Raw genomic sequence first — 69,952 nt, forward strand, 5'->3', positions numbered from 1 at the left:
GTGTCGCTGTGTTCTGCTGAGTCCTTCCTTGCTTGGGGCCAGTCATTTATCAACAGAGATTTCCATCTTGGCCTAATAATTCATCTCTTAGTGCAGTCCTCGCTGCTCCTTTGTTTCCTCTTATCACAGCCTAATTATTTGGTGAAGGAGAGTTTCTGCCTATCCTGGGGCCAGTCAAGGAAACCTGAGTGCCAGGTGGGAGAATGAGAGTGGCAGAGGTTCCCAGGGCTCAGACCCAGGTTCTTCTGTGGCAGGGGAGGTTGGAAGAGCCCAATGGGTCCAAATTAAACAAAAAGTCTCTTTTTTTCCTGGCTTAACCTTCCCTTTGTGCATTTGTCACAGCCAAATGCTCCCACGTACATCACACCCACACATCTCCCACCACTTTCTCACACAGACACGCTCACATTCTCACACATTCTGCAAAGAAATCCTGTAAATTCAGGGGTTTGGTTTGTTTTTTGGTTTTTTTTTGTGTTTGGTTTGGTGGGTTTTTGGGTTTTTTCCTGTTTGCTTTTTTGGGAGTAGTTTCTCGGTTTTTCAGGGTTTTGTTTTGTTTTTTGGGTTTTTTGTTTTGTTTCTGTTTTGGGGAAATTTTGGGGGGTTTTTTGGTTTGTTTCTTATTTTTTTCTCCCTGGAAAACCTGGAACAAAAAGATAATAAAAATCTGTATTCATACATACGTGGCCAGTGCTGGGATGCTAGAAAGGGGAATGAGTGGATGGATGAACAGATAGTAATCACAGTAGCATAATTAATAATAATGACAGAAAGGCATCCTGCTCCTATTAGAAGTACATGCATAGCTTTAATCAGCTCTCTCCACCATCCAAGAGGAGACTTGAACTAAATCAATTGCTGATTTCTATCAGAAGGGTTGTTCTGACCACATTGAAAGAGGGATCCCCTTGGTTCTTTATTTAAAAAAAAAGGAGAAATTATGAAGTTATTGTTAATTGATTTATCTATATCTAAACCAGGATGATTTCTTTGTTTTATTCAATGACTCCAGTGCAGCTCTGAGGGTGTTTCTGGGAGTTTCCCAGTTTGCTTTCCTCCTTTGCTCCTCAATCTGTTGCCTCTAAAGCTCAGAGCAAAGCTCAGAGATGGCCCTGGACAGCCAGGCTGGGGAGACAACCATTATGGAGAGCAGCAGGGCAGCATTGCCTGCTGCCTTTGTACCACACTCATTTTATTTTACATTTTGGAATCACCTGGAGCATGTGAGGTGCGCTATAAAATCAAACTCCCTCTCAGTCCATCTTGCAGCCATTGCCTGGCTCTGAAAGCAGCAATAAATTCAGCTGGGCTGGTTATGGCCACTCATAGCCCTTCAGAACTGCTCTTTAAAGAGAAGTTCTAAAATCTCATTGCTTTATTAAGCATTTCATGCATTTGAATTGTCAGTTGATGTATCACATGCAAAAGAGACAGCGACTAGAATAATAACCCTTCCCAGCATTTCATTTTGAAGCTCCATTTACCTGAGCCTGGCTGCTTCCAATAAATATTTCACAACATGTTTCTCCTCCACAAGTGCACTTACAACTTATGAAGCAAACACAAATGTTTTAATTCTGACAAAATGAGCATTTTTTCATGCACCAGCCTCGATTCAGCACATAGTTCTGTGGCTAAATGGCTTTCTGATTATCGTGTCCCAGGATATTACTTCAACTGAAGTGATATGAAATGTCATTAAAAAGTAATGTTCCTCTGCTTTGACAATCATATTAGTAAACACTGGAGGCTCTGCAGGTTATATGTCAGGCAGGCCGACACTAATGGGTTTATTAACATATACAGCAGCACTTTGTCAAACCTCCTTGTTAATCTAAATTTGCAGGTGACACAAAGAAAGTGAGCAGGGAGAAAGGAGAAGGTGTTTAAGGGCTGTTTAAAGGAGCCAGGATACCCTGAGCAAAGTTAGACATTCCCAGGGCTGCTTCCCTGGATTCCAGCAGGCCTTGCTCCCAGGGGAAAGTCCTCTCTGAGCTGATGGGGAGCACAGACACCCTATCACTGTGATATTTTATGAAAAAATCCCTTCACCAGGATTTCTTTTCCAGGGAAGCTTCAGCTTCTCCATGTTTTGCTGCTTTGGAATGTGATTTGGAGAATTGTTTACCCAGCATGTGAATTATTTTTAATTAATGACCAATCACAGCCAACTGGGTCAGGCTCTCTGGTCAGTCACAGGTTTTCATTATTCATTCTTGTTTAGCCTTCTGAGATATCCTTTCTCTTTCTTTAGTGTAGTTTTAGTATATAATTTCTTATGATACGATACGATACCACATAATATAATATAATATAATATAATATAATATAATATAATATAATATAATATAATATAATATAATATAATATAATATAATATAATATAATATAATATAATATAATATAATTATAATATAATATAATATAATATAAATTATATTATATATGTATATATATTATATAATATATATAATATATTATATATATGTTTTATATATATATATTATTATATTCCACTGTCACTTTTAAAAATCTATATATATTAAAGTCAAAAATTAAATATACTCTTTTACCCTTGAAAGAGCTGCGTGTCCACATCGTGTTATTTCGTGTCCTATAGTGACATTCACCCTTTGTGCTGCTTCAGCACAGGTGAAGCAGAGAATCTGAGCAGGAGCTTCATCCCAATGATCATCACTCCTCCTGCTCCTCTTCCTCCAGCCTGCAACCTCCCCCTGCACCCACCTTCCCTCTGTTCCTCCTCCCATGGCTGCAGAAATGCACCATTGTGCCACTGTGACAAGGCACCTGTGACACAGAAATGGGTGCTGCAAGCCCCAGGAGTGGATCCTGCTTTCTGCTTTGTTGGCAGATCATTACAATGTGGAAGGGAAAAGTGTTTGCTGGAAGCAGGAATTTAATGGGGTTTACAAAGAATGCTTTGTCCAGGCAGCTACTGGAGTCAATAAAGCTCAGTTTGGGCTGCATAAAGCTCTGCAGAGGTGAAAGTCTGAGTTCTGCTGAGTGTTGCCAGGCTGGGAATTTGGGGCTGGCATTCCTGGTTCCTGGCCAATGCTCCATGGAGAGCTAGGGGTACCAAGGGTAATGAGGACAACCAGGGTTGTACGGGAACAGCTCCTGAGCACCCAGCCCATGGAAGTTGGAGCCAAACTTGTTTGCCAGCATGTCAGAAGCCAGGACATTGCTCTGGCTGCCCTGGAGGGCTCCAGACCCTGGCAGGGGGCTCAGAGACCTTGGCACAGGGTCAGAAACACCTGTGCCTTTGATTTTAGCCCATGGAAACAATTCCCAACTTTGTGTAAAGAGTTACAGGCCACAAGGGTTTGAGTAGAATGATACTGAATTTATCACAGGGTGGAAAAGTAGAATTTTGGAGATTTAGAATGGGGGTTCAAGAAGGAAGATGGAGGAATATGGGCATGTCCTGTCCTCCTCCTCGTCCTCCTCCTTCTTCTTCTTCTTCTTCTTCTTCTTCTTCTTCTTCTTCTTCTTCTTCTTCTTCTTCTTCTTCTTCCTCTTCTTCCTCTTCTTCCTCTTCCTCTTCTCCTCCTCCTCCATCTTCTGCTGGGATGGTGACACTTCTGGATTGGTTTAGAGTAGAGACAGACTGTCTAACATAGGTGATAGGTATTGGAAAATTATTGTAAATAAAGTACACGTAGTTCTTAGTATAAAAAGCCAACACCACCCCAAGGGCAGGGACTGTGCCACAACCTGACCTGCTGGACCAATCTCAGCAGGTGAGAGAGAGAATGTGATAGATAAGAGAAAATAAACAACCCTGAAAAGCAAAGCTAACGAGTCTCGACTTCTTCTTTGGTCACAGGGCTGGAAAAAAAGGAGACTTTTTAACACCTCAGGAGCCATTTCAACCTCAGAAACCCAAGAGAGCCAAGGAGTTTTGTTGCTGGATTTCTCAGCAGTAGAAAAGCACCACAAACTCCCAGAGATGTTCTGTTTTGGGGACTCATCATTATTAAGTGCATTTGTCTTCATTTGGTCTCTTCCAGCTTAAACAGTCAGCAAGACTCAGCAGCAAAGAGTGGGATGTGTATTTTTAATGCTGGGCTGTTGTTTCTGTGGTGCTCATGTGGGACATCAGTACAGGGTGCGGGTGCCAATCCATCCCAAAACAGCCCTGGACCCAAAGATGCTCCCTTGCAGCACCAGGAGCTCCTCCTGCACCTGCAGCTGGGGGGTTTACTTGGTCCTTATGAGCTTTGAATTTCTCAATCTGACACAAAGGCAGTGGGAGCTGAACGTGTTGAATTAGTAACTTTTGGGGGAGGGAGTTCCTACTCTTTTCTTGTCTTTTCCTTCTTTTCTCCAGTAGCTGCAGCAGGGAAAAAATATATAGCAAAAGGGAAGAAGGGCCTGGAGCAACAGGTCAGAAAAGAAATAAAGAATGAGAAATGAAGTTACTTGGAAAGCAGAGTTATTTGCTTTGAGAGCCAACTTTTTTGGTAAAAAAAGGGAAAAATAATTTTCTCAAAATATCACCTTTTTTTCATTCTTTAAAAACTTCAGGCAAATTTTTGGTGTTGCCTCTGTTCAGGGTTTGCAGTTTAATAACCTTGTTATGTTACAAATCCTGAGACTCCACGACTCCTACCCTAGTCCATCTGCCAAGCAGAGAGCATTTCTTGACCTTTTAAAGAAAGAAATGAACCATTTGGACTGCAGGATGCCCTGGCTGCTTGGAATAAAATCAGCGTGGCTGTGAATTTTGGAGAGGCACAAACATGCAGCCCTGAGCCAGCAGTGTGGCCTGAGCCTTTGTGGTGATCTCCCACTGCAGAAACAGCCATAAAGTCCTTTAAAACACTTAATAAATCAGAACATGGGCAGAGAGAGGCCTGGGCTGCACAAGGGCTTCAGAAAGTGATTTGAAAGGTCCAGAGAGGGACGATTTGCCTGGCTGCCATTGAGTTTCGGCTTGCAACTGGTCAATGTTTCTCCTCCAGAATCCTCTGGGGAAATGTGGATTTCAGCTGAAGAGGCTGATGCTGCTCAAGGGGAGCTGGACGTCAGCATCTGCTTTCCCTGATGTTGGTGGCATTAGAAATGTGCCAGGCTGTGCCACACATTGTGACCTCAGGTGTCTGAGGGCTCCCACACTGAATGAGAGGAATGTGGCTCTCTGGTCCTTTGGTGAGACCAGCAGGTGTTCAGGGATGACCCTCTCTGTATTTGTTCATGGATGGTCCTTTGTGTGTTTGTTCGTGGATGATTCTGTCTGTGTTTTTTCATGGATGACCCCCTTTGTGTTCATGGATGGCCCTCTCTGTTTGTTCCATGGTGTTTCCATCTCTCTCCTCATGGATGACCCTCTCTATGCTTGATCATGGATGGTCCTCTCTGTGTTCATTCATTTGTGTTTGTTTCCATCTTTCCATGATATTTCCATCCCTGTGTTCATGCATGATGCTGTGTTTTTTCATAGATAATCCTTTCTGTGCTCATGGATGACCCTCTCTGTGTTTTTTTCATGGATAATTCTTTCTGGTTTTTTAATGGATGATCCTTTCTGTGTTTGTCCATGACTGGGTTTATTCATCTGTGTTTTGTTTCCATCTTTCCATGATATTTCCATCTCTTTGTTCATGGATGATCCTTTTTATGTTTGTTCATGGATGATCCTCTCTATGTTCATGTATGATCCTTTCTGCACTGTTTGATTCACCAGGTTTCTCCCACTCCTAATTTTCATGCCTGGGCTGAAATTTTCCTTCCTGGGCTCTGATTTTCCTACCTAAGCTCTGATTTTCCTGCCTGGGCTCTGATTTTCCTGCCTCCTGCACATGGTTGCTCCTCCCACTGGTCTCTGTTTAGCCCAAGTGTTTTTGCCATTTTCATATCCACCAGCTGAGCTTCTCTGCCCCTTTTCCCTGCATTTTCCATGGTATTTCCATCCTTGCAGCAAGCACAGCACAGGAGCACCAAGCTCCTGCCTGCCTCTCCCCTTGCTCCTCCTGCTGTACCTGGGTCATGTTCCCTGGTCTGTCTGAAACCTCACTGAGGATTTGTGTGTCCTTCTAGTGCAGTGAAACCAGAGCCAGGGCCTTGTTCTGTGATTCTTTTAGGGAAAGATGTCATAGTTGGTCTTGATTAAACTTTTAGTTTAATGTTGTTTAAACCATGGTTAAATTATTCATGTCTCTAGCTGCTCATGCAACACAGGAATTTACTGTAATGGGATGGGTTGACATGGCCAGTGTTAAAAACTTGCTGTTGTGCTTGTTAGCAATGAGCATGGAAAAATAAACAAATAGGATTGTAGGGGAAGGCCTTTCTTCATTCCCACCACAGTGTAAATGGAGCTGTCATTTAAAATGAAACAGCTTTGGGTTTATGGTGATTCTTGGCCACAGACCTCATGTCATAGCCTGCTTTTCTGCCAAGGAAACATGGGCAGGCTTGCTCTCCTCTAATGGGAAAACCCAAAGCATTGCAAAACGTGGCCCCTGCCATGGAGGTGGCACAGAGCCAGGCAGAGCAGTCACTCAGTGCCATAATGAGAAATGATTCAGCTGAGGGAAACCTCCAAAATCAACGCTCACAAGGAAAATCCCAGGGCTGTTTCAGTGTCTGGCACAGTAAAAGGAACACCAGGCTGAGGGGATTTCTCTGAGAGCTCTCCCACTCTGCACGCAGTGTTGGCTTTCTTCCTGTGAAGCTGAAAATCCTGACACGCTCGCACAGCACAGCCCGGGCTGCCAGAGGCAAGCTGGTGTTGGTCACTGGGGATTTCCTCATTGCCACCATCCCCAGGGGTGAAGCATGGACATCATGAACCATGAAAAATGCATGAGCCTGCCCCAGGGGCTGCCTGGGTCAGATTTAGGGTCAAGGGGTGGCTGGTTAGAGGAGGAGCAGCTGATGGAGGCTCCCTTTGCATTTCCAGCATCTCCTGCTTTGCCATGCAAAAGCTCAGGTGGGGAAGGAAGGGAAAGGAAGGGAAGGGAAGGGAAGGGAAGGGAAGGGAAGGGAAGGGAAGGGAAGGGAAGGGAAGGGAAGGGAAGGGAAGGGAGGGAAGGAAGGGAAGGGAAGGAAGGGAAGGAAGGGAAGGGAAGGGAAGGGAAGGGAAGGGAAGGGAAGGGAAGGGAAAGGAGAAGGGAGGAGAGGAGAGGAGAGGAAAGGAAAGGAAAGGAAAAAGGAAAGGAGAAGGAGAAAGGAGAAGGAGAAAGGAAAGAAGGGTTAGGGTTTTTTCATGAAAAATCCTTTCCTTAGGGTTTTTTCCTCCTGAGAAGCTGGGAGGCCTCAGGAATAAAATATAAACATTGATTATCTGCTGCTGTGGAATGCAACAGGTGCATCTGTGATTGGCCCATGTTGGATGTTTGTAATTAATGGCCAATCACAATCAGCTGGCTCAGACAGAGAGTCCGAGACAGAGCCTTTGTAATCATTCCTTTCTGTTCTTAGCTAGCCTTCTGATGAAATCCTTTTTTCTGTTCTTTTAGTATAGTTTTAATGTCATATATATCATAAAATAATAAATCAGCCTTCTGAAACATGGAGTCAGATCCTTGTCTCTTCCCTCATCCAGAAACCCCTGTGAACAAATCACACATGCCCAGGATTGACCAGCATTCCCAGGTCCCTTTCCCTGCTCTCCAGCAGCTCTCCATCCTCACGGAGGCCCTGTGTGGTTCTCCCTCTCACTGATGAGCACTGAGGGCATCTCCTGGGGCAGCAGCTGCAGGGGACAGAGCACTTGTGCTGAGCTAATGACAATCTCTGGGAGCTCTGAGGATTTCCTCTGGTTTGTGCTCTGCCTCCAGAATGAGTAAATAAAAGCCTCCTCATTTATTTATGATGCAAATAGGAACTGTGCATTCAGCTCTAGGATTTGTTATTATTTATTTAGAGTCTCTTGTCTCCGAGGCACTGGCAGTTTGCATGCAGGGGGCATCTGTCTGCCTTTATTACCCACAAACAGACATTTTTCTGTCCAGGCTTTGGCTGTTAATGCTGCTGAAAGTCTGCTGTGGGGATGGAAATCCTTCCAGGGAGACACAGATCCCTTGGTCCTTCCTCTTCAGAGCAGTAGCAGCAGCTCCAGGACCCCCTGTCACAGACATCTTTTATGGAAAATCCTTTCCTTAGGATTTTTTCCTCCTGAGAAGCTGAGAAGCCTCAGGAACAAAATGTAAACAATGATTATCTGCTGCTGTGGAATGCAACAGGTGCATCTGTGATTGGTCTCATGTGGTTGTTGCTAATTAATGGCCAATCACAGTCAGCTGGCTCGGGCTCTCTGACACAGAATCTTTTGTTATCATTCTTTCTTTTTCTATTCTTAGCTATCCTTCTGATGAAATCTTTTCTTCTATTCTTTAGCATAGTTTTAATCTATATTTTTATATAGTTTTATGTGTTGTGGATGTATAGTTTATAGTTTAATGTATATTTTACAGTTTAGTGTTATATTGTATGTAACATTACATTGTTATATACATTATATTTGTAATATACATTATATTGTATATAACACTACAGTAATAATGTATATTGTATAGTTTATAGTTTAATGTATATTTTTATAACATTTTAATATAATTTATCATAGAATAATAAATCGACCCTTCTGAAACATGGAGTCAGATCCTTGTCTCTTCCCTCATCCTCAGACTCCTGTGAACGCTGTCACATCCCCCCAAGCCACTTTTCCACACAGTGGAGGAGCTGAGCACTGAGCCCCTCTGGATGTGAAGGTTTCCACTGTGACAGCGCCAAAGAGGGACGGCCAAAATCTGCTTGCTGTAGGTTCAGCAAAAAGCTGAAGGGAAGATGAGCAGGGGATGGATATGGGCAGGCACAAAAACAAGGAGGTTGCCTGAGGATGGAGCTACACCCTCTGTGCATGGAGATTTGCAGCAGTTCTTGGTGTCATGTCTGCTTGGACATGGGGGTGGTGGTGCTGGAAAGGAAGGAGAGCTTGGAAAAGGAATTTCCAACAGGGAGTAGCCAAGGGAAACTGGTGGTTTGTGTGCCAATAAATTGGAACTGGGATTACTAAGGCAGGGAGTAATTTTTACACCCTGGAGCTCATTTATCTGCTTCATTCTGGGTTTGGGTGATTGGCACATGGAAGGATGAGGGCCAAGGACTGGGCATGGAAATCCCCAAAGCCTGGATCTTGTTGGAACCCAGGAAATTCCTCTGGCTGCCCTGGAGGGCTCCAGCCCCTACCCAGGGGGCTCAGAGACCCTGGCACAGAGCACAAGACCCCTGTGCCTTTGATCTTGACCCATGGAAAAACAATTACCAACCTTTATATGAAGAATTACAAGTCAAGAAATTTTAAGTTGAACAATAGTTAGTTTGTCACAGGGTGAAAAATAGATTTTTGAGGTTTTTAGAATGAGGGCTCGGGGTCCCAAGATGGAGGAATTTGAGTGTGCCTTGTCCTTTTTTCTTCTTCTTCTTGGCCTTCATATTCTGGGTGATGTTGGCATTTTTAGATTGTTTTAGAGTAGAAGCTCACTGTCTAACATAGGTGATAGGTATTGGGAAGTTATGGTAAATAATGTACAAGTACCTTTAGTATAAAAAGATAACACCAGTGTGCCTCAACCCCAACCTGCCAGACAGACCTCAGTGGGTTGGAAAAAGAATTTTATAGATAAGAAACAATAAACAACCTTGAGAACAAGAACAGAAGAGTTCTGACTCCTTCTTCGACTGCAAGGCTGGGAATAGAGTCTTTCTATATTGGGCCACTCTGAGCAGCAGAGATTCTGAGAGTATCTGATAGAAAAATCAGTGTTTAGTCAGTGTTTGGTCAGGGTTTGGTCACTGTTTTCTCCAAGCACAGTGTGGGTGAGCAGTGTGCCCAGCATTAGCCAGTGTGACAGTGTTCACAGGGGTCTGAGGATGAGGGAAGAGATGAGGATCTGACTCCATGTTTCAGAAGGTTGGATTTATTATTTTATTATATATATTACATTAAAACTATACTAAAGAATAGAAGAAAGGATTTCATCAGAAGGCTAGCTAAGAATAGAAAAAGAAGGAATGATAACAAAGGTTTGTGTCTTGGACAGAGAATCCGAGCCAGCTGACTGTGATTGGCCATTAATTAGAAACAACCACATGAGACCAATCACAGATGCACCTGTTGCATTCCACAGCAGCAGATAATCATTGTTTACATTTTGTTCCTGAGGCCTCCCAGCTTCTCAGGAGGAAAAATCCTAAGGAAAGGATTTTCCATAAAAGATGTGTGTGACAAGCCAGTGCCCTAGCCCTGGGTGTGAGGGGGAGAAGGGCTGGGGGAAAGGAAGGGTGGAAAAATCTCTCATTCCTGGAGATGGAATAGGGAAAGGGGTGAAGCACAAATTCTGCAGGACTGAGCCCTACAGAGACAGCTGCACTCCAGCTATGTGAGGTCTCCCCACCTGCAGCTCCTTCCCTTTCATCCCTCCAATCTTTATTTCATTTGATGAATCAAAAAAACTTCTCCTCTCAGCAGAGACACTGGAGCACAGCCTACGGGCTGGGAGAGGAAGGAGGAAATAGCTGCAGCTTGGCTGCTCCTCCCTGAGCACCAGCCAGCTCCCAGCCTGGGATGGATCCAGCAGGAGCAGGGGAGCTCACATCCAAGAAACCCCAGGGCTCTGCCAAGGCCACACAGGTAGCAAAGAGCCTGATAGAAAGTCAAGTGGAACATCTGGGAGCTCTTTTGTTTCTTTTTTTTTCTGCTGCCTCTGCTGTGTTTCAGGGCAGGAACTCTCTGATGCTCTGCACAGCTCTCTCCAACTGCTCCGGGGTCCCACATGAACCCCTCTTTGTGTGCATCCAGGAGATCTGGAGCAGAGGACAGCAGCAATAATCCAAACCAAAATGTCAGTTGATTGAATGGTTTTTGTTAAAAGGGACCTTAAAGCCCATCCAGTGCCACCTCTGCCATGGCAGGGACACCTCCCACTGTCCCAGGCTGCTCCGAGGCCTGTCCAGCCTGGCCTTGGACACTCCAGGGATCCAGGGGCAGCCTCAGCTGCTCTGGGCACCTGTGCCAGGGCCTGCCCACCCTCTGAATAAAAAATAAATTCTGGTTCAAAACTCATAAGATCTGGTGCATTTTTGCCCAGGGAAATGGTGGAATCACCTTTAAAAAATGTGCAAATGTGGCCCCTGAGGACATGGTTTAGTGGTAGGCCTGGCAGTTCTGGATTAATGGTTGGATTTGGTGATCTTAGAGGGCTTTTCCAAACTTAATTATTTTCTATGATAAGGGAAAGTGAAGCATGCAAAATGCATCCAGTAAAGCTTTATAGTAACTTTTCCTTTCTTCCTGAGAAATGTCATATCCAGTCTGGGAAAAGGAGTCCTGCCATGAAACTTGACTGATTATTCCCCAATACCAATAGCTTAAATAAATAATTTCCCACCAACACAACTAGCAAATTCTGTTTGTGTGAGCCATCCAGCTGAGGAACAGTGACAGAAGTGAAATAAATTATTTCAGGAATTAATTGTGAGCAGGGAAGCGATCCAGTGTCAGTGATACAGGAAAGACACATGAAACTGGAAAAAATAAACCCAAACAACCACAGGAAAATATAATTTAAACATCCACAGAAGACATGCAAATGCAGGCACAATGAGGGGGATTTTTCCTAATGAACTCTAATGCAAAAAGGAAATTAAAGAAGTTTCTTTTCCACTCTCCCCAGTGTCAGAAGCTCTGTGCTAGAGTGTGGGGACAATGAGGGCCACGTCTGCTCTCAGCCTGACAAGCAGAACTGTGTTTTTGATTGAATATTCCTGTTTGTTAAGTGAAACAAACAACTAACTCAGCAAAACTGGAATTTTCAGCAGTAGAACAGCCTGAATAAACTTCTTGGCTGAGTGGTTTTGTTTCTCCTTTTATTTTTTTTTCTAAAAAGGGTTTTCAAGATGGTTCAGTATCTGAGGCCATTTATTTTTTGAAGTAGAAAATCCAGTTTTCTACTCTGTAATACTTTTTCATTATGAATTGTAAGCTAAATATTCCATGAATGGGACTTCTCTGCTGAAGGTTTGGGAGAATTGAAACCAAATGTTTGAACATTATCTATTCAAAAGGACTTGGCTTGACTCGACTCAGACAACTGTTGCTTTTTTAAACTATAAACAATATTAAAATTCTGACTGTTTATCCCCATATGACTTGGGGATTGTTTACAATTTTTAGACATTTTTCAGGAACTGAAAACCTGTTTCTCATGTATATTTATGCTGGCAGCTGCTATCAAAAGGACAGCTCAGCTCCTCGAAAAGTGGAAGCATATGACAATTTTCCCTTCAGTGAAGCTGGTAAAATATGGGGTGTCAAAGCAGGATGAATTTCCCAGGCTGGTGGGGTGGTTTGGCTGTCCAGGCAGGGGTTGCAGAGGGTGGCATTGCCTTCTGGGGTGACAATGCCCAGGGTCCAACCATTGTCGCAGACATCTTTGCATGAAAATCCTTTCCTTAGGATTTTTTCCTCCTGAGAAGCTGAGAAGCCTCAGGAACAAAATGTAAACATTGATTATCTGCTGCTGTGGAATGCAACAGGTGCATCTGTGACTGGTCTCATGTGGTTGTTTCTAATTAATGGCCAATCACAGTCAGCTGGCTCAGACAGAGAGACTGAGACAGCTGCCTTTGTTATCATTCCTTCTTATTCTATTCTATTCTTAGCTAGCCTTCTGATGAAATCCTTTCTTCTATTCTTTTAGTATAGTTTTAATGTAATATATATAATAAAATAATAAATCAGCCTTCTGAAACATGGAGTCAGATCCTCGTCTCTTCCCTCATCCCAAGACCCCTGTGTGTGTCCCACACCACGAGCCCCTCTCTGTCCCCATGTCATCCCCATCATTGTGTCTGACAGGGGTTCAGGTGGTTCAGACACCTAACTCTGAATTTGGGTGTCCATTCCCTGGAAATCCCAGAGAAGCTGTGGCTGCTCCATCCCTGGAAATGCCCAAGGCCAGGCTGGACAGGGCTTGGAGCAGCCTGGGACAGTGGGAGCTGTCCCTGCCTGGGTGGAATGAGATAATCTTTGAGCTCCTTTCCCACCCAAACCATTCTGGGGTCTGCTGTGGAATGCTGCATCCAGGACCAGGCTTTGCTGGAAAAAGGTCAATTCTGTCAAAAGGTCAGTTCTGTCAATCTGGCACTTGATGCTGATGGAAAGGTTGGTGTGGGTTGGTTTTTTTTCTTACAACAAATCCAAAATTTGGATTTTCTCCTAAAATCCAAATGCTGCATCGTGTATAAGCCTGAGCTTCATCAATGCCTAATGGCAGATTTGATTGTTGAGACCAGAAGCATTTTAATAACCTAATAATTTTCTCATAGTTAATGTTTAGATTTTTCTGCCTTTTTTTTTAAGAAAAACACTTTTTTTATTTATAGCTACTATTAAATTCCCCTCCAATACACATGCCCAGCACTGCAGGCCCAGGAGGGATGTGGTTTTCAATAGTTTACCTCCCAACTTACAAGATTTCCAAGCTGGTGGAAGCCCAGATATGACCCCAGATGTGTTTGTGCAGCCCTTTACTCCATCAGCAGCATCTCCCAGACACCAGGCTCACTGCAGGTCAGGCAGAGCTCCCATCTTGCTCACTCAGGGTTAATATCCAATTTCTACAGGCAGAGCTGGCTGTGCCCTGAGCCCCAGCAGCTCCCAAGAGAAGTCATACAAATAATTTCTTCATTTAACCTTGAATCTTCTTCCCCTTGTGGAAAAATGAAGGAGTTTTGGTCTCAGAGTCAAAGGAAAGGGGAGCAGTGAGGTGGTTTTGAGTCATGGTGTATCATTGCCATTGGGTTTTTCTTTATAATTCCTGTGGCAGGTGGGTGGGGATGTGCCTGTGGGACAGGATGTGCCCGTAAATTGCATTTCTTGGACTGCAGGACCACCAGACCCTGTCAGAACTGAACAGAGCTGATTCAAACCCAGCAGAGAGATGGCTCCTGGCATTCCATCCGGCCTGGTGGGATGGTCCCTCTGCCTCCATCAGCCCTGCACACCCCAAAGCCCTGGATGCCAGGACACCACTGGTGCTCACTGTGCACTGGCAGAGCCCTGCAGAGCTGGGAGGGAGCAGAAAGGTGTGGAATTAGGTGGTGACTGTGTTTGCCCTGTCAACAGGAGGCATTTGGCCTCTTTCCTCTGTGCCCACAAACCTGTCCTGCTCAAGAGAAGGTTCTCACTGCCCTGCCACCTCCTCTGTGCCCAGCCTTGGGGGTCCCCAGTGGGAGCTGGATAGAAAATCTATTGATTCTCTCCCAGGGATTGTGAGCGCCCCCCAGCCAATGCCTCTCAGTCATTTCCTTTAGATTGCTGCCCACACCCCTAAATCACAGCAGTCGATGGAAGAATGAAGGAAATGACATGGAGAAACTCTGGCCAGGCAAGTCTGACCTCCAGCCTCACCATTGCCTGGGCACCAATGGGGAAACTCAGAGAGGCTGGTGTGAAGGAGACTTGCATCTCCAGGCTGTTCCATCTCCAGGGTTGATCTCCATTTCAGAAGGTGATCTCCATTCCAGGGCTGGTCTCCATCTCCAGGGCTGATTCCATTTCCAGGGCTAATTCCATCTCCAGGGCTGATCTCCATTTCGAGGAGGGAGCTGATCTCCATTTCCAGGGCAAATTCCATTTCCAGGAGCTGCTCTCCATCTCCAGGGCTGATCTCCATTTCCAGAGCTGATCTCCATTTCCAGAAGTTGATCTGAGCTACAGGGACACATTGGTGGGGCTGACAAGCAACATTTGCAGTTCCTCTGCAGCACTGAGCACCTCAGGCAACACTCACACCACCAAATCTGCCCTCCAGAATCCACACAACTGGAAAAGTGCAAATGACCATGATGGCCATCATCATTCCTAATTAACAAGGTGGAAATGCAGGTGCTGGGTGTTTCCTGAGGGGCTTTGCTTGGCTCCCAGCAGCTTTCCCCAGGAGCCAGGCTGCCTGTGGGGCATTCCATGGCCAGCACAACTGGCAGGTCAGGGGCCAGCTGTGTGCTCCAGGCTCAGGGTGGTGTTGGCTTCTCCTGCAGCTTCACGCCCCGATGGATGATCCAGATCTGTGTCCATGAGGGATGAACTCATGAGCTGGAGATGAGCTCAGGAGAGCTTTCCCCAGGATGGAAAAGCAGCATGGACAGGCAGAAGATAGAGGAGGTGTGTCACCCTGGTTTTTTAAGATTTTCTAAGCTTTCTGATGTTGACATCCTTGTAGTGAACTTTCTCACACACTTTCTGTAAATAACTCATTGTTTTGCATTCCTTTATGGAGGAGGAGAGAGTTGATGGACTGTTGGTTTGTCCAGTGTCATTGGAGAGGTGGCACTGTCACCCTCCAATCCGCTGTCACTTTTAGAAAACTATAAATGTTGGAGTCAGAAAATAAACTTCCCTTTTTCTTCACCTTGAGAACAGCAGTGTGTGCTTGTGTTCTTTCATGTCCTATAGTGACAGAGGTATAACTCTTCACAAAAGCCATGGCTGGCCAATATTTTAGGTAAGAAATGAACTGAGGAATGCAGCCAGAAATAATTCTGCACATTGGCTTCTCCAGAGTTTTCTGGTGTGGTTGACTTCTTACCACCACATGAATATTTCTGTATTTCTGTATTTCAGCAGAATTCCCCACTCCTAATCTGGATAGTCCTTTCTGGGTGGAGTGCAAACCCCAGATCGTTAACTCCGGATAACCGTAATTAAAAGAAAATAAAATCAAAGGTACTCAGAAAAAGAAATGGAAATTTTTTTTCTGTGGAAGCCAAAAGATTATATTAAACTTCAGTGGTTTAATAAAATATTATGAAGTTTGGGAGCATATTTTCCCTGGGACTTAATCTGTTTATACATCTGAAAAAGTAAATAGAATATCATTTTACTTGACCACACAGGAGGGGGGTTTCTCCACTGTGTATATTTCTTGAGGAATTCCTTTCCCCTCGGGTTTCACACACTGTGAACTGGGACAATCCTGGTCAGGGCAAGCAGGAATTCTTCCATCTCAGTGGAGAAATGCTGTGGACGTGGCAGGGCCAGGGACAGCAAAAGGCTGAGCACTGGGGGAGACAGGGAAACCTGAATTTTTAAGTGAAACCTGAATTTTGGAGGATTTTTGCAATTTAAAGAAAGGAATATGGCATTGACCTTGATGTGGTGCAAGACCAGAGGTCATGGAAACAGTGATGCCACTGGGGAGTTCACAGAAGGCAGAGCCATGGATTGAATGAGGTTTAGAACACTAAAATCAGACACAAATGGGTAATTTTGTGGTTTTCCCCCTTTTTCATAAATTTTGAGGTTTTTTCCTCTTTTTATGCCCCCTCTTTCCAGGTTGCTGCCACCAGCAAAAAGAGAGCACAGCCTCTCAGTACCCGTAAACTTTATTAAACGTGTGCTTTTTCATTCTTAAATTAATTTTTTTTTCCCATACTGAAATAGCACCAAAGGGAGAAGGATGACATTATCACCAAGTGAAGGGGAGGGAGGAGAGAAACCCCAGAACCTGCTGTATACAACAAAGGAATGTTTTAATGCTTAGGAAAATGGGGAATGTTTCCCCTTCATCTGGAGACTTGATGCCGTGAAGTGTGAAGGAGAACTGGAAACCAGTGCAAGCCAGAATCACCCTGTACAGGGCAGGAAAAGCCAAATTATTGCTGGAAATTTGGCTCCTTAGTGCTGCACCCCCAGGGCACCCTGACATCAGGCAGAGGAGTGTCACACACTGATCCCCAGGATGTATAAACTCATTTTATCTGTGTGGATCATGGAGTGGCAGCACTTCCACAGCAGCTGAGGATAAAATTCCCTATGGCACAAAATCAAGGATCCCATGGGCATAGCAGCCCCTGCCAGGAATGGCAGGGATGGATTTTATAGCAGCACACACACCTGGCATTGCCATGCCAAACTGCACTGGTAAAGAAAATATAATTTCTCTGATTTTTTCAGTTGAAAAGAGAGCAAAGAGCTTCCCCACCCCCCAGGTTTGGCTGAAAGCTGTTGCTGATGTGTTAAAGGGAGATCTCACCTTCAATGGACTGGGTGAGCATGTCAGCAGCAGTTAGGGAAAAAATTATTTTTGAAGACTGTCGCAGACATCTTTTTATGAAAAATCCTTTCCTTAGGATTTTTCCTCCTGAGAAGCTGAGAAGCCTCAGGAACAAAATGTAAACATTGATTATCTGCTGCTGTGGAATGCAACAGGTGCATCTGTGATTGGTCTCATGTGGTTGTTTCTAATTAATGGCCAATCACAGTCAGCTGGCTCATAAGGAGAGCGTCTGGGACAGCTGCCTTTGTTATCATTCTTCTTGGCTATTCTATTCTTAGCCAGCCTTCTGATGAAACCTTTTCTTTTCTTCTTTTAGTATAGTTTTAATGTAATATATATCATAAAATAATAAATCAGCCTCCTGAAACACAGAGCCAGATCCTTGTCTCTTCCCTTATCCTCAGACCCCTCTGAATGCCAGCACAGAAGATTTTGGGGCAATCCTGGTGCTCAGCACACCCAAACCCACACTGCTGTGTTCTCAGTGCAGGAGAGCTGTGGTGCCATCTGAGGCTGTGTCTGTCTCCTCAAAGATCATGGAACCAGGGCATGGTTTGGACTGGAATCCACCACAAAGCTGATCTCATTCCCTTCCACCACCCCAGGATGCTGCAAGGCCAATCTGGCCTCAGACACTTCCAGGGATGGGGAATCCACCTCCTGGGCAACCCAGGCTTCATTTTGTAAAATTCATGATCATTTTGATACTTGATGCTGATAGAAAGATTGGTGTGGGTTGTTTTTTTTCCCTCAAAACAAATCCAAAATTTTGATTTTGTTCTAAAATCCAAATGTTGCATCATGCCTGACTTTCATCAATGCCTAATGGCAGATTATTGAGACCAGAACCATTTTACTAACCTAACAAATTTATTATTTTCTCATAGTTAATATTTAGATTTTTCTGCTTTTGTTTCTTTAAGAAAAACACTTTTTTATTTATAGCTACTTTTGATTTCCCCTCCAACACACGTGCCCAGCACTGCAGGCCCAGGAGGGATGTGGTTTTCAATAGTTTACCTCCCAATTCTTCTTAAGGTTAAAATAATCTAAACTTCATGGCTGGATTTTCAAATAAGCCTAAAGAGTTTAGAGGCTTAAATGCTATTAGAGTTCAAAGCAATTTGGTTGCATGACCTCTTTTTAAAAGCCATTGTTCATACGTGGAGGGATTTTCCAAACTACTTATGGCCCAGATCAAAAGCAATCAATCACAGCCCCAGATCCCTAAATAGCTTTACAAGGTGTGCAACAAGGTATTCAAACCCCTGGAAATGAGGGGGAGCAAAACACTGAAGAATTTAGAGGAAAGGATTCCTAAGTGGCTGAGCTTGATGTGCTGGGAAGAGATTTTAAAGGCACATTTGATGGGTTTTTGTACATATCAAGGCTCTGCTGATTTAATGGCAGGGATTTGGTGGCAGGTGCAGATATTCAGCTGTAAAAAATGCTTGGTATTGCTGCTGCTTGTGCAATATGGGGAGCCCAGTCTGTGGCCCTATAAAGCTGCTTTATGGCAGTGCAAATGTGACCGTGTGGGAGAAAACAGCAATATAACTCTATTGATTTTTTAAAGCATCACACTCCTAAGTGATGTTCGTATTTGTCTGCTGGTTTTGGCTGGGGTAGGGTTCATTTTGTTCACAGGACTGTGGTTTGGGTTTGTGCTGGGAACAGTGCTGGTAACCCAGGGGTGTTTTCAGTGGGGCTGAGCAGCTCTTACAGAGCATCAAGGCTTTTCCTGTTCCTCCAGTGGGGAAAATGGGGATGCACAAGGAGCTGGGACAGGACACAGCCAGGACAGCTGACCCTGGTGGATGCAGGGGATATCCCAGACCATATGACATCATGCTCATATTGGATATGGATATTCCAGACCATATGGCATCATGCTCAGCATATGAAAGTGGGGAAAGAAGGAAGCAGGGAATTTTTGGAGTGATAGTGTTTGTCTTCTCAAGTCGCCATTCCAAATGTGAGGGAGCTCTGCTGTCCTGGGGATGAGCATCTGAGCACCCATGGGAAGCCTGGAATTAATTTATTGGTTTGCTTTGCTTTTGCTTTACCTATTAAATTGTCTTTATCTCAACCCTCAGGTTTCCTTAGATTTACTTTTCCAATTCTCCCTGTGTCTCACCTGTGGAGTGAGTGGAGCTGAGATCCCAGCTGGGCTTAAACCAGCTAATTTATCAAAGCCACGTCTGTATTATCCCAACCTTCATTCTCCTTGAAATACCAAAGAAATGGCATGCTAAAATCTTCTTTTCAGCTGGAAGACCTCAGATTTTGTGCCTTACTGGTTCTGGCACTGTTTGATTATGCCTGTGAGTGACTGATGCCTCACCCTTGCTACCACTTTGGTTTTTCCATGTGAATAAAGAGCACTGCATGGGGGACTGTCCATCCCTATTCCTGCCCCAAAACCTTGCTCTTGGAATATTTGTTCCAATAATTCCCCACCATCCTTTTGGGTACAGCTCATGCCCATTCTGACCAGCACAGGCAGATTGCTCCCCTCACCTCCTGTGGGAAGGAATAATATGACACCATTATGAAGAACCCAATGTTCTCCCAGCTTCTGATGCTGGGAGGGACCATGGTCCCATCTCTGTGACCATCTCTGATCTTCTCAGGTCATGTTTTGTCTGAATTTTGAGGGGCTGAAGGGATGTTGGGGTCTGTGTGGTGCCTCACCCTCCTTTCTGCTCAGGTGTTGTGTTTATGCAGATGTGGCATGGGACATGGCCAAAAGAAGCCTTAAAATGGGACATAAATGGGGGAAGAGGTGAAAGCAGCAGTGGAGGGGGTGAACATGGCACTGAGCTGTGCCACAGATCAAGCTGTTTGATCCCCTTGGGAAAGGGGCCTGGCATGCAGAACCCTGTGGGTTTGTGTCTTCAGGGCATGGGAAGGTTCCAGGGCTCCCATCTTTGGGAACAGGAAATGTGTAGGGCTGAGCAGGAAGGTGGCTCAGGGCAGCCAGGAAAAGCTGTGGCTCAGCACATGCAGAGGAATTCAGTGCCATGAGGCTGAGAGGGTCCCCAAACCCTTTTCCTAACTTTCCAATGTAGAACTGCCTCCCTCTCAGGTGAAATTGTAACTCTGCTCCAATTCTCTCTGGACTCTGAAATCTCTGCTGGGATTTTATGAATATTTTTGCTGGTATGCAGGCAGCCAGTGAACTTCATCCCCAGGCTCCTTCCTCACCACATTCCTGGGGGATCCCACACAGTTTGTTTTACCCCCTCAGGTTTTACCCCTTCAGAGCTGGGCTCAGGACAGGGAGCACTCCCATGTGGTTTATGCAGCACCAAGGTGTCACTGGGTACCACCAGAGCTCAGAAATGCTGAAGATCAAGAGCCAGCAGATAAATGAGCCCATGGTAATAAAAGACTCTGCTTCACTAAGAGATTTCTGTCACTGAAACATTTCCACCAGCTAAAAAAACGTGCTAAAGGTTTTGCCTGGTGTCCTTCACAACCTTCAAGGTTCCCCCTCAGTTCTCCTTTAGGAAAGAACTACTGCTTTCTAATTCCTCTTTCTGGACATGATTATTGTCACCTTTTCCCAACCAACCCTTCCTCCAGTCTACTTAAGACTGGCCCAACTTAAAACATTCATCATTATGGCTTCAACCATGTCCACTGGACACCAAGAAGTTTCCTGCACATCCCTGGTGGGATGGTGGGCACCCCAAACGCCTTCAGGGTGTGCCATGAGCATCATCTCAGTGTGAAACCTCCTTCCCATCCCCAAAATCCCTTCAGATGGGCCCCTCTTAGAAAAAAAAAACCTTAAAAAAACTATTTTGCTGTCAGAGTAGGAAAAGGGATGCAATAGGGAGCGCTGGTTTAGAGCCAGCTCCTGTGAATGAGGCTTTTGACTACCTGGCAATTTTCATTATAGAGTCAAAAGAATCGTTTGTGTTCTTTCACTTTTGGCTACCAAAATTATTTTCTCTCAAAACAAAACAAAGGATTATTGGTTTTGGCTTCCTTAAGAGGAAAAATAAGCTCGGCTGATGAAAAGAGCTTGATTTAAAGGGGGGTAAAAGTAAAATAAAAAAATTGGATAAGTGGAAGCAAAATTCACCAAATGTTTCATGCAATAAAAAAAATCCCCTAAGGTAACATTTGGAAAGCCAAATTAGGTATTAAGCCACCTTTGTTTTATTGTCAAAAGTGGTGAGGTCTGGCCAAAATGGCCCTTACAAGGCAAAACCTGGCTAAACTTTCAGGAAGACTCTGAGCTGCCCCCAGCACCCCTGTCACTGCTAAAAACTTTGCACCTGTGTTTTTTTACAGAGGGAAAAAAAACATTGAGGGAAGCTGCTCATGTCATTGGGACCAGGCTGTTTCTCCACAGCCTCCTTTTCTGGGTGTGCACAGCCCCTTTTCTCTGAGAGAAGAAAGGAAACAAAGCAGTGTAACAAAAAAGATAAAAACCAAAGTGTGTTTCAGCACAGCTATTATTTTTTTCTCCCCATTATTTCCCCCCCGCCTCTCTACTGATAGGTAAAAAAAATAGATATATATTATATTATATTTTCCTTTTCTTAAATTATTTCTTTCAGCCTCAGTCCCAGCCGAAGTCCTGCCCTGTCATCTGGTAGAACTTCATGTTGAAGGGCCTGTAGAAGTCCCTCAGCCTCTGCACCACGTCCTGGTCGATGTCAGGGTGGGTCCTGCCCTTGGTCTTGCCCAGGCAGTGGGGTTTGCTGCTTCCCTCCGCCTTCTTCAGGCACGGGAAGCCCTTGGTTTTGTTGAAGTAGAAGTGTTTGTCCGTGATGATCCTCTTGAGGCCCAGGAAGTCCTGGACCCTGCCCAGCTCCCCCGCGGGGTCCCTGATGAGCCTCTCCCCGCTGACAAAGAGGATCTGCCCGATGGGGAAGTGCAGCAGCCAGTTCTCCAGGTGCTTGGCGTAGATGCCGATCTGGATGGCGCTCCACGAGGTGTCTATGAGGCCTGTAGTCCTGTTTTTGAAGGTCAGGCTCTCAAAGGTGGGGATGTCAGGCTTCTTGGAGAGGGTCTGGGTGTAGTCCGAGATGGCCCTGGTGACGGGGTCGCGCACCACCACAATCAGCTTGGTGCCCTTGCTCATGGAGGAGATGCGGGCTGGGGCCTCCTTGGTCACAAAGTAGCTGGGGGTCTTCTCCATGGTGATCTGCCCCTCCAGGGTCCTGGGCATCAGCTCCCTGCAGAGGGGGAACGAGGGACATGTCAGTGACAAAACGTGTGGGGTTCACCTGCCCTCTGAACAGAGAGACAGGCTGAGAAGAAGGGAAGCACAATTCTTATTTCTTGGAGGAAGGAAAAAGGAGAAGGAGAAGGAGAAGGAGAAGGAGAAGGAGAAGGAGAAGGAGGAGGAGGAGAAGAGAGGGGAAGGGAAGGGAAGGGAAGGGAAAGGGAAGGGAAGGGAAGGGAAGGGAAGGGAAGGGAAGGGAAGGGAAAGGGAAGGGAAGGGAAGGGAAGGGAAGGGAAGGGAAGGGAAGGGAAGGGAAGGGAAGGGAAGGGAAGGGAAGGAGGAAGGGAAGGGAAGGGAAGGGAAGGGAAGGGAAGGGAAGGGAAGGGAAGGGAAGGGAAGGGAAGGGAAGGGAAGGGAAGGGAAGGGAAACACAATTCTTGTCTTGCTTGCTGTGCTTGTGTTGTGCCAAAGTGGAATGCAACGTGGAAATTGTTTACCCACAGTGAGGTGTAGGAGCCACAGGAGCAGGTGACTCCCAGCTCCTCTCCTTGTCCTCCTCCTCCCTCTTGCCTGCCTTACCACATCCCATCCCTGACACACATCACTGCTACACCACACCCAGAGCCAGGGATGCCTCAGGTTTGAGCTTTTCTATTTTTCAGGTTCTGTGCTGCTTTAGTGTGTGGGTCTGGGTTCACATGAGGGGATGGTGAGCTCTGTGCACAGAGCAGGGAGACAAAACAATTCCTGCTCCAGCTGGGCACCAAGGACAAATGATCCAAATCTCAGCCCAGGAGAACAAACACTGTGGGCTGGGGAGAGAAAAACAAGAATGAGACTGGATGGGCTAAAGCTGGAATGGGACAATGAACTGCAAGATGCAAATGGAGCAGAACTGATCACAGTGACAGACCCCATGCTCAGTTGTGCGTTTTGGGACCATTTTGGTTCACCTTGGATGCAGCCCTGGCTGGGCTCTTGTGCTGCCCAAGGTGGATCCATTGAGGAGATCCTTTTAATAAATCCCTGCTTCATTCTTTAACTCTGTTTGGCCTCTGTTCTAGGCCAGCCTTCTCAGCAGCATCTACAAACCACCAGATTCCCACTCATCATGTGGTGACACACAAACCCATCCTCAGCAGTTTCCCTCTCCACAGCTGATCTCCCACGGTCCCATCCTTCCCAGGGGGGCTGGGGGGTGGCTGCAGCCCCTCTGAGGTTCCCCACCATGCCACCAGCAGCTCTCCTGGCAGTGCAGCCCCCCATACCCTGCCCCCTTGGCTCTGACCCCGTGTATGGGGTGAACGGTCCCTGTCCTGCAGCAGCAGCATCTGCTTTGCAAACCTGAGCAACCTGCCAGCAAAATTGAACCCATCTATCAAAAAAGCAACAATGAAAAGCCAACAGCAGCTAAAAACAGCAATAATAAACAAACCCCAGGCTGTTATGTTACAAATGAGAGAGCAAGGAATGGCCCTTCCCAAAGCAATTGCAACCACCTGACAAGGGGCTGAGCAAAGATGTGCTCCCAGAGAAGTCAAACCTTTGCTGAGGGTTTCTCTCTGGGAGAAACTCCAGGAATTTGGGACATTCAGGCTGGGGAATAAGCAAGCTGAGGAGTATGAAAGATCTCTCATGCGTCCTGAAGATGTGAAGATAAAGGGAATCCCCACTGACAATAATGTGGTGTTAGAGCACCTTCCTGCTTTCATGGCTTGGGATGAGCTGCTGGCGGATGTGGTAACACCTTAAAGCAAACTGCAAAGGGGAAATCAGCCCTCTGTTAGCTTTTCCCTGCTTTGCTGCAGCTTGATTTTCCTCTGAGAAATGTCCAGGGTCTGGCTGGGATTGGAGACCCCAGCCTGAGGCAGTGGTGGGAAAGGAAATCTGTTGTGGTGGCAAGCGCTGTTCTAAGGAGGTGCCACTGAAGGGGTCATTGCAGGGAAAACTTATTAAAAAGTGCTGCTCTTTCTGAAAGAGCTCCACAGCTCTGCAATAAGCCTTGGGTGCTGGGGAAAAGGGAAAGGAGGGGCCAGATCTGCTCCCAGAAATGCAACAAGGTCACAGGGTGGATGAGACCCTCTAGATAGGGTGGAGCAGCAGGGCAGAGAGGGAAAATGAACTGCCTGAGGGGGCTTGTTTCATCTCTGACTCCTCCCCAGAACCAGTGCCAGAATTCTGTCCCCAGGCAGGAGCCAGACACGGCGGTGACAGGCGTGGGACAGGGCTGGCAGCCCCGGGGGAACACAGAGCCCTCTCCAGCATGGAGCTACCAGACAAGCCAGACAGAGAAACTGAGGCACAGCCAGCATCCTGGCTTGGTGCAGCCTCACTGACAGCCCCACAGCGGTGTGTGCCGCTCCCTGGGTCACTGCTGCCACCAGCAACTCATTTCTTCTATTTCTTCTTCTATTTCCTCTTCCTCTTCTCTTCTTCTTCTTCTTCGTCTTCTTCTTCTTCCCCCACTCTCAGATTCTCTGCGGTCGAGATGACCCCAAGGTATTAAAAGTCTCTTTTTCCCAGACCTGCAATCCAAGAAGGAGTCAGGATTCTTCAGTCTGCTTTTCAAGGTTCTTTTATTTTCTGTTATCTATTCCATTCTCTCTCTCACCTGCTGAGATCTGTCCAGCAGGTCGGGTTGTGGCACAGCCCCTGCCCTTGGGGTGGTGTTGGCTTTTTATACTAAGAACTACGTGTACTTTATTTACAATAATTTTCCAATACCTATCACTTATGTTAGACAGTCTGTCTCTACCCTAAACCAATCCAAAAGTGTCACCATCACAGCAGAAGATGGAGGACAAGAAGAAGAAGAAAGAAGAAGGACAAGGCACGCCCAAATCCTTCCATCTTGGCTTCTGAACCCCCGTTCTAAAAACCCCAAAATTCTACTTTTCCACCCTGTGACAAATTAACTATCATTCTAATTAAAATCATAGCTTGTAAATCTTCATATAAGGTTGGTAATTTTTTCCATGGGTTAAAATCAAAGGCACAGGTGGTTTTGATTCTGTGCCAAGGTCTCTGAGCCCCCTGCCAGGGTCTGGAGTCCTCCAGGGCAGGCAGAGCAATGTCCTGAATTCCCACACCCCACCATCTCTCTTTTTCTTCCAAAGCATTTTAAGCAGTGATTTTGCAAGAGGAATCTATAAAAAAACCCCAAACCCAGCTCTCACAAGCACTCCCCTTCCCCCAGCCCAGCCCACACTCCCTGAAGTGCCATTGCAGCATGTTCAGGAGATGATTGAAAAGAAAGATGCTCTAGCAAAGAGTGATAACTCCATGTAACCAGCAGCGTGGATGGACATATAAATTCAGGAATGCTGCCTAAAGAGATTAATTCCTCCCTCCCATGAGGCCAGCTGCTAAGCCCAGGGGCTGTGCAGCTCACAGGGCTCTGTGTTTGCTTTGATGAGCTGTGAGTGTGCATGGGAGTCAGCTGAGCCTCCTGCTCTGCCCTCCCTCAGATCTCACGTGAAATCGATACAGGGAAAGATGCATTTCAGGAAACTGAGAGAAATTTAAAGGAAAAAACCTCCAAGAAAAGCTGTGAGACCGAGGATGCTGAAAGGAGAGGGGCAAAAGATCAGAGAGGTCTGCAAGGAAAAAAAGAAAATCACTCACTGTGGTGTTGGATGTGAAATCAAACCCAATAGCAAAAGGACACTCTTGCCACTGATTTTAATGAGGATGGATTAAGCTGGGCTTGGAGCAAAACAAGAGGCAGGAATAGCCCTGGGAGAGGACAAGGAGCCCTGGGTGTCTCCTGTCCCTACCCATCCTGCTGTTCAGACATTCTCTCTGCACAAAGATAAAGCTCCAGGAAATTGTGGTGTTATTGGAGGGATCTGTGACACAACTGCCATCTCTCAGGGGATGCTGCACCCTCACAAAACAAGTCAGGGGCCTTGGAATTTCCTGTGTCACTGCTCTTCCATCCCCATGGAAGCACTGCAAGCCATGCAGGATGAGGGTGTCACCTGCTGAAATATTTGTGGTTTTTTCCCTTGGCTGTGGTCAGAAAGGTTTCCAGCAGCTCTGCCTCACTCCCACTGTCAGGAAACAATCCCTGTTTTATTATTTTTCCTCAGGATGAGCTGAGGTGGCTGTCCTGTCCCCCTGGCATGGTTCCTGTGCCCAGGGCAGCAAGCTCCCTCCTGTCACTGCCCTATTTTATGAAAAATCCTCTTTGCCCAGGATTTCTTCTCCATACATACATATCTATATGATATATATCATATAGATATATCCTATACATATATATGGGGTTTTGTTGCAAGGCCATCCTTTACAAAAAAACCCATATATATATATATATGATATATCTTATACATATCCAAACTTGTTTCTAGCTCCATTTCTCTCTCAGCAATGTCTGTCCTATCCCATGGCATTTCTAAGTCAGCATTTCTTATCTCAAGGTCTGCACACAGATGCACATTGTGTGAGCCTTCTGCCAGGTTTTGAGGATTCCCTACAAATCCATTTCCCATCCAGGGGTGCTCTGTGACCGTGTTCACAGGGGTCTGAGGATGAGGAAAGAGATGAGGGTCTGACTCTATGTTTCAGAAGGCTGATTTATTATTTTATCATATATATTACATTAAAACTATACTAAAAAAATAGAAGAAAGGATTTCATCAGAAGGCTGGCTAAGAATAGAAAAAGAAAGAATGATAACAAAGGCTTGTGGCTTGGACTCTCTGTCCAAGCCAGCTGACTGTGATTGGCCATTAATTAGAAACAACCACATGAGACCAATCACAGATGCACCTGTTGCATTCCACAGCAGCAGATAACCATTGTTTACATTTTGTTCCTGAGGCCTCTCAGCTTCTCAGGAGGAAAAATCCTAAGGAAAGGATTTTCATAAAAAGATGTGTGTGACAGTCCTCTGCAGACCCTCCCAGCTGCACACCCAGTGCCATGGGCACCTCCACTGCTTCCACCATTGGGCTGAACCACCTCAGCATTTAAAAACAACCCACGCCAGGGATCTCACTGCCTCCAGAATGGCCTGACACACCCAGCTCTCAGGAGGTCACAGCCAGGAAGCCTCATCCCTTCCTGAGGAGCTGGGAAATCCATCTAAGGAATGTCATGGAGGATGCAGCTTGTTTGCTGATTGCTCCAGAGGTGAAGATCCTTCCTGCACCTCAGGGAGCCAAGGCAGGAAACAGCAGTGTCCCCGAGATAAGGGGGTGACACAGCCCCAGAGACTCTGTCAGAGCATCACAGAGTGACCTCGTGTCACCCCCTTGGTGTCCCTGCCCTTGGTGTCACTGCCCTTGGGGTCACTCCCTTTGGGGTCTGTCCCTCTAGAACACAAAATAACACAACATGGACACTGGAATCTCCAAGGTAAGAAGAAGGGCAGTTTAATTTCTGCCTCCAACATTTATAGATTTCCAAAAGTGGCAGTGGATTGGAGGATGGCAGTGCCACCTCTCCAATGACACTGGACAAACCAGCAGTCCACCTCCTCCTCCAGAAAGGAACGTCAAACAATAATTATTTACAGAAAAGCGTGCAAGAAAGTTTCATTATAAAAATGTAAACATCAGAAGGCATGGAAGATCTTCGAGAACAGGGTGACAGGTGCCAAGATGTCACTGCCCTGTCTGCAGAGCCTCGGGGCAGTGCAGTGAGGGGCAGCAGCTGCACACAAGGAGGGGGCTCTGCTCTCCATCCCGTGCCCTGCTGTGCCTCTCGTGCTCAGCTCTTGCCCCTCTGCTCTCCTGGGATGGAGAGCGTGTGGATCAGAGCCCATTACAGCACGCAAACCCTCTGTCTAATTGCTCCGATGAATTATTGAGGGGCTGAGCTGCTGCTTTGAGGGCACAGGTATGGGGAGTGCTGTGCCCAGGGGTCTCCTTGTGCTGAGGGGTGACCCACATGTCCCAGCATCCCGTGACCAGTCTGGGAGAGCAAACTGTGCCAAGAGGTTCCCAAAAAACCCTCCCTGCTGGAAGGCACATCTGGAGAGCAGCAGGGCCTAAGTGCTATTGACAGGCAGAAACTCCCTGGTGCCATTAGCCCTGCAAGCCATTGATTTCCTCTGCTGGAACAAGAAACTCATCGGGGCTGAGGCAATCACAGGTGGCACCTCCTGCTCCTCTGGGCCGCCCAGCTGGCCTTTGGAGAAAGGTGTTTCAGATTGTTTTCTCTCCAATGGGTAATTGCTGGTAAATCCCAGCCCCTCTGCCCACCAGGAACAGATGAGGAGCCCCAGGGCTCTTGGTCACAGCCCCTTCAACACGTGTCCAACCTTTGTATGGGAATGGAGACACCACCAGGCATCTTCTGAAGGATCTTTCTGTGCCATGTCTGCAGTGCTTGGTGTCACTGCCCTTGGGGTGACATCCCCTTGAGCTCTTTAACCCAGAGCACTCCCAGCAGCTCCAGTCATGCACTGGGAAGGACAAACTCCTCCTGGACCCAACACTTATCACCTCTGGTCTCCCCAGCACCATGTCCAGTTTAAGCAGCTTTGCCAAATTCCTGCAGCACCAGCTGATTTTTACTAGGGAGAAAATCAGGCTCACAGTGATTTCATCACATTTTCAATGCCATTCCCAAATGAAAAGGGATTCTTTATCCCAACCTGCTGACTCCCCTCTATGTCTGTCATGCCAAAGGAGGATTTTCCAGCTGAGACAATGGACATGATCCTTTCACATCCCTTGCAAGTGCAAATCAAGAGCTTCCTTCTGCCATCCCAGCACACAGCAGGGTCAGTCCCTGTTTCTCATCCCAGCAGAGGACATGGCTGGACATGAATCCATGAACCCAGCACCCACCTAAAGCAGAGTTTTGTTGGAAGTCCTTGCCTGTTTGTCCACTGCCCCATGGAGAGGGAGCTCCCAGCCTCTTTCCATCCCACAGATGGATGCCAGGATGTGATCCCACAGCCTTGAAGGGATCAGCACAGCCTTCAGCCTGCACCTCACCTCCCTCAATTACAATCTTAAACCACCCAGTTTTGGCACCTGCATTGAGATTTTTGTTTGTGTGGGCTGTGGGTTTGTGCCCAGCTAGGATGTGAACAGAGCAGGAGATGGCACGTGCTCTGAAAAGTTCAAAGAGCAAAGACTGAGGGATGACCAAAAAATGGCTACAAATGGCCCAGCACCTGATATAAATAAATCTCCATCTCATTCTTCCCCTCTAAGGGCACCTCTGAAGTCTCACAGGGATACAGCACCCAGAAACCCTCCCAGGAGCTGCTGCTGGGCTTGGAGGGAGCAGGGCTGCACCTTCCCCACCTGGACCTGGGGGAACCCTCTGTTTAAAGGCCTTCAATTTATTATGGTATTTATTAAAGGCCTTCAATAGACACACTTTGGTCACTCAAAAGCCTCCCAGAGGGGCTGCACCCAGGATGGATGATGGTCATGAGTTTTTCAGACAATTTTAACTTTGGTCCATTGACATATCAAGGGTTAATTGTCCAATTACAGCTTCAGGTGATGGAGTCCTATTCCCTCAGTTTGCTCTCCCCTCCGAATTCACTTTTTTTGTACTTTTTGATGCCTGAGGCTGTAGGGTGTCCTTGAGTTTCAGGATCAGAGGAATTGTTTTGTCTGACCAAAATGTGAAGGCAGCACCTGACACTTTATATGGAGGTTGGAGTTATGCACTAAAGCAGTGCAGGATCTGAAAAAAAGGCTCTGTAAATGGGCCTTTTTTTGGAAAAACCTCCATCCCCAAACCAACTTCATTCTCTCTCACTCAAGGATCTCCAAGACGACATTTCAGCCCTGACTAAGCAAATCATCTCAAGGAGGAAGGTTAAAGAACTGTTTGTTATTGGAAGTGTCTCCCTCTTTAGGGTTCGGTTTTGTTTGATAAATTAACTCCAGCTCCATTACTTCATGATATATTTCCCTTGACATTTAATTATACTTACACCAAACACATTAAGCCAATCAGTCTGAACAGCTTCTTATTAATATGCAAATTTCTCCTTTGAAAAGCCATGAATCTGTGAAAAAAAATCTCTACAGGCTTCAATTAGGCCCTTTTGGGAAGTTGGGAAGTTCCCTGAGAAACACCCTCATGGCCCAGGGCAGGAATCCAGCCCCACAGACTTTGGGGATGGGAAAAGAGGAGCCAAAGCACCTTCTCAGGTATGGAACCATGAGAATAAGAGGCTGAATTTTGCAAACCAACAGGGTGTGGGCAGCTTATCCCCATCCCAGCACCTTCCATGGGAATCACTGCTTGTCCTGTGTGCAAGTCATCTTCCTCTGGGGCCATAAATGGAAGCTGCAGAATATTCCCTGAAAATTCAGCTTTGAGCAAAACCAAACAGGAATCTGGGTTCTTATTTCTCATCCCAGCACCCTTCCATGCTGCTTGTCCTGTGTGCAAGTCATCCTCTTATTGGGCCATAAATGGGAGCTTCATGTGGGAGCTGCAGAATATTCCCTGAAACATCAGCTTTTAGCAAAAACAAACAGAAATTTGGGTTCTTATTTCTCAATTTCTCATCCCAGCACCTTTCCATGCTGCTTGTCCTGTGTGCAAGTCATCCTCCTCTGGGACCACAAACAGGATGTTCATGTGGGAGCTGCAGAATATTCCCTGAAAATTCAGCTTTTAGCAAAAACAAACAGGAATCTGGTTCTCCTGGCGCCATGGGCAAATGGGACATGATTTGCATTAGGCAAATAAATGGAACTCCACAATTAACCATCTGCCCTGGAACAGATTTAAGATTTGCTTTAAAGCATCACTTCCCTCCACCCTCACGTCCATCTGAACGCTGCAGGATTTTCTGCTGGGAAACCAAGTGGGAATTCATTCATTGAATCATTCCCGTAATTGCAGGGAAACATCAGTGGAGGTACCACAGCCAGGGTGGCCTTTGGCCCCACGGATGTGTTTCCTGTGGATTACACCAATGGACAAACCACAAAACTGCTTCAAAACCTCCCAGAGCCTCCAATTCCCACCAAAAGTCTTTAGTCACCAACCCAAGATGATTTCCTGGGAGCTGCTGAGAGCTACATCATCATCTTGAGAAAAAGTTTTATTTTATTTCAAGAGAAGTTGCAGGTTTTCTTAAAAAACATCTGATTTTCTGTATTTTTTTTTTTATTCCCTACAGTTAGACATCAAGATCAGAAGTACATTGCAATCAGTGTGCTATATAAATAGTCCAATTTTGGGAAACAGCTCTCATGAGCAATAAAGAAACCCAATTTACTGTGCACTATAATAAAAATATCTCTTTTACCATATAAATCAAACCCAAGTGAACAGATAAAAAAAAAATAAACTCAACCCCCCTGGTTTCTGCCCACAGGCACAAGCAGGCTGCCCTGGGGAAGGGCCTGCCTGCCCTGTATAAATATATACAAGAGCAAATCTGTTAAAAATTGCAGCCACCACTTTGTTTTCTAAAGGTCCCAGTTTATCCTTGGTCAGGAGAAGGAGAGGTCGGCCAGAAACACAATCCTTTCCTGTATAAACACCACAGTCTGGGCTGGCTTTAAGTGCATCATATGGTCTATATTTTATATGTGTATATATAGAGAGAGAGAGAGAGAGGAAGAGAGATTTTTCAAGCCAGTCAGAGACATAAAGTGATCTTATATCATCTAAAACCAACAATCAGACTTGGACTTCTGGCAGTTTTCCTTGCAGTTGTCCCTGCCACCCCCCTGCCCCTTCCTCCCAGCTGCTGGAGCACGCTGCTGCCTGCCCCCATTATTTCTCACAAAGGCATATAAATCACTGTGGAAACTCTTATTATCTTATTTTCCCTCTGCTTCTCCCTTGTCTGTTTGGAGAAAAATTAATGCATTTGTCTCTGGAAAAATGTGCAGTCTCTATAATTCAGTTTTAAAACAAGCACAACTAGCAAATGGATAGAGCTCTGTTAGGAGACTCATTTTTCATGTGGGTAATTGAACCCTTCCCTTCGATTTTTCCTCTGGGTGTTAAAGACAACTGATGCCTCCCTGGAATTTGCTTATGTCTCAGAAAGGTGGAAAGACAGGAGAGAAAAAGCAGGAGAGATAAAGAGAGAGAGGAGAGAAGAGAAGAAAGAGGAGAAAGAGAGAAAGGGGAAGGAGAAGAGAAAGAGAAAAGGAGAAAGAGAAGGAGAAGAGGAGAAGAGGAGAGAGAAGAGAAGAAGAAGGAGAAAGAAGAGAAAAAAGAAAGAGAAGAGAAAGAGAAGAGAAAGAGAAGAGAAGAGAAAGAAAGAGAAGAGAAGGAAGAGAAGAGAAGAGAAGAGAAGAGAAGAGAAGAGAAGAGAAGAGAAGAGAAGAGAAGAGAAGAGAAGAGAAGAGAAGAGAAGAGAAGAGAAGAGAAGAGAAGAGAAGAGAAAAGAGACGAGTCCAAAGCACATCTTAGAGCCTTGGCTGTGTCTGTAGGGGAAACCTTGGGGAGCCTCCAGGCAAACATCTCAGATGGGATTTTTCCAAAAGCTGGTGGAGCTTTGGTTTGGGCAGCTTCTCACCACCTGGGCTGCTGAGGAAACCCATCCCCATCTCAGGGACAGTTCAGTGCCCTGCAAACCCATGGATCACCAGCCCCACTGTGTCCTGCAGGAGCCCCAAACCCAGATGTGGCCTGGGACACACACTCTGCGTGGCTGATGCCAGCAGCTCCATCCTGATGCCTCTTTCTGCACCCAAAACTTAGGGAGTCTCCACTGCTTCCCTCCCTTTGCCAAAGGAACTTCTGCCCCCACCAGAAAATGGGAACCCAAACCATCAGGTCTCCAAAAAAAGTCCCCCAGAGAGACAAACCCCAAAAATCACAGCCAGCTTGGAAATAGCCCCCATCCCTGGTGCTGGGGGATGCCTCTGCCCACATCCTGATCCCTCATCAGCCCTGGGGCTCCAGTCAAGCCAGACAAAAGGGAAAAGTCAAAGCAGTGACACGAACAATCACCCAGAAGAATTCAGGAATAATTCCAGAAAGGCCACAATCAACTGAGTGCTCAGGCCAGCAAAAACCATCGTGTGGCATTCACATTCTCTGGAAAAATCCCTTTGCCCAGGATTTTTCTCAGAGAAAAGAAAAACAATTCTTATCTCATTTGCTTCTCCTGTGTTTTGCTCATGTGGAATGTGTCTGGAGATTGTTTACCCACAGGTGATTGTTTCATTGGATTCTGCTGTGAGTTGTTTTCACGCTTTGGCCAATCAGGGCCAAGCTTTGTCAGGACTCTGGAGAGAGTCACAAGTTTTTAATTTATTCTCTTTTAAGCCTTCTGTAAGTATCCTTTCTGTATTCTTCATTATAGTTTAGTATAGCATTCTTTAATATAATATAGTATCATAAAATAATAAATCAGACTTCTGAGAACATGGAGCCAGATTCATCACTCCTGCCACAGGGCACCCCACAAATACAATGCCCTGGGGCTCAATTCAAGCCAGACAAAAGTGAAAAGTCAAAAGGGTGACACAAACAATCACCCAGCAGAAGTCAGGAATAATTCCAGAAAGGCCACAATCAAGTGAGTGCTCAGGCCAGCAAAAACTCTTGTTCCTTTGTCTCTCACTGCATTATCTCTGTCCCCTGGGAGCTGCATTATTGCCTGCAATACATAATAATGCAATTTGCTCCTTTTCCATGTCTGCCTCATTTTTCCTTGGTGCCTGGGCAGGCCATGCACACTCACTGCTCCTGCCATGGAAAAGGAGAAGGAAGGAGAGGAGTTGGGGTGGGAAATGGAGCTGGAGACAGGGGTGGGGGTTGAGAAGCTGCAGACAACGTAAAGGGGAGTAAAATGCCTGAAAATTGGAAAGACACAGGAAAAAACACTAAATGGAGGTGACTTGTGAAAAAAAACCAAAAAATCCCAACAAAACCAGTGTTCCTCCATTCTCCTTCCCTCTGAAGAAATGCCACCAAATCTCAGAGACTGAAAATGAGTGCAGGGACTAAACCACCTAAATAAAGGCAGCTGATACAATAATATTGGAAATAATGTTGGAAATGGGCAGTGGATGCAGCAGGCTGGGACCCACTGGGCTGTACAGCCACACCTGGGGAGTTCTGGGCACCCTTGTGTCTCTGGAGATTGTGAACTGGCTGCTGGGGTTTGGGGAGCAGGGAGATGGATTTTCCTCATTTACAGAGGCAAAAGGATCTGCAAGCCAGAATATTGTTGTGGAGTCCTCAACAGTTCAGCAGAGATTATGATAAATTTTGGAAATTCCTGTGGCATGCCCTGGGCTGCTGGAGATGCTGAGTGCACATCTGTGTGTATCTGTGCCTGCTGGGGGTTTCTGAAACACCCAGACACCTCAAAGACCTCACTGCTGAGAACAGAGGCTGTTCCTTAAATTATGCTGAGAAGTGACTTTTTTTATGTGTCACTACACATCTCCTGCTGCTGCATGGCCAAAACCCCTTTATTTGTATTACAGAAAAGGGAGCCTGACCTCAGGCTGTGATCTAAAATACATAGAGTCACACAAGTTTACTCTTGCAGTGGTTCTTCATCCTTCCTGTGCCAGTTCTTTGTCCTTTTGCTAAATGAAACTTTAATGGCTGGGAAAGGGCTCTGTACTTTCATTCCCAGAGCAAAGCAGTCAGGTGCAAAAGGGGGAAAAGTCTCCAGAAAGTTGAAAACGAATTTTCCTGGCCTAATGTGCAAGTTCTGGGCAAGGCAAGGGCCAAGGCAGGGAATTTGGCCATTCCTCACAAGATCCTGCAACAGCAAGAGCTCTTCCCTGAGCTCAGCAATTCCACCTTCTCCAGGGAATGCATCACTGTCTGATCCACTACCAGAGCCATCTGACATATTACAGGGAGTTTTAGTTTGCAGCAGATGCAGATTTCAGGACTGAATGGCACAGCAGCCAGCTCTGCTCTGCAGGAAGGAAGGAAGGAAGGAAGGAAGGAAAACAAAGAGTTTTCCAGAATATGGATGGACTAAAACCCCAATTATTGACATGAAGTTCATAAGTCAACTTGGGTCATTTGGATCCAGGTCAATAGACACTGCTGCTCCTCACCCAGCTCTAAGCATGGGCTGGAGGTTTCAGATCAGCTCCTGAAGGTGACTCCAGCCTCTCCTTTTCCAGCCCTGCCCTGCTTGGCAAGACCAGCCCTCCTTCACCATTCATTTCTCAGCATCCAAAGACAAAAGTCCCTTTCTCTTCCATCACACCTCCCTGGGAACAGCAAGGAAGCACAGGCAGAACTGACCAAGCCCAGGCCGACACTTTTGAGACTTTAAACCCACCACAACTCTCACCCATCACCCATGGTGGGTCCCACCTTGCAGGGAAGGGGGACACGGGGACCCCTGGCATGGTGTGATCCCTCCATTCCAACGTGAGGGGATTTGGAAAAGGATCCTGAGCCTTGGGAGCCCAGGTCTTCTGCCCTTAAGCCACTTTGGGAAGCCCAGACAGGACCCCTGGAGATGAAGGTTTTGAAGTGTGATCAAAGAGAGCTGACATAGCAAGGGGGATTAATGTTCCTGCAAACGCACACTGAAAGCTTCTTAGTTACTCCAGTGGGGCTTTTTCCAAAGGGGCCTAAGGGAGTTAGGCACTTAAAACTCACTCAGATCCTTTATTTAGTTTGCAAATGGTGCACTGGAGCAGCGTGACCCCTGCAGCATTGCTTCTGGAGCGTGTCTGCCTGAGTGAGAGGCTGAATTGATCCTGGCTCTATTGGTGGCCTCCTGCAGCTGCTGCTCCTCCACACCAGGGAGAGTCTGCCTGCGGGAACAGCTGAGGGGACAAAGCATCTGAGGAAATAAAACAAGACACCTCACTGAAAACATGGGGCTGTGTGTTCCAGGGCATGGCTGGAGCAGCTCCAGGGCTGACCCCTTCCACAGGGGTTGTGCTGGAGATGGGAATGATCTCCTCTGGGCAGGTCCCTCTGGTGGGGCTTGTGGTGGTGCTCACAGGGGTCCCAGGATGAGGGAAGAGACGAGGATTTGACTCCATGTTTCAGAAGGCTGATTTATTATTTTATGATATATATTATATTAAAACTATACTAAAAGAATAGGAGAAAGGATTTCATCAGAAGGCTGGCTAAGAATAGAAAAAGAAAGAATGATAACAAAGGTTTGTGCCTCAGACAGAGTCTGAGCCAGCTGGGCTGTGATTGGCCATTAATTAGAAACAACCACATGAGACGAGACCAATCACAGATGCACCTGTTGCATTCCACAGCAGCAGATAATCAATGTTTACATTTTGTTCCTGAGGCCTCCCAGCTTCTCAGGAGGACAAATCCTAAAGAAAGGATTTTTCATAAAAGATGTCTGCGACAGGGTCTCACCACCATCTCTAGGAAAGCTTCAGGATTCACTTATTTCATGACTTTGGTTACTCTTCACTGCTCTCATCTCCTTGCTATTTTTTTTCTCCATCTCCAGCTTTTACAGTCAAAAACTGCAGAAAGCAATCATGGTGGGGGCTTTGTTCCCAGCTGGTTACATACTTGTGATGTCCTAATCATTCCTACCACCACTCCTAGTCCTATTCCAACTTCAGACATCCCAGCTGTCCCTAGGAAGCTGCTCCAGTGTGAGACAGGAATTCACACCCCAAATTCAGGTTTGATCCCTCTCCTTAGGGGCAGCATCACGCTGGGCTCCTACCCCACACTGCTCTAAAGGTAATTGTCACTTGCTGCTCTAATGGTTCCAATTTTGGAAAAAGCAGTATGAGGAAGCTGGAAAAAAGACAGAAACTATAAACAAAGAATGTTTGTTTTCATGCAAATAGTCCTCATCATAGTAATGATAATACTAAAAATAAAAATAATAATAATGAGAAATGCAGGTCATGGTCTGGCTGCTTTCCAAGCCTTCCCACAGGGTCCCCTGGGCCTCACCCACCCCATCACCACAAACTGCTGAGGGAGCCCAAGAGGGAGCCCAGCACAAGCAGGCTGTTGGGAAGCAGGGCACACATGTGACATGCCATTGTCCCTAATTTGATTAATGAAGCCATCACGCTCAGGGAGCGTCCTGCACACCCCCAGCACCTTGCTCCTAACCCACACCACAACTTCCCAGCACAGCTCTCATTCCCCAATCCTTGCCCCTCTCAACTTTGTCAGGTAATTGTTTATGAAAAGATGAATGTACACAATAATGCTGGGTGAAGGGAGCTGATGTATGTGGTGTTAATGAATGAAATAATCAGTTTGGCAATAACTGGCATGTGTATTTGTCAAAAGGGAGCCAGCAGGACATTAGCATTCTGCAGCCACCAAACCTTTATCTCCTGGCCTTGTGTTTGACAACCGCCCCCAGATAGTCCATGAATAAAATACAGAGTAGTACCCAGACATAATTAAACTGCCAATGTGGATGTACCTAAATGAACTTGATATCTTAATGACACTAGATAGCAGGGGAATAATGAGGGCGGTGTGAAAGGGACGTGCGTAATGAGCACAGGCACGGTGGGACTGCAGCTCCTCGTTAGCACAGCCAGCTCTGCCCCTGCTCCCAGGCCAGCCCAGGGCCAGGGGACGCTGCCAGCCTCCCCCAGGGGCTGGGGACACAGAGCCACCCCTCAGGGGACCCGGGCTGCCCCTGCAGTGCTGCCAAAGCACGGGGAGTGTCTCACCCTCACTCCTCCATCCTTTGCCCTGATGCCTGGGGAAGGCTGAGCTGCAGCAGAGGCTGGGCAGAGTTAGAGAATAAAGCAGGGATTTAGTAAAAGGATCTCCTCCATGGATCCACCTTGGCAGCACAAGAGCCCAGCCAGGGCTATGGTAAATCAAAGGCGACTCCGACGAAGGGCAGAGAGAATGATGCATCTGACTCCATCATCAGAAGGCTAAAGAATTACTTTATTATACTGTACTATGTGCATTTCATCTAAATTGAATCTGCCATGCACTCACTCTTGCTCACAACTGCTCAGAACTGCACTCATCTCTGATTCTGTCCTGACTGTCCCGTGACAGTCCTGATGCACACACACACACACACCTGGCCCTGACAGGCCAAGGGAACAAAACATCCTCACTGTGGGTAAACAATCTCCATATTGCATTCTGCTTTGGCTCAACACAGGCACAGCAAGCGAGATAAGAACTGTGTTTCCCTTCTTCTCTGCTTGTCTCACAGCTTCTCTTGGTTCAGAGGCCATGTGAATATGCCACACCAGGGCTGCACCCAAGGTGAACCAAAATGGTCCCAAAATTCACAAGTGTTCACAGGGTCTCTCACTTCGATCAGTTCTGCTCTATTTGCATCTTGGAGTTAATTGTCTAATTATGCCTTTAGCTTATAAAGTCCCATCCTTGTTTTTCTCTCTCCAGCCCACGCTGTTTGTGCTCTTGGGCTGAGATTTGGATCATTTGTCCTTGGTGCCCAGCTGGAGCAGGAATTGTTCTGTCTCCCTGCTCTGTGCACAGAGCTCACCATCCCCTGATGTGAACCCAGACCCACACACTAAAGCAGCACAGAATGTGAAAAATAGAAAAGCCAAAACCTGAGGCATCAGCCCCATCTCTCTGCACCCAACCCTGCCACATCTGCTCCTCCAGAGAGCTCTGGCATGCTGCTGTGCAGTGCAGACGTGATTTTAGGAGCACTTAACATGATTAAATTACCAGACTTGCTCCTTTTTAATGTTGTTTGGGGTTTTTTTCCAGCACGGAGATGGTTTTCAAGGAAACAAGCTGTTCCTTGGGGATGGGCAGCTCTGAAGATGTCCCAAGATAACTCAGCAGCCCAGAGCCACAACCCCTCATTCCCATCCCATCCACTGCCACTGAGCCAGCTATGTCCTCTCCCAGCACCTCTGGGTGCAATCCTTCCTCTAGAGGATGCTGAGCACCCCTGACAGCCATCCCAGCTGTCCTAGAAAGTGAGGAATAGAGTGAGACAGGAATTTACACCCCAAAATCAGGTTTGATCCCTCTCCGTTGGGGCAGCACCATGCTGGGCCACCCCACACTGCTCTAAAGGTAATTAATTATCACTTGCTGCTCTAATGGTTCCAATTCTGGCAGCAAATGAGCAATGCAGAGTAAATATCAGCCTTATTAAAGAAGTGATAAAGGGAAACTGGAGCACGTGCTGCAGGGGAAGGAACACTCCCCCAGCACAGGATCTGTCAGCAGCACAGCCCCTGCCTTCTGCTGAGAGAATTCCAAGATATTTGAATACAATGAGCTCAGCATGCAGGAAAGCAACTGGTGCAATGGGCTCAGCTTGACTCTGTTGGGATGGAATTGATTGAAGGCTCAGAAATTGTCACAAATCCAGCTGGGAAACGTGACCTGGGAGAGCTCCTATGTGCCTCTGTAAAGCAGATTAGGAAAAGTTGCTTGATGCAAATGGGGAAAGTACAGCAGGTTTGGGGGAAACATCTGAAATCCCTGAAGTGTTCAAGGTTAGGCTGGATGGGGCTGGTACAAACCTGGGCTAGGGGAGGTGACCCTGCCTACAGCAGGGGATTGGAAGGAGCTGCTCTGTAAGGTCCACTCCAAACCAAACCCTTGGTGATTCTCTGATTCTATCCAAGTCCAACACAGCCAGTGCTGAGAGCCCAACACTGCAGGAAGCACAGCAAGGGTGATGCTGGGTGGGGTATTGAGATGGGTTAGGGGCCAGGAAAAGGGAAAAGGTGGCACCAGGTGGCACAGCCTGCCCAGGGAGGTGACAGGAGGAACCTGGGCACCACCATGTCCTGAGCAATGACAGCACCACTGCAGTGATGCAGCCAAAGTGCTCTGAGCTCCTGCCAGGTGAAACCCCCAACTTACTGCACTCAGCCCCTTCCCCTACTGGATATCTGTCCCTGGATATTTGTCCCAATTCTTTAACCATTGCCTTCCTTCCTAGGAAGGATATCCTGTGGTGCACCCTCATGAGCCAGTAATGGGATTTCATTAGATTAAATAACTCCAGTGAACCCCAGAGACCAACAGCACTTTAAACACGGAGCTCGGAGTTAGAATTACTGTTATTTAACATTGATTAGATTACAGGGTAAATCCAATTTCTCCCTAAGCATGTGCTGGCTGTGATTTGCCTAGTGGGAGATGCTAAGGAGAGCATTCCTGGAAATCTCTGCAGAGGGAAGGGCCCATGGCTGAGTCAGCAATGTCAGGGTGACCCAAGGCTTGTGCCTGTGCAGAGCAGGGCTCAGGGGGTGTCCCCACTGTCCCTGCCCTCACTTGGCTCCAAAGCTGGGGGTGCAGGTAGATCTGTAGCTGCCACGTTGGTTTAGCATCCTCTCCAGCAGGAACATCACCAGGAAATCATTGTAGCTCTCTGACCCACAGCCCTGCCCCAGCTGAGCTGTAAATCTCTCCCCAAAGCTCTGGCTGTCCTGGATGGCCCAAACCCCTGCCAGGGGGCTCAGAGACCCTGGCACAGAGCCCAGGACCCCTGTGCCTCTGATTATGACCCATGGAAAAATTACCAGCCTTATATGAGGATCTGCAAGCCACGAAAGTCTAAGTAGAATAATAATTAGTTTGTCACGTGGTGAAAAATAGATTTTTGGGTTTTTAGAATGGGGGTTCAGGAGGCAAGATGGAGGAATCTGGGCATGTCCAGCCTTTCTCCTGCTTTTTCTTGTCTTCCATCTTCTGCTGTGATGGTGGCACTTTTAGATTGGTTTAGAGTAGAAGCTCACTGTCTAACACAGGTGATAGGTGGGAAGTTATGGTGAATAATGCACACGTAGTTTTTAGTATAAAAATATAACACCAGTGTGCCTCTGTCTGACCTGCTGAGCAGACATTGGCAGGCCAAAGAAAGAATTTTATAGATAAGAAACAATAAACAACCTTGGGAAAGAGAATAGAAGACTTTTAACTCCTTCTTCGACCACCAGGCTGAGAAAAGAGACTTTGTGACACATCTCAGAGTCACTGTGAGCAGCAGCAATCCCAAGATGCTGTCCCTGTGCCAAAGAGCCCGAGTGCAATCAGGGGGCTGGGAGCAGATGAAGCTGTGAACTGCACAGTGCAGCGCCCAAAGGCACAGCTCACAGCTCACTGAGCTGTCACATCACACCACGGGGACAGCAGGTCCCGGGATGTGACAGGGGGCCACGGCCCCCCGTGCAGGCAGGGCAGAGCTCAAGCTGTCCCACAGCAAACAAAGCAGCTCCAGGGCTGGGGCTGACCCCACCGGGGCACCGGGCACGGTCAAACTCAATTAACTCTGCGTTAATTCTCTGCTCTGCATCTGGGTCAGCCTGGGAGCCCTTCCCTGCCCCAGCGCCTCCAACTTGCCTGCTGAACTCCTCAGAAGCCTATTCCAGAGGAGGCACTGCTGTCTCAGCGAAGGGATAGGTTGGATATTAGGAAAAAGTTTTTCACCAAAAGAATAATAAAGCACTGGAATGCTCTTCCCTGGGAGGTGGTGGCATCACCATCTCTGGGTGTGTTTAAAAAAGACTGGACATGGCAGTTGGTGCTATAGTCTGGTTGAGGTGTTGGGGCATAGGTTGGACTCGATGATCTTATGTGGGAATTTCCCAGTCCTGACATGGGAAGAGATGAGAATGTTGACTCCATGTTTCAGAAGGCTGATAAATATAAATATAAATATAAATATAAATATAAATATAAATATAAATATAAATATAAATATAAATATAAATATAAATGCATTTAATATACTATATACAATTTATAATATACAATATATATTTATATTTATATTTGTATATATTTTATATGTTTTTATATATAAATACATAACATATATTACATCGTTATATATTGATCTATTTATATATAATATATTGTCATAGAATATATATATTATATATAATATACATTATAATATAATAAGACAATAATTTTTGTCTTAATGTTTATATTATTAATATAATAATTAGTATGAAATTATAATAATATTTTATTATGATAATGAAATAGTAATTGTATTTCTATTATTAATAATCGAAATATTATGTTTATAATAATATAGATATTATATGTATAATAATACAGATATAATATTTCTGTTTTATAAAAATAATAATATTTTATCATTTTATGATAGATACATAATACTAAAACTATACTAAAAGAACAGAAGAAAGGATTTCATCAGAAGGCTTGAAAGGAAAGAAAAAGAATGATAACAAAAGCTTGTGATTCTCAGAGAGCCTGAGCCAGCTGACTGTGATTGGCCATTAATTAGAAACAACCAACAAGGACCAATCAAAGATGCACCTGTTGCATTCCACAGCAGCAGATATTTATTGTTTTTCTTTTCCTCTGAGATCTCTCAGCTTCTCAGGAGAAAAAATCCTCGCAAAAGGATTATTCATAAAATATCATGGCTACAGTCTTAGAGGTCTCTTCCAAGCTCATTATTCTGTGATTCTGTGGTGAGCCAGGAGCAGGCAGAGCACCATCACAGCTGGTGACAAACAGCTCTGGGTGCTGTGCTGGGCTGCTCAGGGATCACACCCTGGGCATGTAAAAACAAGATTTCAGCTCAGTGTGACTCCTTGTGCAAGACTGAGCACCTTCTGTGTCTGCCTGTGGTCAGAGCAAACACAGAGCAGGCAAAGCCAGTCCCAGCCCTCCCAGCTGCTTTGGGAGCTCAGCTTTGTGAGTTCATCAGGCCCTTCTCACCACCAGCCAGCTGAGTGTGTGCCAAAGCCTCCTCAGCTGCTCTGGACACAACACAGAAGATGCTGTCCCAGCCATGGCAATGCCCATGCTGGCCCCTGCACCTCCATCTCTGCAGCTGCCCAACAAAATCCCATCCCTGCTCCTAGGGAGGGCCCAACAGAGCAGCTGGGCAAGAAACATTTGGTGTTTTGTGGGACACACACTGACTCTCAGCCATTCACACCCACCCATGGATTGTTTTGGGGTTTTTGTACTTGCTCAGGAACCTCTGGCAGCCCTTAAACCCTGGCAGGTTTGCACAGGTTGGGCTAATGACCAAAAGAGCTGGCAGGGAGCAGGGATTTGAGGGTCATTTCTACCCAAATTACCCACACCATGGTGCAAAGCAGTGGAAAATTCCTCCCTGCACAGCAACTTGAATTTTTAACCAAACAACACTGTGGCATTCACATTCTCTGAAAAATCCCTTTGCCCAGGGTTTTTCTCCTGGGAAGCTGAGAAACCTCAGAGAACAAGGAAAACAATAATTATCTGATTTGCTTCTCCTGTGTTTTGCTGCTTTGGAATGTGTTTGGAGATTGTTTACCCACAGGTGATTGTTTCATTGGACTCTGCTGTGAGTCGTTTTCACTTTTTGGCTAATCAGGGCCAAGCTGTGTCAGGACTCTAGAAACAGTAATGGGTTTTCATTATTATGTTTTTATCATTCTGTAGGTATCCTTTATTGTGGGAATCCATAAAATCAGAGGGGTTTGGGAAAGCTGCAAAAGGCAGGCTTCAGAGACAGCAGAACTGTGATTAGAGCTAAGCAGGAGCCATGAGATTGATCAGCAGAAAAATTATGTAAGAAGTAGAAAAGTCAGGACAAATAGAACAATGGTCTGTGTATTAACCCTTGTCTAGAATAACTCCCTAAACTACAGAAAAGTTTATCAGTGAGATATTAGGAAGTTCTAAGCTTAATAATGGAGCTCTGTGCATTGTGTTTTAAGGCTCACAAGCAGGTATTGTATTTAAAATAAACAAGCATTGTTTAACCAAAGGTACCTGTGCTTATAGTGGTTGGATGGAACTACTGTCAATGTGCTTTTGCTTTGTGTGATTGGTCAAAAAGCTTTTAAAGTAAGTTGTAACATTCAGTTCTGTGTCTGCTGCCTGGGATGTGAGCTGCTGGCATCTCCCCATTGTCATACCCATGTAATGAGACTGATGCTGGAAAATAAAACAGCTCAAAGCACGTTCCCAGCAGTCCTGTCCCATTGGTACAGGAGATTTGTACAGAGACCCCAACCAGTGATAATTTCTGTATTCTTTAGTATAGCTTAGTATAGCATTCCTTAATATAATATACTATCATAAAATAATAAATTAACCTTCTGAGAACATGAAGTCAGATTCATCATTCCTTCCTTCCTTCCTCATCTGGGGGCAGCACAAACACAAAACAACACCAGCCATAATTCCCCTTCAGTAACATTTGGGAGGATGAGGCTCCCTGGGTCACCCTGTGATCCACAAGATAATTCCTGCAGCAGGAGCAGGAGCAGACCATGGGTCCCTCCAGGGTAAGATTTGGCAGCTCCCTCAGCTGGGCTTTGCTTCTGGTCCATCACACTCAGCAGCTCCTGGTGCATTGTTCTTTGCCAAGCACTTTTCAGACTCTTCTAGCTAAAAACCTCCCGTGGCAGCCAATTTCACAGCTTAACCTCACACTGTTTGAGGAAGTCTCTAATTCTGCTTCTTTCCAACCTGTTGCTGATGGGACAGATGGAGACCTGAGAGGGGGAGCAGGGGCAGGGGGATGACAGGGTGCCTCAGAAACCACCCTATGAAACCTCCCTGGAATGAACAAATCTCAGGTTGCTGTTGATCTTCTCTGCCCTGAGATGTGCAGGATGTCTCTGGTTCGGCCTGCACAACTGAAGAACGAGTCTGGACTCTTCACTTTTCGGTCTTGAGGTTGTTTATTAATTCTTATCTATAAAATTTCCTTTCTGCCCAGCCGAGATCTGCTCAGCAGGGCAGCCACAGGCACTCTGTGTTGTCCTTTTATACTACAAACTACCTATAACATATTTACACTTAATTCCCAATACCCATCACCTGTGTTAGACAGTGCACTTCTACTCTAAACCAATCCCAAAGTGCCAACATCACTGCAGAAAATGGAGAACAAGAAGAAGAAAGAAGAAAGGCTGGACACGCCCTGATCCCTCCATCTTGTCCCCATAACCCCCATACCAAAAATCCCAATATCTGCCTTTTCACCCCGTGAATATCTTACTATTACACCATTGAAACCTGTGTGACTTTCAGGTCCTCATACAAAGTTGGCAACTTGCTCCAGGGGTAAAAATCAAGTCTCCAGGTGTTCTGGGCAGCATGCCAGGGTCTCCAAGCACCCTGACGGGGTTCTTGGCAACTCTGGACGTCCAAAGGGATGTGCTGAGTGCTGAGTTCCCACAAACAAGGACAAGCCAGGGCTCCCCAAGCCCTGCACAGCCCCAAACCCCACTCTGCATGTCACTGCCTGTGCTCTGCTTGCTGCAGGCACTGAGATTTTCCCTTTGTGTTTTTATCCTCCTTTTAGAGGTGATGAAGGCTCTAACAACCTTTGCCACACACGCACAAGAATGCTGAACGCCAGGCAAACATCTAAGGGCAAATAGTCACATTCACACAGCAGAGTTCAGCAGTGCAGGAGGATAATTGTGCAATATTCACTTTGTGCCTTGCTGTGACACGCAGCTTTGCATGCAGAAAAACCCAAACTGGCTTTCAGAACATCCACCTCTCAGCAATCAGAAGCACAGCACCCCAAGCCCTGTGGTGGGGCTCTGCCAGCAGGCCCATGGGCAGGGAACAAAGGAACTGGAGCCAGCTCAAACAGCAGAGCTCATTTCTAGGGACACAGACCAGGATTACCAGAGATGGAATTCAGCCCAGACATGAGGATTAGCACCCTCAACTCTTGTGAGAGGTGTCAGAGGAACTTTTCCTGACCTTCAGCACAAGCAGCAGCCTGGAAGATGTGCCTGGTGCCAAGGGAAGCTCAGCGCACACTGAACACCTGTGGTACTTATATATTTTGAAAAAAAAATTATTGTTTAAGATTTTTTTTCTGGGAAGCTGAGAAGCTTCAGAAAAAAAGAAAATAATTTTTATTTTATTTGGTTTTCTTTTTTTGTGCTGTGTTTATCTGTGGAATGTGTTTGGAGATTGTTTTATTAAATTTTAGTGCAAGTTGTTTTATTAATTAATGTTGTGTCGAGACTCTAGAAAGACCACGAGTTTTTATTAGTATTTAGTAAGGGTTTTTAAAAATTTTGAGTATTTTTTTAGCATTTAGTAAGAGTTTTTAAATTTTTTTAGCATTTTTATTCAGTATTTAGTAAGGGGGTTTTTCTAGTATTTTTAAATTTTTTTTAGTAAGGGTTTTTTTTTGTATTTTTAGTATAATATAGTTTAGGTTTTTTTATATAATATAGTACTATAAAAATAATGAATTAGCCTTCTAAGAACACGGAGTCAGATTCATAATTCATTCCTTCATCAGGGCATCCCTGCAAATACAACAGGGCACCTCCTTGGCACAGCATCTCTCCTGGGCATCACATCTCCAGCCTTTCACTCACTAACTCTGAGCTGGAGGAGTCAGGACACAGGTGGGAAATCCAGATGTTTCCTCACTTGTTCTACAGAGCCAATTCTTGGGATTTCTCTCTGTAATCAGGCTTCCCAAACAGTCCAGCTCAGTCTGTGCTAAAGTGTTTAAATAACGACAAAAGATGCTCTGTGTTACCAGATAAGATGATGAAGGCAGAAGTGAAATGGTAATGACAAAATGCAACACTGAGAGTTGAAAGCTGCAGATACGAACACACAGAGCCACACATGGCAAAACACAGAAGGCACAATTATTGATCTGGTGTTTTTCCATAAAAGGCTTCCCCAGACAGCTTGGTTTATGGGAGGGAGCCCTCTTCCAACAGGCAATGGCAGAACAGCCTGGCTTTTTGCAATTTTTAATGAAAAAAAGACCCCGCTGGAGAGAGAAATAAATAATTAAATTGATAAAGAGCCAGCTTCCCATGGTGATGCTGCACGTGAACCTGAACATCTCTCCCCAGGGGATGATGTGAGGAGGGTGGCTGTGGATGGAAATGATCCAGCTGTTAACATCCCAGCTCGCAGCTGTGCTCAGGAGCTGCAGACAAGGGGTAGAGCAGGATCCCACTGAAACTGCAGGAGTTTGGTGCAAGAAATGCCCCCAGATGCCTGGAATCACCCCAGGGGGATTTCCTTATGTGACCCTTGGCCATGGGGAAAACAACCCCAGGAGGCTTCCAAAGCTCCCCTGGGGCAGCAGGAAGGAGAATTTCCCCCTCTATTTCCCACCAGAGACAAACCCAGCAGCCTGGGGGAGTCTGAGCAGGGATCTTCAAACCCTGCAACAGATGGTGGAGCACAGAACGAGGCTCCTCACTTCCAGGAAGCAAGAAGGATGGCATTGCCATGCATGAAGGGAACCAGCAATTCCTTCTGCTGAAAGATTTCCTGCTGCAGAATCCCGTTATTCGACGGAAGAAATGCCAGGAATAATTCACTTCCTCGAGCAGCTCTATTTATACCCTCACTGTGAGCACCATCCTGCTCACAGGACTCAGGTGGGTGTGCAGCTGAACATGTTTAACCCCAAACCATGGAAAAGTGAATTTCTCAGGAGGTGGGTTATGCAGGAGAAAGGCAGAAACCCCAGCCATTGTCACAATCCCTGGGATGGCCCCCAGTGATAGTAAAAGGTTTTCAAATCATAAAATTTGGGGAATTAGAAAAAAGCTAGACTTAGTGGGGCCCTGGAAAAATGTTAAAAATAGGCTCTGAAAATGTTAGGCTTTGTGTTTGCCAGATCATGTGAAATTGCACCTGCATAAGCAGTATATGATAAATGATATAATTGTTAGATGTGATGATTGTTTAGTAATTAAATATAATTATTGTTTAATCGTAAGAAGAATCATGAGAAACTATGTTAGAAGTTTGAGGAGGACCACGAGGAGCCCATGCTTGGATGAAATCTATGTATACAATAGAACAATATAAGTTTAATAATTAACATGAAAGTTATATAATGATAGAATATAAAACATGTTCATCCCAAAGCCATGTTGGAGTCAGATTTGGGTCTGTACCCGACACCCAGAGCTCTTCAATAAAAGCACCTGCATATGATCATTATTGTGATTATGTGTTCCTGAACGCTAACACCAGTACCCAACACCAGCAACACAAATTTAACTGACCTAACTCACTCCCCTCCCATAATACCTGCACATAATGAGAATTTCCAAAGATTTATGGCCACAACACCCTGCCCCTGCTGCCCCTCTCCAGCATCTGCAGTTTCCCTGTGAAAGCAGTTTGGGTTACCTCAGAATCCTCCAGGGGAAAAGCATCATCGGCAGCTCAGGGGTTTCAATGCCTGCCTCACACAGGGGGCTGCTCTCAGGTTTTCTATCACTGCTTGTCTGCCCTGAACTCTCTGGACGTGCACCAGCTCCCTTCCCCCTCCCCAGACCTCTCTGCTCCTATTCTAAACTTCAAAAGGTGAAACCCAAGCTGGGCTGTGGTAAAGACATCGTGGTGGGGATGTGTGACGGTGTTCACAGGGGTTCTTAAATGAGAGAAGAGGTGAGGATCTGACTCCATGTTTCAGAAGGCTGATAATTGTTTTATGATATATATTACATTAAAATTATATTAAAAGAATAGAAGAAAAGGTTTCATCAGAAGGCTAACTAAGAATAGAATAGAAAGAAATGATAACAAAGGTTTGTGGCTCAGGCTCTGTGTCCAAGCCAGCTGACTGTGATTGGCCATTAATTAGAAACAACCACATGAGACCAATCACAGACTCACCTGTTGCATTCCACAGCAGCAGATAATCAATGTTTACATTTTGTTCCTGAGGCCTCCCAGCTTCTCAGGAGGAAAAGTCCTAAGGAAAGGAATTTTAATGAAAAGATGTCTGCGACAGGGATGGTGTGGCCAGGGCATGGCCCCGATTCCCACAGTCCATGGAATGACTCCCAGGAGACTCCCAGGGCAGCAGGGCAGGCTGGGAGCACAGCTGGACATTCACAAAACCCAACCAGAGTGGTTAGAGCAGGTGAATCTGCTGCTTCTCTAAAGTTTATCCCAATTTTTGCCATAGATGAGCTCTCACCCAAGCCAGCTGCAGCTTTGTGCTGCTCTCCACGAGACCTGGCTCTGAGAGTTTCACTGACAGCTTATTGGACAGCCAAGGCCATGCTTTCCCAATTGCTCAGCACCAGCAGACAGGGCCAGGGGAGCTTTATTTGCAAACATCTCAGCAGAGCCACTGTGGGTGAGGAAGGTGCTGCTCTCTCCAGGACTGGGGTGTGGAGCAGCACTGAAGAGGAGGATGGGCTACAGACCTCTGAGACTCCCCTGCTCAGACCACAGCATCTGGAAAGAAGAGTCCAGTGAAATCTGAAGTATTTATTTTGGTGCTTTCTGATAGGAATGTGGTTGACTTCTCCTAATATGCCAACTCAAGAGCTCACTCCATCACCAGGAACAGACACAAACCCCAGATATGATCTCCTCCATTAACACAAAACAGAAGGGATATGTAGAGACACAAAATGCTTGGAAAAAACCACCAAAAAAACAATAACTCTTTGGGGTCTGTTTAAGGAGTAAGAGGGGAAAGAGCCCAGTTCTCTGCAGGGAGATCTCTGCAGGAGTGTCTGTGCAGTGCCATCCCTGGAGGTGCATCCAGGTGCAAGGGGACAGCCAAAGCTGTGCCAAGGTTTCTGATGGGTTAAATAGCACCTGTCAGGACCCAGGACATCCCTCTGGCTGTCCTGAGCAGCCAAGACCCCTGCCAGGGGGCTCAGAGACCCTGGCACAGAGCCCAAAACACCTCAGGGTTTTTGGTTATGACCCATGGAGCAAATTACCAAGCTTATATGGTTGGTAATTTACAAGCCACAACAGTTTAGGTAGAATAATAGTGAAGTTATCATGGGGTGAAAAGTAGATTTTGGGGTTTCTGGTATGGGGGTTCAGGAGGCAAGATGGAGGGATCTGGGCATGTCCAGCCTTTCTCCTTCTTCTCCTTGGCCTCCATCTTCTGCTGTGATGTTGGCACTTTTAGATTGGTTTAGAGTAGAAGCTGACTGTCTAACACAGGTGACAGGTATTGGGAAGTAATTGTAAATGTTGTGAATGTAGTTTTTAGTATAAAGACATAACGCTGCCCCGGGGGCAGGCAGAGTGCCTGGAACTGTCCTGCTGGATGGACCTCGGCAGGGCAGGAGAAAGAATTTTATAGATAAGATACAATAAACAACCTTGAGACCGAGAAATGAAGAGCCCTGACTCCTTCTTCAAGTGCCGGGCTGGGAAAAAAGACTTTCCAACTTTTCTTGGGGTCACTCTGACAAGCGAGAGATCCCAACAACCACCCAGCAGCTCTGGGTGGTGTTTAACCCATCAGAATGCCTGTGACTCCTCATTCTGTGCTGCAGAGATGTGTCCCACCACAGCCCTGCTGCTTCCAGCCCTGCAGCCACTCCTCCTTTACCCCTGGGCAAACTGAGGCACACCACACCTCCCCAAACTTCCAAACTGCTTCAGATCTCTGCTGAAAACCCTTGGAATATCCAATTCCAGGCAGTGGCAAAGCACATGAGCACCAGAACCAGTTAGTGTCTTCCCAGCCCTGATTTCCCCAGCATTTCCAGCTCCTTTCCTCAGCACAGAAAGGTCCCTTCAGCCACCCCCAGACCCTCCTCATCCTCCACCTGCAGGGACTCCTTGCCCAGGAGACCCAGCACAGGCTCAGCCCATCTCCATCTGCTGTTTACACTGAATTAGCTGCACTTTGGGGCCACAACCACCTTTTGTTTCCTTTTTATACAGTACCTGGCCCTGCCAGCTCAGTTCAGGAGGTGTTTGATTACACAGCTAATAAATAAACAAGGACCTTGATCCTCTTCAGCATGTGGCTGTGCAAGGCTGCAATTTCCAGGGAAACTGCTCCAGGCTGTGCTTGATGCCATTAGTGAGTCAAATGTGTTTGGGACATGAGATGGGATGAGATGTTCCCAGGACAAGGAGAAGGTGCTGCTAAACCAGCCCTTCCTACCTGCAACTGGGAGTGGAAAACCCAAACTGGTTTAATGTCCAATAAAACAGGCACACCCTGAACACAGGCACAGAGCTGAGCTGGTGCTTCTTGCAGAAGGAAGGTGGGGAGATGATCCCTTCAAGGCAACTCCTGCAGCAGCATCTCCCTCACACAGGGGGGTTTGCAACAAGGGTTTTCCTCCTGAAGGCCACCCAGTCCTGCTCCACCTTCCATAAATTGTATTTACTGCCCTGATGTGCCTCCAACATCATCCACACACTCCTGTCCTCCCACAATAATTCACTCACAGAATGCTCTGCTGGATCACAAAGACCTCAAACCCCTGCCCCAGGAGCAGCCTGACTCCATCTCCATCAGGGATAGGAAGTCCCTGACTCCTCCTGCCCCATCAGGCTCTGATTTCACCCTGGTTTGAGGCACAGAGGATGGGACACAGCTCAAGGTGGGATCCAGCTGCTCACAGCTGGATCCCCAAAATTCCCCCTTCTCCAGACCTTCACTCGATTCTGCGAATCTCCCACCCATCCCTTTCCTCCATCTCAGACCCCTTCAGCATCTGAGGTGTTCTCTGTTCCCCCCGACTCAGAAATGTCATTGCCTAGATTACAAAGAAGCAAAAAAAAAAAAAAAAAAAACCACAAAAAACACCTGGAAATAAATCCCAAGAGGACATTAATTAGGAGTCAGAACTCCCCAGCTCTGGAAGCACTGAGGAGCAGAGATATTTAAACTCCCAACCTGACGGAGTAACTCTGAATTATCTTTCATCTTCCCCTGCATCAGATGTAATCTAATGACATTAACTCGGCTTCACTCTAGTGAAAGTGGCATCGGTGCTACAGAGGCAGGGAGATTAAAACATATGAAATAAATGTTCCTGGGCTGAGTGACAGTATAATGGCATTCCAACAGGCAGCTCAATCAGTGCAGACTAACAAAAGATCAGAGGGAAAGAGCCACATTCGCAGTATCAGCCACAAACACAGATATTTCCCTTTAATCCAGGGGTTTTTTTTCCATGCCTGGCTCAGCCCCTGTTCCTGGGAGTTTTCCCCAGGCTGTGCAGCCGTTTTGGGCTGGGGGTTGGCAGTTGAACTCTATTAAAGCCCGTGCTCACCTGCTATTGAACCCAGCTGGCTCAATAGCCTTGTTCAGGGCTGCAGCAGCCAGCTCAGCACTGAAGTCAATGCCAGCATTGTGGGCTGTCCCCTCCCTCCTTTTGTCCCCACTGCACGAGGGGACTCAAACCCAAAGCAGAAAAAGCTCCTTGGGGCACACAACTGCCCTTGATGTTCAACCCACACACGGAGGTGTCACACTCACCAAATGAAATCCCACGGATGGATTTCACAAAGTCAGCTTCTCCAGGGGACCAGGGGCTGCACTGTTACTCCTTTTATTCCCTGGAGGATGTTTCCATGCACCCCAGCAGGTGACCTGCATGTCTCCAAGCCTTGTCACAGACAACTTTTATGAAAAATCCTTTCCTTAGGATTTTTTCCTCCTGAGAAGCTGGGAGGCCTCAGGAACAAAATGTAAACATTGATTATCTGCTGCTGTGGAATGCAACAGGTGCATCTGTGATTGGCCCAGGTTAGATGTTTATAATTAATGGCCAATCACAGTCCAGCTGGTTTGGACAGAGAGTCTGAGAGAGCTGCCTTTGTTATTCATTCTTTTCTATTCTTAGCTAGCCTTCTGATGAAACGTTTCCTTTTATTCTTTAAGTATAGTTTTAATGTAATATATATCATAAAATAATAAATCAGCCTTCTGAAACATGGAGTCAGATGCTCATCTCTTCCCTCACCATAAGCCCCCTGTGAACACCTCACAAACCCCACAGGCACACCTGGCTGGCTGCTCCAGGAGCATCACCACTGCTGCAGGCACAGCCCAGCCCTTCCCCCTGCTAAGGGAGCAGCTCTTTTATTTCCAGGGAAAATCAGGGCTTTCCTCATGGCCAAAACCCCTCAGCCAGCCTGTCCCTGTGACAGCTCCACAGGCTGGCTGCCCCTTCAATCTGTGCATCAGCCACCAGCTTTTTGTTCCCTGGGTGCTGGCTGCCTGTGCTGGCTTCCTGGGGCACTGAAAACAAACCCAAGTGTTTATACCTTGTAATGACCCTAAACCTGTTTAGTCTGACTGCTGGGAAACAGCAGCACACATGAAACCTAAGCCTCTGATGGCAAAGATAAGGAATGGGGACCTCTGGCAAACATCTGGCCATTTCCCCAGCCCTGAACCCTCATCAAAGATCACAACAAAGCCTGCAGACAGACAGGTAGGTTTGTAAATGAGTATTTGTGAGTGGTGACCAGAGTGCTGGCACCACGGCTCTGCCATCCTGTGTTAGCAAAGATTACTCACACAAGCAAAGCCAGCAAGATTAGGTCTCAAAGGAATAATCCCACACAAAGAATTCACTGTACCTCAGCCTCCACAGGGCTAATAAAACAACAAAAACAAAAAGGAAAGAAAAAAAAAAAGAAAAAAGATGAAACTGAACTCAGCACATCAAATACCAGAACAAACAAACTGCAGCAATTAATGGGAGAGCTCATGTGCCAACTGCTAAAACATAATGATTACACAAACAGCACACGGGGCAGCACAGCCAGGCAAAAAGAGCTGCAAGATCAAGACCAAACCTCTGGAAAATTATATCCCCTGCCCTAAATGCCTGTGGCTCCTCCTCTGTCTAGGTCTGCACTCCTCGCTCAGGACTGCTCCACAAACAGGTCTGTCTATCCCACTGCCATCTGCTCCTCAAAGCTTCCAGAGCATCTTTGACAAATGAGCTTTTCTGCATATCCACCATAAATTTCAGTAGATGCCACCCCACAGCCATGTGTTTATTTTTCAAAGTCAAGGCTTGATTAGAGTTCTTGAGGTTTTTCAGATTCATTTTTAACGTTTCCTTTCTGCCACAGGGTCAGCATGTGGAAATCGGATAAGCACGGACTAAAAATATAATTTTGCAGACAGCTTCAGCCCACACAAAAGGAAATCTTCCTTCTCAAGAGAAGTCACACTTTGCAGGCTGCAGGAACCCAGAGTGTTTCTGACACTGGCATATACACAAGGAAGCTCATCCCTTCCACGTGTTAAGACTTTTACATCAACACTCGGACTGCCAGTACTACCCTACTCCACATTTCAATGCTGTCACCACAAGCTGAGCCAAAATCCTCTTCTCTCTGCTAATAGCCAGGCTTTATGTGAAAGTAAAACAAACTCCAGGGGTACCCAAATCCTCTCCTGTTTGCTTGTTCATTCAAGAGAGCCACAAACACAGGACACACTTCTGGAGACAGCAGTTTCACTCTCACCCTAACCAAGCTGCCGGGAAAACGCTCCTCTGCTAACTTTAAAACACACAACAAAAAAAAGACCTGAACAACTTCAGCAAGAACCCTCTTGGCTTTCACATTTACTGGTTTGTTTAACAAAACACTAATTCATTGCAAGAACCACCCGATCAACCCTTTGCTGGTATTTCAAAGGCGAGGTGAGCATGCGGGGTGTGCTCCTCAAAGTGACATTTTTGGTTAGTCGCTAGTGGGATGCCGAAACATTTACGTGGGAAATAAGGGGGTTTTGTCCACACTGACTACAGGAAAAGTAGTCCACACTGACTACAGGAAAAGTGGCTTCTGCAGCGCCGGGCTGGGAGCGGCGGGAGGCGATGGGGAGGCAGCCGGGGCTCGGCTGAGACTCAGCGGTCAGCCACAGGTTTGGCAAAGAGCTGGGGGAGCATAAAGATATTGAGGGGCTGCGCTTTTCACGGCAGGGTTTAGCTGTGCCTCAGCAACCCCGTGCAGTCCCCAGGCCAGCGGGGCACTCAGCGCTTCTCCCTTTGGAGAAGGGAGCGCCGGGGGACGGGAGGGTCCTGGGGCACTCCGGAATGGGGACAGCCCGGAGGGGGATGCGGGGACAGAAGGGTCCTGGGGCACTCGGGAATGGGGACCGGAGGGTCCTGGGGCACGCAGGAATGGGGACAGCCGGCAGAAGGATGCGGGGACAGGAGGGTTGGAGGATTTTGGAGCAGGCAACAGCCGGGCTGCAGCGGGGAGCGCCGGAGGGACCCCGGGAGCGCTGGTGGTCCTGGGGCACTCCGGAATGGGGACAGCCGGGAGAGGGATGCGGGCACTGAGGAATGGACACAGCCCGGGAGAGGGACAGGAGGGTCCTGAGGACAGCCGTGAGAGGAGGGCAGGAGGATTTGAGAGCAGGGACGGAAGAACGGGTGGAGCGAGAGACTGCGGGGAAAAGAGCTCCATGAGCGGAGGAACGAACGCGGGGCTGAGAAAGGCTCGGGAGCGAGGAGCGGCGGCCAGCGGGGGGCACTGGCGGCTCGGCCACGGCTGCATCCCCATCCCCATCCCCGTCCCTATCCCGATCCCCATCCCATCCCCGTGCCCGTCCCGCCGCCCGTGCCGTACCTGTACCAGGCGAGTCCCCGCTCGTAGTTGCGGTCGAAGAAGTGCGGCTCGGCGCCCACGGCGCGCACGTCGGGGTGCACCCGCAGGAACTCCAGCAGCGCCCGCGTCCCGCCCTTCTTCACTCCGATGATGATGGCCTGCGGCAGCCGCTTGCTGCCCTCGCCCAGCAGCAGCGCCAGGGTGCCGGCCGTGCCCGCCCCGCCGCCCGAGCCCCCGGCCCGGCTCCCGCCGCCCCCGGCCGGCTCCTCGGCGCCCGGAGCCGCCTCCTGCCGCCGCCGCCGCTGCTTCAGGCGCTGCAGGAGCCGCTTGCGCCGCGCCGCCGCCGCCTGCCAGGGGGGCAGCTCGGCCGAGCCGCCCAGGAACTCCCCGCCGCCGCCCTCGTCCTCCTCCGATGCGGCGGCACCGGCGGCGATGATGGGTCCGGGCAGCGTCTGGCAGCGGTCGGCCAGGCAGTAGAAGACGTAGAGGGACATGAGGAGCGAGCAGAGCATCACCAGGAACTTCTTGAAGATGCTGCGGGGCAGCGGCTCGGCGGCGGGGGCGGCCGCCGCGCTCACGGCCATGCTACCCCGAGAGGGCTGCGGGGAGCCCGGGCCATGCTCCTGCTCCGCGGCCGCCGCCCGGCGCGGCCCCTCCGCGCTGCGCTCCGCGGGGCCGGGCGGCTCCGCGCTGCTGCCGCCGCATCCCCGGCGCGCTCAGGGCGGCATCCCCCGCGGGGGACAGCGCGGCTGGCTGCGGGGGCTCGGCGGGGATGCGGGAGCGGGGCTCGACGCGGGGCTCCCACGTGCGGATCCCGCCGCGGAAAACTTCGGCCGAGGCATCACCGGCAGCGGGGCGGAGCGCGGCCGGCGGCGGGGCCAATGGCGCGGCGGGGGCGGGGGGCCAAGCCAAGCCCGGAGCGGGCGGACCCGCCGGAAAACCGCTGCCGAGCCCTTTAGGGGGGGCGGGGGGGTCCGGGAGGCCGTGCCGGGGGATGCGGGGATGCTCCGGGGGATGCGGGAACACCTCGGGAGGCCGTGCCGGGGGATGCGTGGGTGGCCGGGAGGCTGTTCCGGAGCTACTCGGATGCAGGGATGCCCCGGAGGCTGTGCCGGGAGGTGCTGAGGTGCCCAGAGGCTCTCACTGATGGTGCAGGGATGCCCTGAATGGCCGGGAGGCTGTTCCGGAGGTACAGGGATGCAGGGATGCCCCGGAGGTTCGGCTGGGACGTGCAGGGATGCCCCAGAAGCTGTCACGGATGGTGCCGGGATGCCCTGAGTGGCCGGGAGGCTGTTCAGGGGTACTCTGATGCAGGGATGCCCCGAAGGCTGTGCCGGGAGGCGCGGAGATGCCCCAGAATCTGTTGTGGAGGGAGCAGGGATGCCCTGAGTCCATCCCGCGGGGCAGGGAGGAGAGCTGGGAACTCTTTGCTAGTTTTCTTCTCGGTGCTGACAGGGACATCCTGCTGCCCACGGGCTGCCTCTTTCGGCAGCCGAACCCTGCAGGACTTTTGGCTGACCACCATGTCCACCTGCCTGTCCGGCCACTCAGGGTTTTAATTGAACCCCCGCCCGGATCCCTCCGGACCCAAGAACAAATTCCTGATGTTAATAATCCACCCTGACAGACACAAATACCTTTGCACGGAAGAACAGCCCCCCTAAAGCTCTGGTGGGTGTAAAACACACTCACGGTATCACAACCAACGTTTCCACTGAGCTCCGTACAGAACACAGCACAGAAACACCCAAAATCAGACTTTTCCCCCCTAATTTGCACAAGCTGCCCCTGGGCTGGCTGCAGAATCTGGCCCACGGTCGGTAAGAAATATCTACAAAAGCAACACGATATTGCTGTTGGAATTTGCTCGTCTCCTCTGAGAGTACATAAAATGTGGAAATAGCTCTCAGCTCCGTGGCTGCCTGATTCTAAGGGCTTCGTTATTTCATTGCCTGTGGGAATGCCCTCTTAATTTGAAATGTTTGTCATAGATTATAGAATTTTCAAACAAACTCACACATGAAACACTTGACTTAGATCCTTTTTTTTCCCTTCTGTTTGGTGTGGACCTAGCTGAGGACTTAAACTTCAACTACTTGGAAATATAGCTGGTGTATCCACAAATTATGCAATGAAAAGAGGGGAGAAAAATTGCATTGAATTATAATCAGCCATCTGCAGAGCTGGCTGGCTAATAAAAATGTGTTTCCAAATAGTAAACAGAGCAAAATTAATAACAAATGCTATTTGCAGTGAATTAGTCTGCTAGATTTTGGTGTGTTTGGTGACTTTAAGATACTGTAGCATTTCAGGTATTTCAATGCTCCAATATATAAGTAGATTTACAAAATGCTATAAGCAGGTTAGGCCACCAACACCTCTAGGAAACTACTTCCATCATTAGGAACCTAAATGCCTTTATAAATCTGTGCTCTGATCCAGCTCATTGAAGTCAATGAAAAGACTTTGCTGACATCAATGGGCTTTGGACTGGGCCCTGCAGAAGGGTAAAAGTGGTTTCACTTCTTATTATTCTCATTATGATTCTTTTTTCCTAGACACTTAGAACAGTGCTACACTTTCTGTTTGAAAAAAATGGTAATTTCAAATGGAGAAAAACAGAAAAGATAAGGGAAATTGGTGTGAAAGAGCTTAGAGCATGTATCTGCTGGGATTGCATTGCAAGACTTATGTTTGCAGCATTTTTCCTGGAAATATTTGTGTGAATCTGAGCTTTCCTTTAAAGAGTCACTGGCTGACTGGGGAAAATATGACCAGAGCCTGTATAAAAAGTTTCAGTGTCTAGAAAGCAATAAGCTAAATATATCTATATTTAAAAGAGCCCAACGATATTTAAGGCAAACTTGTGATATTTTTACAGCCCCTGACTCATGGTTTCTGCCTCCTGGGGCTGAAGGCACCAGTAATTCTGCAGCCAGGAGCAGCTCTCCAAGAAGGAAGGTGTCTTAATGCTTTAGAAAGGGCAATACAGGGAAATAGTTCCACCCGTATTGCTGTGGGCTCTGTTAGTACAGCTGCAAATCTGAGATTCTTTACTAGCAGCAGACTGCTCTGGACCTTATTTCTGGATGAGTTTTTCTTGCTACAGAGAGCATTTGATGAACAGTGTACTATAAAGCCAGAAAAATTATGTGGCTGAGATCATGACATCGAGCGCTGAGAACTTACTCCTCTTATCTATTTTAGCCCTGCTGCAAAAATAACCCTTCTCAGGGATAACTTCAGGGTTTTTTAACAACTTAGAGCTTGCAGCAAAAGTTGCTTTTCATTTTACTCAGTCCCTTGCACAACTGAGTTAACATTTTCAGAGCAGGCTCTTTCTTTGCCCCTTAAATTTCTGTCTGCCCATCTCAGCGCTGTTCATTGCACCCATCACAGACCCAGCATGGGGGGGATCCCAGGGCAGCTCTGCAGCCTGTGCTGGCCCCATGGGCACTGCTCATGTCCCCAGAGTGGGACAGAGTGGAGGGGAGTGTGGCTGTGCCCATGGCTGTGACTCACAGCTCCCTGGCACGAACCCTGCTGCTGGCATGGGATGCTGCTGGCATGGCAGGCTCCCTTTCCTCTGTGCTCCTGTTTGCACTTGCTCCCTGTTCCTTTATCCTTTTATCTATTTACAGTTTTATTATTATTATTTTTAACTTTTATCTGCAGTTTTATTATTTATTATTTATTACAGTGCTTGCTGCATTCCTGCCCCCCCCCAGGAATGCCTCCGCCCTGCTCCAGTCGTTTTGGGGTGTTGGGGGTGAGTGGGGCTCCTCTCCTGGCATTGCCTGGTGCCAAAATCCTCCTTTCAGCAGCAAGGCTTCCCTCTCCAAACGGGCTGATTTGGGATGCTCTTCACTGAAGAAACACACCTGCTCACCAGGAGAGACCTCTGGCTTAAACCAAAATTATCTGTCCCCTTGGCAAAGCAGAGCTGAAGGCTTTGCTTCCACCATCTGATGTTTCCAGGTGCTTCCACACAGCTGGGGAAGGGGAAGGCTCACACCTCGGAGGCTCTGAGCAGCCCGTGCCAGCCCCACTGGGATTGCTGTATTTTTTCCCCTTTCCCAGTGACCCGTGGCACAGATGGGATCAGGGGTTAAACTGGGACTGGGCGGAAAAGGGCCCGGGAGCCCGGGGCTAGAGCAACTTAACAAGTGATTATAAGGTCTGAAGGGAAAGGGAAGCCCTGCCTGTCAGGAAGCTGCTGCTGAAGAAAACATCCCTTTGTGCTGGGGAGATGGAGTATGGGACAGAGCAGAGGGAAGCAGATTGATAACCAGGGGGTGATGTGACCCCACATCGGCTCCCACAACAAAAGCCCCTTCATCTAAAATGAATAGGAACAATGGCTAATGGGGACAGGGCAGCAGTGGGCAAGGATCTGAGAGCCAGGGCAGAGGGAGGAGGCAATGACAGCTCCTGTTCTACCCAAATCCTCCATTGATCCCAATAATCTCCTGGGCTTTCCCCGCCTTGAAAACAGACAGAAAGTTCAAGGGCTTTTTGCTTTCAGATTGTAGGAACAGGCATTGTTCTGGAGAGCCACTGAGGTGTGCAGGGAGAGCCTGGGGCAGGCTGAGAGGCCAGGGAGGAGCTGCTGCTGTGCCCTGCCATGTCCCAGGGTGTTCAGGGCAGCAGCAAGTCCATGAGGACACTGGGGACAGGAGCTGCATCCCCAGGGAGCATCCACAGAGTCCAAGCAGATGGGACAGGTGATGGAGACCTGATCATCGACTCCAGTCCTGGTAGTTTTGTTGAAAAGATGTCTTGAAATACTGAGCCAGAGACACTAAAAATGTAGGGATGAGATTTGGCTTTGGTTTTTAAAATGTTTTTTTTTCTTTTGGAAGGACAAAAGTAGTCACAGGAAATACCATGTAGACCAGGGAAAAAAGGAAAAATTAAAAGTTTTGAGAGACTGTTTTCACTCTGCACTCTCCTAACCTGACAGAATGACTTGGTCTGCTGTCTAATTTGCAATGCCTGTGCCCAAAAGCAAGCAGAGCTGTGAGCAGAAAGCCAGTGAAATCTGAGTCCTGCTTTGGCTGGGGCTGGAGGCCACAGATCCCTGTCCCTGCTGCCTGGCCATGGCACAGAGTGAATGCACCTTGTCCTGATAGCTCCTGCCCAGCTGGGATGGGGCCAACTTGATTACAGAGCTGGCACAAGGCATGGGGACATCTGGGAGGCCTCAGAGCAGGAGCATGAATTAATAAGAACCAGAGAGAGGAGGAGGCTGAATTGAGCCATGGCAGGAGCTCCACGGTGCCTGGCTGCTGTGAATGGGGTCCTGCCCTTGCCAAGGTGCCCATCCTGCTCAGGGGATGCCTGTGCCATGCAGGAGGGCAGAGCCTGGCTGATGGCTCAGCCTGCCATGCCAGCAGCAGTGTTTCCCAAAGGCTGGAGAGGGCTATGGAGCCCTGGGGCCAGCAGGACCATGTTCTCCCCTCTTGCCTGAGCTTTATATATATATATGATTATATATATATGTATGTGTGTGTATATATATATGTATATATGATTATATATATTATTATAAATATGAAATATAAAAAGCCTTATAAATATGATTGCCTGGCAAAAGATTTGGAGAATATAGAAACTATAAGTGAGACTGAAATGAAAGCAAGCTTTGAGATACCTCAGTTACTGAACAACTGGAAAACAATGGTGTGGCCAGCTGAAGGTAATCCCCTTTTGATGGAACAACACCCTCTGCCTGCAGACAGGCCCAAGGGTCAGAGCAGACCCTACAGCTTGGCAGAAGGGGCCCAAAGAGGAGTTTTTAGGGTTTAAAATGTAACACAGTATGGTAATGTAATGATTCTTATAGGAAAAAAAAATGCTGTAGGATTTGTATCTTGTACTAGATTGGTTAGTGAGAATCAGAATATTCGACACAGAAGAAGATTTATTGTAATGGAATGGGAACCTCACTCTCCCATCCTCTTTACTCTTCCTCGCTCTCTCATTTTCTCTTTACCACACTCTTGCCTTCTCTGTCTTTACCACTTTCTTTACTTCTCTGATTGGCCAAAGAGTCAAAACAATTCACAGCAGAGTCTAATGAAACAATCCCTTGTGGGTAAACAATCTCCAAACATATTCCAAAGCTGCAAAACACAGGAGAAGCAAATGAGATCAGAATTGTTTTCCTTTTTCTCTGAGGCTTCTCAGCTTCCCAGGAGAGAAATCCTGGACAAAGGGATTTTTTTCAGAAAATGTGAATGTGACACCAGGCTGTGGGGAACAATGGATTGCCAGCTGGAGAGCCAGGCCAGGCACAGAGGTGGGGACACTGTGCTGAGCACAAAGCCACACACAGGGGAGCCTCACACCTGAAACAACCTCTGACACCCCAGTGCTCATGCATCAGCAGCTCCCACCCTGCAAAACCACTCCTGGAATAACCCAGCACATCCTGAGATGGCCTGTGCTGCCCTGGTGCTGGTGTTTTACCCCTCTGGGTTTGCCACAGTGCAGTTTGGGCATTTGGAGAGAGGAGGATGAGGGTGATGGGTCTGCAGCCCCCATGGGACCTCAGCTCTCTGTGCTGGGAACCCCTTGAGCACTGCATGGCTGCAAACAGCTCCATCCCCTCCACCTGCCCCAGCTCCTTTTCCTTCAAGAAATCCTCCCTGCTCAGAAATAAAGCAGCTGCAAGGGTCCAATACTCCATACCCATGCTGATGGTGATGCTTGGAGTGGCCTTTTGGTACCCAAATTCTCCTCTCTTTCTTTCATCCAGTGAAAATAAACCCATCAGACTGGAAAGCTGCTGAATATCCTGGTAAGGTCTGAATCCACACCCACAGGGTGCTGGGGGTGCTCTGGACACCCCAATCTGTGGGGTTTTTGTGGGGCTGGCAGCCTGGGATGTTCCCAACAGCCCTCGGCCACTGCAGGCAAATATTTACAGGAGCTCTCCAAGGGGAACCTATAAAGTGCTGCTTGGTGGAGCTTCCTGAGGATCACTGCAGACAGCTATATTAGCTGGAACATGAAGTAGTTACACTCCTGCTGCTCTTCCAGTGCTCTGGAAACAGATACTTGTCTCTTTTATTACCTTTGTTTGTGCCTCGTTTTATTTGTGCTCTGCGTGCTGCTTTGTGCTGGCTTTGATACACTTGTGAGTGGAACAACAATAAATACCTTCCAGGCCTTTTGTGCTTTTTAATATTATTCTCCATTAAAAAAAAAAAGAAAAAAAAAACCCAAAAATATCAGGCAATGAAAACAATACAACGAAAATTAAACCCTAAATCTGCATTTATGGTTCTTCATTAAACACACACAGAAGGCTGGCTACTAACTGCTGATAAAATGTTTCAGTTCTGTTAAAAATGTGATTGTGGGCAAAGTGGTGTGTTTTGTGGACTGGTGTTGGCTTGGATGAATATATATATACTTGTTAAGGTGTCCCCAGTCCAGGATGGACATTCCAGCTGGAAAAAATGACCCCAACAACTGGAAAGTTGTGCCCTACATGGGGTGAGAGTTGCTCACTCCCAGCTTCACTTTGTTCCTCCATAAAATGCTTTGTCTCTTTGTGAAGCCTCAACCAAGCAGCTCTGAAGTTAAGGGCAGTCTTTAAATGGACTTAATTGGGTATCAGGCCATGCTTGGAGAGCCCTGAGGGCTGAACCAGGCCTCCAAAAGGCTGGAAAAAACAGCCAGGGATGCACCAATGGTCTGGGTGTAAAACCCTTCCCAGCAGGTTGGACACAGAAGGGAAAAGGGCAGATCACGATGGGACTGTGCTGCCAAGGGATTCTCCTCTCTCTGTGTAAATATTTGTGTTCCAAAGCACTCAGAGCAAGGCAGTGGTGTGGGGATGGGTTTTGCTGTGGGGGACACCCATGTGGTTGCACTGTGTGAGCTCTGAGCACATCAGGAAGGTTCTCACTGAGGGCTCTGCTTCTTCAAGGCTTTCTCTGCATGGATATTCACAGAAAAAGAGCCTCACACTCATTTAAAACACATCTATATCTGAGTGGGCAGCTCAGTGATTACAGCTCCATGATGAAGAACATCTCAGAGAGGATGGAGATCACCACACACTGTGTCCCTCTGTGTAGCCATGATATTTTCTGAAAAATCCCTTTGCCAAGATTTTTCTCCTGAGAAGCTGAGAAGCCTCAGAGGAAAATAAAAACAATAATTATCTGCTGCTGTGGAATGCAAAAGGTTCATCTTTGATTGGTCCATGTTAGTTGTTTCTAATTAATGGCCAATCACAGTCTGGCTGTCTCAGACTCTCTGGTCAGTCACAAGATTTTATTATCATCCATTCCTTTCCTTTTCTTTCAAGCCTTCTGTTGAATTCCTTTCTTCTATTTTTCAGTATAGTTTTAATATAATATATATAATAAATAATAAAATTTATTATATATATATATAATTATTATATATAATTATAATTATATATAATATATAATATGATAATATATATTATACATAATATATAAATATTATAAATATATTGTTATATATAATAAAATATAAAGGAATAAATATTATATAAATATATATTAAATATAATAAATATCTCTCATGTATAATAATATATACATATATATCTTCTGAAATATATATATATATATTCTGAAACACAGAGTCAACATTAGTCAACATTCTTATCTCTCTGGGGTTTTTTCCCCTCATCCTGGTTTCCCCAAGCCCTGCCCTGAGCAATGCAGTGGGCAGGGAGGTGCCATCAGGTCAGCTGTGCTTTCCAGCTGCCTGTCTCTTTGCTTCAATGGATTTTACTTCTTTCTGACTGCTAATATCAACAAAACCTGCCAGGGCACCTCATCACTGCTGCTCCCCAAGAGCAGACATGGAATACTTGGAGCATGCAGTCAGCTTTTCCAGCCTGTCCACACAGCTGCTGTAAACTGCCTAAGCACCATCAAAAACCACTTTATAAACTGAGGACGGGAAGGGGATGATTGATGGCTCCACACTGGACGTGACACAGCTTCCACACTTCCCTATATTTATAATATTTGTGTATTGCTCCTACCTCAAAGCCTGACTGGGCTGGTCCAATTCACTCAGAGATAGGAATTTGGCACAGCCTGACATAAACTCCACCACTTTGGGCCACCAAGGGAGAAGCCATTGTTATAAACTTTCTCCCCCACACCCTGCTTGGCCCCCTTTTTAACCCCATTCCAGTTGCATTATTTCTTTACAAGCCAGCAAGAACAGAAACAAACGTTTCACATCTGTTCTTGCAGCCTGGCCCATTTGCATGAGAATCATGGCCAGGGATTCACTGAGCACAGCTCATGGCCACCAGTGTCCCCTCGAGCTTCTGCACAAACCAGACAGACCCTCAGCATCAGGAAATCACCTTCTTTTGGGATCTAATCCCTCTAGAGATGTGCCAGGTGGTTTTTCTTTCTGGATGCTGCTGTGCAGCTGCTCACTCATGGGTGGATCCTTTGGAATCTCCTGTTTAAGGGGTTTGGTGGAATTAAAGGGTTAAAACCCCCAGTTTAAGGGGTTTGGTGGAGTTAAGGGGTTAAAACCTCCTGTTTAAGGGGTTTGGTGGAGTTAAGGGATTAAAACCCCAAGTTTGAGGGGTTTGTGGAGTTAAGGGGTTAAAACCTCATTAAGGGTTGTGGAGTTAAGGGGTTAAAACCTCCAGTTTAAGGGGTTTGGTGGAGTTAAGGTGTTGAAACTCTTGGGTGAGCCCTTTGGAACCTCCAGTTTAAGGGGTTTGGTGGAAATAAGGGGTTAAAACCCCCTGTTTAAGGGATTTGTGGAGTTCTGCCATTGCAGCAGCAGCATCATGAAGGGAAGGTTGGTGCCCCAGCCAGGCTTGAGGCAGGGGTGGGTTTTGTTCAGTAGGTCAGTAATTATCATTTTAATGGTAGAACATCTCCAGTGATATTGGCAGCTGCATTTCCTTTCTCTCTTTCCCCATTTGCTGAGGTACTTGAGAGGTTCAGACTTCCCAAAACACCTGACACCAGAGATTCCCCTCTAATGTACAACCCTCCCTTTTAATTTTAAATTCTTATGGAATTTAGGGGTTTTTCTTCCCCATTGCTTCTTTCATCTGTCAATGTCCAATTTCATTTATCAAAGATATTTGTAAAAGCAAATATCCTTTTCCATTCACCAATCAGTGGAATCCTTCCCATTGTTTCTTTTATCTCCCAGTGCTGGTTTTATCCACCAGCAGACCCACAGCTGGTTTGGAAAGACAAATCTGCTGTTCCTCTCAAGGGCTTGGGGCTGGGATCACACTGAGGGTGAAGATTATCCTGGTTTGGAGCTGCAGGGTCTGCACAGGTGGCTGTGCTGCCTCAGGATGGTAAAGTGATACCCCTGTGCTGGCATCCCAGCCCTGCTGCCCCTTCCCAAGGGCTGGGAATGCCCCTGTGGGGTTTTGGGACAGGCAGGGTGGCCTCAGAGGAGCAGGCATCTGCCAGGGTCATGAACCCCAGCTGCAGCATCCTCCTTGGGGCCTGGCCCAGCGCTGAATGGTTTTGGAAGGATTCCCAGGCACAAAGGAGAGACAGATTGTGTATTGATCCAGTCCCTTCATCGATGGCCGCAAACCTGCCCAGCCATGGGAGCACCTTGCAAGCAGAGGGGGCTGATCTGGGCTGTGAGAGATGCTGCTCACTTCCAAAAATGCAAAAGGTTTATTAAACCTGATAAAAAATACAACAGAAGAGTGAAGAGAGAAAATATTGTGGCACCAGGAGCAGAGGATTTTCCCCACCATGTGCTCACCCCTACAATGGAGGTTCCACCTTTTAACCCTTCAACCCCTCTGTCCACTCCTCCTTCCCTGTCCAGTGGTGGAGATCATTCCTTAAATCCTGACTTGAACTCAGGTGTTCCACAGTGACAATCTGACCCTCCCAAATGTCCCAAACCCAGGCCACCCCTGATAACAACACAAGGGGGTTAAAACAACCATAAATCTATAAAACTTCTCTTAACATATATCCATGATATTTGCCTTTTAATTGTGATAAAACACAACTATAAGTCTATAAAACAATAACTATAGGTCTCTAAAATTTCTCTTAACATATATGCATAATATTTACCTTTTAATTGGGATCAAACATAACTGTAAATCTATAAAACAATAATTATACATCTATAAAACTCCTCCTAACATCTATACATGATATTTGCCTTTTAATTGTGGTAAAACATAACTATAAATCTACAAAACAATAACTATACATCTATACAACTTCTCTTAACATTTATACATGATATTTGCCTTTTAATTGTGACAAAACATAAATCTACAAAACAATAACTACAAGTGTATAAAACTTCTCTTAACATATATCCATGATATTTGCCTTTTAATTGTGATAAAACATGACTATAAATCTATAAAACAATAACTATACATCTATAAAACTTTTCTTAACATATATACATGATATTTGTGAGAGTCACCCATGGCGTTGCCCATGGCAAGGCACCATCAAATCCAACTCCTGGCCCTGTGCAGGACACACCACGTGCCTGAGGCTGTTGTCCAAATGCTCCTGAAGTGTGCCAGGCATGGAGTTGTGACTGCTGCCCTGGGGAGCCTGTTCAGTGCCTGACCACCCTCTGTGTGATAAATGCTGATATCTAATCTTGTTAACAACAGTCCTTGGCTCATGTGCAGAGCATTTCCAGCTCCAGGGGGTTGTGGGCACACTTGTCAATGACAGCATCAAGCTTAGGGCATGGAAGTGGCAGCATCTGCATTTTCGTGCCTGCCACAGGGTTTTGTGATGCCACAGGACATGGGCAGGTGTGTGGTGGCAGAGGAGCTGCCGCAGACATCCAGAAGGCTGCAAGGAAGAAGGAGCAACACAGGCATTTCAGCTGGTGCCTTTGTTGTTTGGGCTCTGTGGTCCCACCTGACAATTCAGAGTTTATTTCTCTGCAATCACAGAATAGATTGAGTTGAAAGAGCTTTTACAGATCATACAGTGCCATGGGCAGGGACCCCTTCCTTTAAACCAGGTTGCTCCAAGCCCACCCTGGCCTTGGATTCTTCCAGCAATGGGGCAGCCACAGCTTCTCCAGGCAAGCAGAGCCAGTGTTTTACCAGTCTGGATTTGTCATGGATCCTCAGCTCTCTCTGCTGAAAAACCCCTGAGCACTGCATGTCTGCAAACAGCTCCATCCCCTCCACCTGCCCCAGCTCCTTCCCCTTCAGATGGCATCACAGAAATCCTCCCTGCTCAGAAATAAAGCAGGTACCAAACTCCAATACTCCATATCCACGCTGATGGTGATGCCTTCTGGTACCCAGACTCTCCTCTCTTTCCTTCATCCAGTGAAAATAAATCCATCAGACTGGGAGGCTGCTGAATATCCTGGTAAGGTCTGAGTTCCTATTAAACAAATAAATAAATAAGGTGGGCTCATTGTAGTGATGCTGGCTGGAGGCAGGAGAGAGGATGTGCAGTATGGATTTGTGAGCACAAGAGGGAGAGCAAGGAAGGAGGAGAGAGGAAGGACAGGAGCAAAGGAAATGGACTTGATACCTGTTTGTAACCTAGGTCAGGATTAATAATGATTTGGGCAGCCTTGGCTCCAGGCCCAATTTTACATGTTTTGTCTCGGGATCTCTAGCTGGTCAGAGTGACCCTGAGAATGTTAAAAGTCTCTTTTCTTAGCTCGACGCTTGAAGAAAGACTCAGGGCTCTTCATTTCTCAGTCTCAAGGTTGTTTACTGTATTTTATCTATAAAATTCTTTCTCCTGCCCTGCCGAGGTCCATCCAGCAGGACAGTTCCAGGCACTCTGTCTGCCCCCAGGGCTGTGTTATGTCTTTATACTAAAAACTACGTGTACAACGTTTACAGTTACTTCCCAATACCTATCACCTGTGTTAGACAGTGAGCTTCTACTCTAAACCAATCCAAAAGTGCCACCATCACAGCAGAAGATGGAGGCCAGGAAGAAGAAGGAGAAAGGCTGGACATGCTCAGATCCCTCCATCTTGCCCCCTGAACCCCCATACCAAAACCCCAAAAATCTACTTTTCCACCCCATGATAACTTCACTATCATTCTACCTAAACTGTTGTGGCCTGCTGATCTTCATATAAGGTTGGTAATTTGCTCCATGGGTCATAATCAAGCCCACAGGTGTTTTGGGCTCCATGCCAGGGTTTCTGAGCCCCCCTGGCTCTTCTGGACAGCCAGAGGGATGTTCTGAGTTCCTACAGTTTTGCAAAGACATAGAAAAAAATGACAATTCCTGCCTGGAAGGATGAGCTGTGATTTACCAAGACCCCAATTTCTGCTCACACAAACCCGAGCACACAAGCGAGGATCTGCAGGCTCTGGGCAGGGCAGGTTAAATCAGTGCTCTGGTTTAATCCTGCTTATGTCAGTCAGGAAAAGTCTCACCCAAGGAATAAAAAACAGCAAACCAAACCCTGCTTGTGAAGTGATGACTTTTATTTCACTGCTTTTTTAGTTTATCTGCTTAGCTCTGCCATTCCCTCTCATCGCTGTATCCAAGAAGACGTGGGAATGACTGTGCCAACAGTTTCACTGATTTAAGGGAAGTGATACAAAAAGAAAAACAACGAAAAACTGAATGCTGAGGTGGATATTTTGCAAGACCAGCTCGGTGTTTGCTCCCTGGACACAAGGTTGAGTAACCGAGCAAAAAAAGTCCTCTAGAAAAGAGGGAGTGATGGTGTAAACAGTGCCTGGCATGGGGTGCAAGCCCAGTCCCAGGGCAGCATTCCTGCAGTGCTGGAGAGCCTGATGAGAGGCCTTGAGAGCTATTTAGCACCACTGAATTGGGACTTGAAGCAGAATTAATTGAGCTCAAATTGCATCCTCCCAGCAATCCGCTAATCTGCTGCAGCAGCAGGATAATGACATCTTGAGAAACCGCCTTCAAAAACCAAACTTGCCCAGCTTTAATAAACGGGCTGCTTGAAGAGGGGATTAATGCTTGCATATCAAATATTGCCATTTCAAGTCTTATGTTCGTGTAGGAGTCTTTTCCTTCCCAAAGGAGGGGTGTTCTCAAGAGAATTTGTGAGCTGCAGGCACTTCACACACACACACACCCAGGAGCACACAGAACCAAGCTGCTGTCATGTCCCCAAATCGCTTCCTTTAAACCCTGTTTATTAGTTTTAGGCAGTTCTTAGCATGCAGGAAGTTTAATAAAAGCTCCTTTCAAACAAAGACCTCAAAATGCTCTGGAAAGAGCAACAAATCAAGTGTCACATCATCCCTGGTGACATGGGGACAGCTCTGCAGCCTCTGGAAACGAGTGGAGTGTGGCAAATACATGGAGCCCAGGAACAGAAGCCTCTTTGAATCCTGCACCCTCTCCCCCTTCATTTCATATCTCCTCTTTGCTGACACCTCTGTCACTGGGAAAGAGCTGAGAAAATGGGATTTTTGCTGTGATTGCAGCAGGATCCCTTTTGGAAAACACCCTGTTGGTTCAGGATGTGCACTCAGACAGCACACGGGTCAGATTCC

At 46.9% G+C, this 69,952-nt stretch overlaps 1 protein-coding gene across 1 annotated transcript; it reads right to left on the reverse strand.

Moving 5' to 3' along the window:
* Positions 1-21,347: 21,347 nt before the first annotated feature.
* On the reverse strand, positions 21,348-56,106 carry LOC135455340 (heparan sulfate glucosamine 3-O-sulfotransferase 3A1-like). The gene is made up of 2 exons (XM_064728485.1): positions 55,462-56,106; positions 21,348-22,282 (listed from the first exon to the last, which is right to left on the reverse strand). Exons 1-2 carry the CDS (start codon positions 56,022-56,024, stop codon positions 21,664-21,666), a joined length of 1,182 nt encoding a protein of 393 aa, XP_064584555.1. The 5' UTR covers positions 56,025-56,106; the 3' UTR covers positions 21,348-21,663.
* Positions 56,107-69,952: the final 13,846 nt, after the last annotated feature.

The sequence above is a fragment of the Zonotrichia leucophrys genome, chromosome 18, assembly GCF_028769735.1.
Source record: "Zonotrichia leucophrys gambelii isolate GWCS_2022_RI chromosome 18, RI_Zleu_2.0, whole genome shotgun sequence".
NCBI classification, from domain to species: Eukaryota; Metazoa; Chordata; class Aves; order Passeriformes; family Passerellidae; genus Zonotrichia; species Zonotrichia leucophrys.

Excerpts from the sequence above, each read along its gene's own strand:
- LOC135455340 (XM_064728485.1), bottom strand. The coding sequence starts at position 56,024 with ATGGCCGTGAGCGCGGCGGCCGCCCCCGCCGCCGAGCCGCTGCCCCGC. Across the intron at positions 22,283-55,461 it reads CGGGGACTCGCCTGGTACAG|GGAGCTGATGCCCAGGACCC; the intron begins GTACGGCACGGG and ends CCCCCTCTGCAG.